This window comes from Mustelus asterias, chromosome 3 (assembly GCF_964213995.1).
Source record: "Mustelus asterias chromosome 3, sMusAst1.hap1.1, whole genome shotgun sequence".
NCBI classification, from domain to species: Eukaryota; Metazoa; Chordata; class Chondrichthyes; order Carcharhiniformes; family Triakidae; genus Mustelus; species Mustelus asterias.
The window spans coordinates 8,854,932-8,927,020 of NC_135803.1; the positions used below are offsets into that span (position 1 = coordinate 8,854,932).

Below are 72,089 nucleotides of genomic sequence, written 5' to 3' on the forward strand. Positions count from 1 at the left end.
ATGTTGGAAATGTATGGAACTTTGGCGAGGCCACATCTACAGTACAGTGTGCAGTTCTGGTCGCCACGTTATAGGAAAGTTGTGATGTTGTGACGCTGCCTGGAATGGAACATTAAGTATGAAGAGAGGTTGGACGGGCTTGGGTTGTTTTCGTTGGAGCAGAGAAGACCGAAGGTGGACCTGATCGTTGTCTACAAGATTATAAGGGCCATGGACAGGGTGGGTAGGGAGCAATTGTTCCCCTTAGTTGAAGGATGAGTCACGAGGGGACATAGGTTCAAGTTGAGGGCCAGGGGTTTTCGCGGGGATGTTAGGAAAAACCATTTTACTGACAGTGTGGTGACGGTCTGGAATGCGCTACCTGGAAGGATTGAGGAGGTGAATTGCCTCACACCCTTTAAAGAATACTTGGATGATCACTTGGCACGTCGTAGTCAATGTTGTTCCTCTGTTTAACAAGGGTAACAAGGATAATCCTGAACACTACAGGCTGGTGAACCTTACAACAATGGTAGGGAAATTATTGGAGAGGATTCTTCGGGACAGGATTTACTCACATTTGCAAAAATATGGACTGACAAGCGATAGGGAGAATGGCTTTGTGCAGGGGAGGTCCTGCCTCGCAAATTTGATTGAGTTTTTTGAGGAAATGGCAAGGATGATTGATGAGGGCATGGCAGTGGATGTTGTCTACATAGACTTTAGCAAGGCCTTTGGCAGGTTCCCTCATGACAAGCTGATACAGAAGGTGAAGTTACATGCGGTCCACGGTGAGTCTGTGATTCCATGAGGGCAATAGGACTGGAGGATGACAACAGAATAGTAAAACGACGTAGTGGAAAGTCTAGTACAGATCCAGGGTAAAATGTTTGTGGCAGGCTGAAGTGAGAAAACAGAACTGGGCCCTTTAATGGAGAAAGGTGGAAGTGAAAAGGGACAAAGACATAGTACAAAGGGGAAGGGCAATTGGATGTATGTGGGGAAAGCGGCTCTAAATACAGGACACATAGCCCAACGTAAACGAGGGAGAGAGAAGAAAAGCAAATTGACCTACTGGTTGAAGGGAAAATGAACACACCAAATTGGCAGAGCCTTCCGATTAGGCGTGTTACAGCCTTCTGGACTCAACATTGTGTTCAACCACTTGATACGGCGAACATTCCCTTCCATTTGACTGCCCTTTAGCTTTTGTTTCCTTAGTTTGTCCCATACAACTCACCCCCTACTCCTCCCCCACAGGGCCATCTGTCACTTGTTCTTCACTTCTTGCTTTACTGAGCACTGACGTTTTCCCCCTATTAACAAGTTCTTCCATCTTTTCTTTATGCAATATTAGCATTTCATTGGTCCTCAATGCAACCATTAACACTCCTTTGTCCACTCCATCTTTGTCAATCTTTCCTGAGCCCCGATCAATCCCTGACCTTCCATTTTACGCCCCCCCCCCCTCAACCACTTCTCAGCATCTATACAAGTCATTACATTTCTATCCCCCTTCAGATTTGAAGAGTCTCAAGGACTCGAAACATTAACTCTGTTTCTCCCCCCACAGACGTTACCAGACCTGCTGTTTTTGTCGAGCGTTTTCTGATTCGACTTATGATTTCCAGTCTTTTGTTTTTTTGAAGAAAATATAATGTGCAGGGGTGTCCACTGCCACTCTGCGGGCCATCCCTCTGCCCCACCGGAGGAACAAATCCCTCCTCCCAGAGTGGACGGAATGGAATCAAGAAAGCACCATTTATCGAAACAATCAGGTCAGAGCGTGGCTCGAAGTCTGGTGCATGAGAAGTGGGTTCAGGTTCATGGGCACTGGCACCAGCACTGGGAAACGTAGGATCTGTACTGTTGCGATGGTCTACACCTGAATTATGCAAGGACTCGTGTATGTGTGAGGCACATTAGTGGTGAAGCAGATAGTGTTCTAACTGAAATAGTGGGGGCAAGAGATCCAATTTGGGATGATGCAGTAAATCAAAGAGCAGAGAAATGGCAAAGGAGAAAGGTATTATCACTGGAAATGAAAACAGACAATGAAAGGAAAGGATAGAGAGTACACAGCTAACAGTATGTCAACCAATGAGACTGGAGGTATACAGGAATAAAAGGATAAAACTAAAATCTCTGGATCTGAATCTGTACGTAGTATTCGGAACAAAATAAATGAACTGAGTGGGAACATAGAAATAAATAAGTACGAATTGACAGCCATTACAGAGATTTGGCGGCAGGAGTGCATGGACTGGGACCAGAAGATCGGAGGGTATAGGATATTTAGGATGGAGGAGAAGTGAGGAAAAGGAGGTGGGGCTGTTCTGTTAGTTCATGATGATATTAGTATAAAAGAGTGTGTGACCTAATAGGAAAGACAAGAGGTCACTTGTGGGAGTCACACACAGGCCCCCTGACAATACTCACATGGTGGGGAGGAGCATGAAGGATGAGAAAATTGGAGCTTCTCGGAAAGCTAAGGCAATAATCAGAGGCAATTCTAATCCACATACAGACCGGAAAAGTCAGGAGGGAAAAGGTAGCCTAGATGAGGAGTTCATTGAATATCTTTGGGATGGTTTCTTGGAACACCATGTTCGGGAGCCAACCAGAGACCAAGCCACACTAGACCTGGCATTATGCAACAAGATGGGAGTAATTAATGATCCCACAGTGAAGTCGCCCATAGATAGCACCAATCATAATATGATTGAATTTTACATTCGATTTTAATGAACGAGGAGAGTACCAGAGACAATGTTTTCCCTCCGCGAGGCACAGATTACGAAAGCAGAGAAGTCATGTTGGAATTGTATAGACCTTTGGCGACGCCGCAGCTACAGTACAGTGTGCAGTTCTGGTCGCCACATTATAGGAAAGTTGTGATGTTGTGATGCTGCCTGGAATGGAACATTCAAGTATGAAGAGAGGTTGGACGGGCTTGGGTTGTTTTCGTTGGAGCAGAGAGGACTGAAGGTGGACGTGATCGTTGTCTACAAGATTATAAGCGTCATGGACAGGGTGGGTAGGGAGCACCTGTTCCCCTTAGTTGAAGGATGAGTCACGAGGGGACATAGGTTCAAGTTGAGGGCCAGGGGTTTTCGCGGGGATGCTAGGAAAAACCATTTTACTGACAGTGTGGTGACGGTCTGGAATGCTCTACCTGGAAGGATTGTGGAGGTGAATTGCCTCACAACCTTTAAAGAATACTTGGATGAGCACTTGGCACGTCGAGGTCAATGTTGTTCCTATGTTTAACATGGGTAACAAGGATAATCCTGAACACTACAGGCTGGTGAACCTTACAACAATGGTAGGGAAATTATTGGAGAGGATTCGTCGAGGCAGGATTTACTCACATTTGGAAAAATATGAACTGACAAGCGATAGGGAGAATGGCTTTGTGCAGGGGAGGTCGTGTCTCACAAATTTCATTAAGTTTTTTGAAGAAATGGCAAGGATGATTGACGAAGGCATGTTGTCTCCATCGACTTTAGCAAGGCCTTTGACAAGTTCCCTCATGACAAGCTGATACAGAAGGTGAAATTACATGGGGTCTACGGTGTGTCTATGACTCCATGAGGGCAATCGGGCTGGAGGATGACAAGAGAATAGTAAAAAGACGGAGTGGAAAGTCTAGTACAGATCCAGGGTAAAATGTTTGTGGCAGGCTGAAGTGAGAAAACAGAATTGGGCCCTTTAATGGAAGTGAAAAGGGACAAAGACATAGTACAAAGGAGGAGGGCAATTAGATGTATGTGGGGAAAGTGGCGCTAAATACAGGACAAACAGCCCAACGTAAACGAGGAAGAGAGAGGAAAAGCAAATTGACCTACTGTTCGAAGGGAAATTGAACACCCCAAATTGGCAGAGCCTTCCGATTAGGCATGTCACAACCTTCTGAACTCAACATTGAATTCAACTTGATAGGGTGAACATTCCCTTCCATTTGACTGCCTTTTTGCTTTTGTTTCCTTAGTTTATCCCATATAACCCACCCCCTACTCCTTCCCCACAGGGCCAACTGTCACTTGTTCTTCAGTTTTGCTTTACTGAGCACCGACGTTGTTCCCCTATTAACAAGTTCTTCCATCTTAGCTTTATGCAGTATTAGCTTTTCATTGGTCCTCAATGCAACTATTAACACTCCTTTGTCCACTACATCCTTGTCAATCTTTCCTTAGCTCCGATCAATCCCTGACCTTCCATTTTACCCAACCTTCTCAACCACTTCTCAGCATCTATACAAGTCATTGCATTTCTATCCCCCTGCAGATTTGAAGTCTCAGGGACTCGAAACATTAACTCTGTTTCTCTCCCCACACACGTTACCAGACCTGCTGTGTTTGTCGAGTATATTCTGATTCTACTTATGATTTGCAGCATTTTTGTTTTTTGAAGAAAATATAATGTGCTGGGTCCATGAGGAGGGGTGAGTCCGATACATCTCGCTTTCCATTATCCGCAGAATTTAAAATTACGGCTCCACGCAATTTCGCAGCAAGTTCTATCTGTGAAACCAGCTCCACGTCCAACTGGAGCAGGCCTTTCCCATGTGGGCGATCTTGCTCCAAGAAAATTGGACAAAGGGCAATAGGATTGCAAGGATGTGGACTGCAATTGTCAATTCTCCTTTCCAGTAATTCAGGCGGATTTTACATGTTTTCCTGAGCACGCTGAGATAACTTGCGTCCAAATATATATCGGAAGGACTGTATCTCTAAATAGGAAGCACGCACAGAAGAGACTGGGCAAACTGAAATATGTCTCATATCCACAGGGGGACTTAAACAGCAACAACTCGGACTTACTGGTCACAGAGCGAACAGCTGGGCAAACCTGCCTTGGTTTCATGCTCGGTGGGGCGGCACCGTGGCACAGTGGTTAGCACTGCTGCCTCACAGCGGCAGGGACCCGGGTTCGATTCCAGTCTTTGGTGACTATGTGGAGCTTGTACGTTCTCCCCATTACTGCACATGTTTCCGATGGGTGCCCCGGTTTCACCCCAAACACTCCAAAGAAATGTGCCGATAACGTGGATCAACCATGCTAAATTGCCCCTTGGGATGCGTAAATACCCAATCGCAAGTGGTCTTTGATTGGTAGGGGTGTTGGCATGGAGAGTGCATCAACTGATGGGGATTCTCGATGGCAACATCTCTACCAATCAAAGATCACTTGCTAATCAATCAGCACTCCCGTCTTTTACAGTATTATCCTCATATTGATCTTCATGCAAAGTGTCCTGCGGAGCCAAATATAAAGAGTTTCGGCATGTCTCTTTTTATCAGTGGAATTAATTGTAAGTTGTTGAAGAAAAATCGGTCTTAGCTCAAGAGAAGTGTCAGCTTGCTGTTGGTGCACAGCCTACACCCGGAATATTTTAACCCCATACAGGTCACTCACAAGAGTAATGCCGTCCACCTATACACGTTTGGGTTTGCACATATCCACATTGATGGAAAAGGTCCTTAGATATGGGATTTATGACCATTTAGCAAGATACGGATTAATCCGGGATAGTCAGCACGGATTCGTGAAGGGCAAGTCGTGCCTCACAAATTTGATTGAATTTTTTGAGGAGGTAACTAAGTGTGTTGATGAAGGTAGGGCAGTTGATGTCATATACATGGATTTTAGTAAGGCGTTTGATAAGGTCCCCCATGGTCGGCTTATGATGAAAGTGAGGAGGTGTGGATAGAGGGAAAGTTGGCCGATTGGATAGGTAACTGGCTGTCTGATCGAAGGTGGTGGTCGATGGAAAATTTTCGGATTGGAGGCAGGTTGCTAGCGGAGTGCCACACGGATCAGTGCTTGGTCCTCTGCTCTTTGTGATTTTTATTAATGACTTAGAGGAGGGGGCTGAAGGGTGGATCAGTAAATTTGCTGATGACACCAAGATTGGTGGAGTAATGGATGAGGTGGAGGGCTGTTGTAGGCTGCAAAGAGACATAGATAGGATGCAAAGCTGGGCTGAAAAATGGCAAATGGAGTTTAACCCTGATAAATGTGAGGTGATTCATTTTGGTAGGACAAATTTAAATGTGGATTACAGGGTCAAAGGTAGGGTTCTGAAGACTGTGGAGGAACAGAGAGAACTTAGGGTCCATATCCACAGATCTCTAAAAGTTGCCACTCAAGTGGATAGAGCTGTGAAGAAGGCCTATTGTGTGTTAGCTTTTATTAACAGGGGGTTGGAGTTTAAGAGCCGTGGGGTTATGCTGCAACTGTACAGGACCTTGGTGAGACCACATTTGGAATATTGTGTGCAGTTCTGGTCACCTCACTATAAGAAGGATGTGGAAGCGCTGGAAAGAGTGCAGAGGAGATTTACCAGGATGGTGCCTGGTTTGGAGGGTAGGTCTTATGAGGAAAGGTTGAGGGAGCTACGGCTGTTCTCTCTGGAGCGGAGGAGGCTGAGGGGAGACTTAATAGAGATTTATAAAATGATGAAGGGGATAGGTAGAGTGAACGTTCAAAGACTATTTCCTCGGGTGGATGGAGCTATTACAAGGGGGCATAACCATAGGGTTCGTGGTGGGAGATACAGGAAGGATATCAGAGGTAGGCTCTTTACACAGAGAGTGGTTGGGGTGTGGAATGGACTGCCTGCAGTGATAGTGGAGTCAGACACTTTAGGAACATTTAAGCGGTTATTGGATAGGCAAATGGAGCACACCAGGATGATAGGGAGTGGGATAGCTTGATCTTGGTTTCAGATAAAGGGCCTGTTCTGTGCTGTATTGTTCTATGTTCTATATGCGCTACAATAAAGTAGTCAGTATAATTGAACATAGCTTTAATGATAATATGGAATCCTGTACATCCATTTCTCAGACGCTTTACAAAAAAAAGTGAATGCAAGCTACATTAATTAAGCAATGAATATTCACATCGATGTAATAGAGGGGGCACAAGACGTGAGAAATAGCTGAAGGTTCAGAGTGATTGTCAAGTCACTTTGCCCATCATATTTTTCTTCGTGTTAGCCTCCGGTTTCAGCAAGACAATATAACATTTAGGAGCAAAAATGCAGACAAGCAAACCAAAGCTTGATGCCCAGATTGCAAATACTTCGACTGCCACAGTGTACTTTCCAGGAGAGCTGACATAAGCTGGGATAAAGGTTATCCAAACAGCGCAGAAGATCAACATACTGAAAGTTATATACTTCGCGTCGTTGAAATTATCCGGAAGTTTTCGTGCAAGGAAAGCAAGCACGAAGCAAACAGTGGACAGAAGACCAATATAGCTCGACACAATATAAAAGGCTTTTAAAGAACCCACATCACATTCCAAAACAATAATGTCTCTGTAATGGGCCATGTTCTTCAATGGATAGGGAGGCGATAAACTTAACCAGATCGCACAAATTAATGCCTGAACAAATGTAAGGAGGAACACTCCTAATCTCTGTTGCGTAGGTCCAAACCAGTTCATCAAATTGTTATTGGGAAGAGTGGCTTTAAATGCTATCACAACAAGAATAGTTTTCCCCAAAATACAGGAAATAGAGAGAACAAATACAATACCAAACGCAGTCCGACGCAACATACAAGACCATCCTGTTGGCTCTCCAATGAAGGTGAGTGAGCACAGGAAGCAAAGCGTTAGTGCGAAGAGAAGGAGGAAGCTGAGCTCCGAATTGTTAGCTCTAACGATTGGAGTTTCTCGAAAGTGGAAGAATATAGCAGCTGCAGCCAGTGTAAAACCGACTCCCACTAAAGCAAGTGTCACTAACACAAATCCCAGAATCTCGCCAAAGGAAAGAAATTCGATCTTCTTGAGAACACATCGATCTTTCTGTTGATTGGACCAGTATTCCAAAGGGCACTTCATGCAATCTGTGGAATCTGAAAGAATAAAACATTTTTAACGCGAAAATTGCTTGTGGTCAAAGAATTAGGGAGTGGAGCCTAAACGGATTTGTACTGACCTGTGGTGTTGCTAATCTCACCATCGGCGCAATCTGCACAGTCAAAACAGCAGATCGGTTGTCCTTTCCTGTTGACCTTTCTTGTTCCAGGAGGACACGGTTCTGTACAAACCGCACGTGGAATCTGAAGGAACAGAAAGGATGTCACCTCGGATCAAAGAACGACTCTGTACAGAAGGAGCACCAGGCTAATGGTGAACCCTCTCGCTTTTTCACAGATTATTCCTTCTCCGCTTTTCCCCTGGGTTTATATTTCCTTCCCTTGAAGAAACTGATGCAATTTCTTTTTTGGAAAAGTTACTGATGAATCTCCTTGCCCACTCGATTCAGACAGTGCGACTCTGACGAAGAGCAATCTAAACTCGAAACGTTGGCTCTATTCTCTCTTCACATTTGCTGTCAAAAACCCGCTGAGATTTCCCAGCATTTTCTTCTTTTGTTTGACTGAGTTGGACAATAAGACATTGGGACACAGATGGGCGATGTCGTTTGATGGACAGGCTTACTCTGTTCAGAATAATGAGGAAGACAACAGTACAAAGAACAAAGAACAGTACAGCACAGGAAACAGGCCCTTCGGCCCTCCAACCCTGTGCCGCTCCTTGGTCCAACTAGACCAATCGTTTGTATCCCTCCATTCCCAGGCTGCTCATGTGACTATCCAGGTAAGTCTTAAACGATGTCAGCGTGCCTGCCTCCACCACCCTACTTGGCAGCGCATTCCAGGCCCCCACTACCCTCTGTGTAAAAAACATTCCTCTAATATCTGAGTTATACTTCGCCCCTCTCACCTTGAGCCCGTGACCCCTCGTGAACGTCACTTCTGATCTGGGAAAAAGCTTCTCACCGTTCACCCTATCTATCCCCTTCATAATCTTGTACACCTCTATTAGATCTCCCCTCATTCTCCGTCTTTCCAGGGAGAACAACCCCAGTTTACCCAATCTCTCCTCATAGGTAAGACCCTCCATACCAGGCAACATCCTGGTAAACCTTCCCTGCACTCTCTCTAACGCATCCACGTCCTTCTGGTAGTGCGGTGACCAGAACTGGACGCAGTACTCCAAATGTGGCCTAACCAGCGTTCTATATAGCTGCATCATCAGACTCCAGCTTTTATACTCTATACCCCGTCCTATAAAGGCAAGCATGCCATATGCCTTCTTCACCACCTTCTCCACCTGTGTTGCCACCTTCAAGGATTCGTGGACTTGCACATCTAGGTCCCTCTGTGTTTCTATACGCCTGATGACTCTGCCATTTATTGTATAACTCCTCCCGACATTATTTCTTCCAAAATGCATCACTTCGCATTTATCCGGATTAAACTCCATCTGCCACCTCTCCACCCAATTTTCCAGCCTATCTATATCCTGCTGTATTGCCCGACAATGCTCTTCGCTATCCGCAAGTCCAACCATCTTCGTGTCATCCACAAACCTGCTGATTACACCAGTTACACCTTCTTCCAAATCATTTATTTATATCACAAATAGCAGAGGTCCCAGTACAGAGCCCTGCGGAACACCACTGGTCACAGACCTCCAGCCGGAAAAAGACCCTTCGACCACTACCCTCTGTCTCCTATGGCCAAGCCAGTTCTCCACCCATCTAGCCACTTCTCCTTGTACCCCATGAGCCTTAACCTTCTTAACCAACCTGCCATGTGCGACTTTGTCAAATGCCTTACTGAAATCCATATAGACGACATGCACGGCCCTTCCTTCATCAAGTTTTTGTCACTTCCTCAAAAAACTCCACCAAATTTGTAAGGCACGACTTCCCTCTTACAAAACCATGCTGTCTGTCACTAATGAGATTGTTCCATTCTAAATGCAAATACATCCTGTCTCTAAGAATCCTCTCCAACAACTTCCCTACCATGGACGTCAAGCTCACCGGCCTATAATTTCCTGGGTTATCCCTGCTACCCTTCTTAAACAACGGGACCACATTCGCTATCCTCCAATCCTCAGGGACCTCACCCGTGTCCAAAGAAGCGACAAAGATTTCCGTCAGAGGCCCAGCAATTTCATCTCTCGTCTCCCTGAGCAGTCGAGGATAGATGCCATCAGGCCTTGGGGCTTTGTCCGTTTTAATGTTCCCTAAAAAACCTAACACTTCCTCTCTTGTAATGGAGATTTTCTCTAACGGGTCAACACCTCCCTCCGAGACACTCCCGGTTAACACGCCCCTCTCCTTCGTGAATACCGATGCAAAGTATTCATTTAGGATCTCCCCTATTCCCTTGGGTTCGAAGCATAATTCCCCTCCTTTGTCCCTGAGAGGTCCGATTTTCTCCCTGACAATTCTTTTGTTCCTAACGTATGAATAGAATGCCTTAGGATTCTCCTTAATCCTGCCTGCCAAGAACATCTCGTGACCTCTTTCTGCCCTTCTAACTCCCCGTTTGAGTTCTTTCCTACTCTCTCTGTATTCCTCCAGAGCTCCATCTGTTTTCTGTTGCCTGGACTTAACGTACGCCTCCCTTTTCACTTTAATCAGATCCTCAATTTCCCTGGTTATCCACGGCTCTCGAATCCTACCTTTCCTATCTTTCCTTTTTACAGGCACATGCCTATCCTGCAGCCTTATCAATAGTTCCTTAAAAGACTCCCACATGCCAGACGTGGACTTACCCTCGAACATCCTCTCCCAATCAATGTTGATCACAACTCGCTGCATCTATTTTCCTGCCATTTTAACCTCTTTGAAATATAACTTCAAATCAGAAAAGTCTTGCGGACTCGAAACGTTAACTGTGTTTCTCTCTCCACAGAATTTATTGAACCTCCTGCGGGTTTAATCCGTTTTGACTTTAGAATTCAGGCGTCCCCAGCATTTTGCTGATCTTTCACCTCAAATATCTGTTAGCTCATAAGCAATAATTGTCAGTTGAACCTATTCCGCAAACCCCTCATGATTTTGGTAATCTCTATCAAGTCTGCCCTTATTTTCTACTCGAAGAAAGTACAGCTTTTTGAATTTCTCCAAATAACTGATGCCCCTCATTCCTGCTATAACTATAATAAATCTCTTCCGCACCCTCGTGAAACCCTGGACTTTTCCCCTATATAGTGATGCAAACAGGTGAACACAATGCATGCTAGTTAGAGTTCAAGTAAACTAAGAATTATTTTTTAGATTATCGACTCGGTTGTTTAAGAAGACAGGATATGTTGTATCCATATTCCTGCAGAATTGGATTTGTGTCAGAGATGCACAAACCCAACTATTTTTTTAAATTATTCATCCATAGGACATGGGTGTCGCTGGCTGGCCAACATTTATTGCCCATCCCTAATTGTCCTTGAAACTAACTGGCTTTCCAGACCATTTCAGATGGCAGTTGAGAGTCAACCACATTGCTGTGGTTCTGGAGTCACATGGAGTCCAGACCGGGTAAGGACTGCAGATTTCCTTCCCTAAAGGACATGAGTGAACCTGATGGGTTTTTTCCAACAATCAACCATGGTTTTGTGGTCATTTCGTGGAACCGATTCTTAATACCAGATGTTTATTTTTTATATTGAATTCAAATTCTACCATCTGCTGTGGTGAGATTCGAACCCTGGTTCCCAGAATATTAGCGGATTTTCTGGCTTAATAGTCTACCGATAATACCACTAGGCCGTCGCCTCCCCATGTAGAAATCATAGAAATCATAGAAACCCTACAGTACAGAAAGAGGCCATTCGGCCCATCGAGCCTGCACCGACCACAATCCCACCCAGGCCCCACCCCCATATCCCGACATATTTTACCCACTAATCTCTCCAATCTACGCATCCCAGGACACTAAGGGGCAATTGTAGCATGGCCAATCAACCTAACCCACACATCTTTGGACTGTGGGAGGAAACCGGAGCACCCGCAGGAAACCCACGCAGACACAGGGAGAATGTGCAAACTCCACACAGACAGTGACCCAAGCCGGGAATCGAACCCATGTCCCTGGAGCTGTGAAGCAGCAGTGCTAACCACTGTGCTACCGTGCCGCCCCGGTCTGTATTTAAATAAAACCAAAATGCTGCGAATGCTGGAATCTGAAACAAAAGCACAAAATGCTGGAAAGTCCCAGCAGGTCTGACAGCATCTGTGGGGAGAGAATAAAGTCAACGTTTCGAGTCTAGTTGATAAATGAAGAATAATCCTCCAACATTGAGACATTGTTGGCAAGAAACAACGATCCATTTTGTTATAGAAGAAATGTTTGCTGTAAGCATTGATTAGAATCAGTAGATTTCAGCGAGAACATGCAGATGATTAATGTATGTTGGGGAGAAGGAAGCTTTAGGGTGGAGATCCTAGGCCGATTGGGATCATTTGCTTCAATATTTCCATTCATTAGAGTTGAATAATTCATTTCAAGCTAACTATTGTAGTTATTTTCTAATAACGCTGATTAGAGTCCATTATTAAAGATGAGATTGCAGAGTACTTTGAAGTGCATGATAAAGTAGGACTGAGTCAGCATGGCTTTGTCAAGGGGAGATCATGTCTGACAAAGCTGTCAGAGTTCTTTGAGGAGGTAACAAGGAAGTTAGTTAAAGGAGAACCAGTGGACGTGATTTATTTAGATTTCCAGAAGGCCTTTGACAAGGTGCCGCATAGAAGACTGTTAAATAAGATAAGAGCCCATGGTGTTAAGGGTAGGATCCTGGGATGGATAGAGGATTGACTGACTGGCGGAAGGCAGAGAGTGGGGATAAAGGGGACTTTTTCAGGATGGCAGCTGGTGACTAGTGGTGTGCCTCAGGGGTCGGTACTGGGACCACAACATTTCACAACATACATTAACGATTTGGAGGAAGGAACAGAAGGCACTGTTGCTACGTTTGCAGATGATACAAAGATATGTGGAGGGACAGGTAGTGTTGGGAAGCAGGGGGGCTGCAGAAGGCTTTGTACACGTTCGGAGAGTGGGCAAAGAAGTGACAGATGGAATACAACGTGGAAAAGTGTGAGGTTATGCACTTTGGAAGGAGGAATGAAGGCACAGACCATTTTCTAAATGGGGAAATGCTTCGGAAATCAGAAACACAAAGGGACTTGGAAGTCATCGTTCAAGATTCTCTTAAGGTAAACATGTAGGTTCAGTTGGCAGTTAGGAAGGCAAATGCAATGTTTGCATTCATGTCGAATGGGCTAGAATACAAGAGCAGGGATGTACTTCTAAGGCTGTATAAGGCTCTGGTCAGACCCCATTCGGAGTATTGTGAGCAGTTACGGGCCCCATATCTAAGGAAGGATGTGCTGACCTTAGAAAGGGTCCAGAGGAGGTTCACAAGAATGATCTCTGGAATGAAGAGCATGTCATATGAGGATCGGTTGAGGACTCTGGGTCTGTGCTCGTTGGAGTTGAGAAGGATGAGGGGTGATCTTATTGAAACTTACAGGATACTGAGAGGCCTGGATAGAGTGGACGTGGAGAGGATGTTTCCACGAGTGGGAAAAACTAGAACCAGAGGGCACAACATCAGGCTAAAGGGACGACCTTTGAAACAGAGTTGAGGATGAATTTCTTCAGCCAGAGAATGGTGAATCTTTGCCACAGAGGGTTGTGGAGGCCAGGCCATTGAGTGCCTTTAAGACAGAAATAGACAGGTCCTTGATTAATAAGGGGACCAGGGGTTATGGGAAAAAGGAAGGAGAATGGGGATGAGAGAAATATCAGCCATTATTGAATGGCAGAGCAGAGTCTATGGGCCGAGTGGCCTAACTCTGCTCCCATGTCTTATGGTCTTATTACGTAATTGGATAAGACTACCGTGTATTGTTCATAATTACTACGACTGGTCCCGTCATGTCCATTCTGGCAGGCAACGGCCAACGTGCAAATATTGGAAAGTTAAGAGATAAAAAGAAATATCAGCAACGTTTTTTATCCAGTTTTGCATGCAGTTACGTCAGTTGATGTCATATACATGGATTTTAGTAAGGCGTTTGATAAGGTCCCCCATGGTCGGCTTATGATGAAAGTGAGGAGGTGTGGGATAGAGGGAAAGTTGGCCGATTGGATAGGTAACTGGCTGTCTGACCGAAGACAGAGGGTGGTGGTCGATGGAAAATTTTCGGATTGGAGGCAGGTTGCTAGCGGTGTGCCGCAGGGATCAGTGCTTGGTCCTCTGCTCTTTGTGATTTTTATTAATGACTTAGAGGAGGGGGCTGAAGGGTGGATCAGTAAATTTGCTGATGACACCAAGATTGGTGGAGTAGTGGATGAGGTGGAGGGCTGTTGTAGGCTGCAAAGAGACATAGATAGGATGCAAAGCTGGGCTGAAAAATGGCAAATGGAGTTTAACCCTGATAAATGTGAGGTGATTCATTTTGGTAGGACAAATTTAAATGTGGATTACAGGGTCAAAGGTAGGGTTCTGAAGACTGTGGAGGAACAGAGAGATCTTGGGGTCCATATCCACAGATCTCTAAAGGTTGCCACTCAAGTGGATAGAGCTGTGAAGAAGGCCTATAGTGTGTTAGCTTTTATTAACAGGGGGTTGGAGTTTAAGAGCCGTGGGGTTATGCTGCAACTGTACAGGACCTTGGTGAGACCACATTTGGAATATTGTGTGCAGTTCTGGTCACCTCACTATAAGAAGGATGTGGAAGCGCTGGAAAGAGTGCAGAGGAGATTTACCAGGATGCTGCCTGGTTTGGAGGGTAGGTCATATGAGGAAAGGTTGAGGGAGGTAGGGCTGTTCTCTCTGGAGCGGAGGAGGCTGAGGGGAGACTTAATAGAGGTGTATAAAATGATGAAGGGGATAGATAGAGTGAACGTTCAAAGACTATTTCCTCGGGTGGATGGAGCTATTACAAGGGGGCATAACTATAGGGTTCGTGGTGGGAGATACAGGACGGATATCAGAGGTAGGTTCTTTACGCAGAGAGTGGTTGGGGTGTTGAATGGACTGCCTGCAGTGATAGTGGAGTCAGACACTTTAGGAACATTTAAGCGGTTATTGGATAGGCACATGGAGCACACCAGGATGATAGGGAGTGGGATAGCTTGATCTTGGTTTCAGATAAAGCTCGGCACAACATCGTGGGCCGAAGGGCCTGTTCTGTGCTGTACTGTTCTATGTTCTATGTTCTGCAAAGCAGAGAAGCATAGATTTTGACACAACGGTCTGTAACGCTGTTAATGTTCCCCAAGATCCTGCTCCCATCCCCTCTCATTCAAATATTCTATTCGTTTATTCTTCGAGTTTTTAACTTCCTTTCAGTTAATTGCATCCTTGCCATTGAACTCTATCCCCACTTGCGTTTTGCATATTACAAACGCTATCTGGGTAATTTAACGTCCATATCATTTGGACTCTCACTCTGCCCTTCCTACATGTCGAACGACCTTCTCTGTTTCCACAGTATCAAGCTCACTCATCATGATGATAATCCTCCATCAGGACAGCCAACATCCTTCTCTTTCTCTACCAAAAAGGACTGAACATGATTCAAAATTTCCTGCCAGCTATCACCTCACAATATTGGAATATGGCTCCTCGCTGAAAATCGAAAATTAGGGACAATTTAGGAATCAGTGGATAGATTGTGGAGACACATTGTTTCTACAACAAGTTTAGCGGCGAATAAAAATGCACTTCAACAGTTTATTGAAGTTACTTACTTCGATTAACTAAAACAGCAGCAAAATAACAAGTAATGCCAAAGGGTGTGAGGGGAGGAGTGGATAGGAAAAAGCAAAGGCGGAAAACCGCTTCTGAAATGGCTTCAAAAGTTATTCATTTATATTAAACCAGGAAAAGTAATGATAAGCAACAAATGCCTATCTTGTCAGTCCCTTCAAAATCAAAGTATTAATGAAACACACATATAATTATTTCAATGCTGTGAGTTTAAAGCTCGGAGTTATACCATGATACATGAATGGGCATCACAAGGAACATACCTGATTGTCAACGCCGCTCCACATAATATCACCGATATTCAGGTTAAATTCTTGTCCGAAAGGAGCTGTACCATCATAATATCCAATGTTCACAACTTCAACTGTTCTCTTCAAAGTCAGTTGCAAATTAATCAATTCATATGCCGGGACTGGATCACCATTTTTATCAAAGTACACGATTCTCCCAGTTCGATCTGTGAAATTTACTGAATGTAGGTAATGGAGCAGCTGGAAATAGAATAATGCAAACCATGTAAGTCTTTAGCTGCAACCTGGATTAGCTGTATGTGGCCAAGTGCAATAAAAATCCACATACATTAACTCAAACCGAAAGGCTGGAAATTCACCAATGAACAATTCAAGCAACTCCTTTGGGGCCAGGGGCTCGGAAGGAGAGCATGTGTCAGATGTGTCAGGGAGGGCTTGTTGACACAGTGTGTTGATAATCCTATAAGGGCGCGGGGCATATTAGCCTTGGTAATGGGGAATGAGTCGGGCCAGTAAATAGATGATTCATTGGGGGTGCATTTTGGGCTGAGAGACCATAATTCAATAAGATTTCGGGGAGTCATGGAGAAGGAAAAATGTGGCCCTCAGGTGAGGTTGCTTAATTGGGCGACGGACAAATACACCCAAAAGAGACAGGAACTGACGAATGTGGATTGGGAGTGGCCATTTGAGGGCAAATCCACGTCCAGCATATGCGAGGCTTTTCAATGCCAATTGATCAAAGTGCAGAACATGCATGCCCCTGCAAAAATTAAGGATAAAAATTGCAGAATTCGAGAATCATGGATGATAACGAAATTTGTCAGCTCCGTCAAAGGATAATGGAAGCATGTAACAGGCCGAGGAAACTAAAAACTGACGAAGCCCTTGAAGGGTATTGAGAAAGTAGGAAGGAATTTAAACATGGAATTAGGAGAGCTAACGGGGGGCACGAAATGTCTTTCGCAAACAGGGTCAAGGAGAATTCCAAGGCTTTTTACGGATATATTAGGAGCAAGAGGATAGCAAGACAAAGAGTAGGCCCACTCAATGACAATGCTGGCAAGTTATGCGTGGAGACACAGAGATGGGTGAGATTCTTAATGAGTACTTTGCATCAGTATTGACTGAGGAGAAGGGCATGAAGGAAGTTGAGATCAGGGATGGGTGTCTGAACGCTCTCGAAAATGTCAATGTATCAAAGGAGGAGGTGTTGGGTATCCTAAATTGCATTAAGGTACACAGGTCCCCAGGGCCAGATGCACTCTAACCCAGGTTATGTGGGAGGAAAGGGACGAAATAGTTGGTGCCTTAACAGATAACTTCACATCCTTTTTTATCCAGTTCCAGGGGACTGGAGAATAGTCAATATTGTTCCCTTGTTTGAGAAAGGAAGCAGGAATACTGCAGGAAATTATAGGCTGGTGACTTCTGTGTTGGGTAAGCTTTTGGAGAAAATACTGAGGGATAGGATATATGCTCATTTGGAAGAACATGGACTAGTTAGTGACAGGCAGCATGCTTTTGTATGGGGAAGGTCATGTCTCACCAACTTGATTGAGTTTTTTGAAGTGGTGACAAAGGTAATTGATAAGGGAAGGGCCGTGGATGTACCTAACATGGACTTTGGTCAGGCTTTTGACAAGGTCCCACATGGCAGACTGGAATAGAAACTAAAACCACATGGGATTCGGGGCCGGCTGGTTAGATGGATTCAGAACTGGCTTGGTTATAGAAGACAGAGAGTAGCGGTGGAAGGGTGTTTTTCAGAATGGAGATCTGCACCAAGTGGTATTCCACAGTGATCACTGCTGGGACCTCTGCTGTTTGTAGTGTATACAAATGATCTGGAGGAAAACGTGAGTGGCTTGATCAGTCAGTTTGCAGATGACACAAAGGTTAGTCGAGTTGCTGATTGTGCCAGGGATTGTCAAAGGATACAACTGGATATAGATCGATTGGAGACTTAGGCACAGAAATCGCAGATGGAACTTAATATGGACATATCTGAGGTGAAACATTTGGGAGGATCAAATTTAGGTGTGAATTATGCTGTAAATTTGCAGAATACCTATGAAAATAAACATATCGAGGGATCTGGGCGTGCAGGTCGACAGTTGTCTAAAAGTGGCAACACAGTGGCCAAGATGACTAAGAAGGCATATGCCATGCTTGCCTTCATTGGTCGGGGCATTGAGTACAAGAGTTGGGAAATCATATTGCAGCTATATTAAAACTTAGTTCGGCTGCTTTTGGAGTTTTGCTTGCAGTTCAGTTTGCCACAATGTGCAAAGGATGTGGAAGCTTTGGAGAGAGTGCAAAGATGGTTCACTCGGACGTTGCCTGGTCTCAAGGGCGTAGGGTATGAGGAGAGGCTGAATAAACTAGGATTGTTTTCACTGGAAAGATGGAGGCTGAAGGGAGACCTGATAGGGGTCTACAAAATTATGAGAGGCAGCAACAGGGTGGATATTCAGAGGCGTTTTTCCAGGTTGGAAGCATCAATCACAAGGGGGCACAGGTTCAAGTTGAGAGGGGGAGGCTTAAGGGAGATATGCAGGGGTCATTTTTCACACAGGAAGTGGTGGGTACCTGGAACACCCTGCCAGATGTCGTGGTGGAAGCAGGCACATTAGCAACATTTAAGAGGCATGTGCATGGGTACATGAATAGGGAGTGAAGAGAGGGATACGGACCAAGTATTGGTAGACCTTTTTAGTTTAGTTGGGGCATCATGATTGGCACTGGGCTGGAGGGCCGACTGGGCTATTCCTGTGCTGTACAACGGTGGTACAATGGTTAACAGTGCTACATCACAGTGCCAGGGACCCGGACTCGATTCCTGGCTTGGGGTCACTGTCTGTGTGGAGTTTGCACATTCTCCCCATGTCTGCGTGGATTTGCCCCGGGTGCTCCGGTTTCCTCCCACAGTCAAAAGATGTGCAGGTTCGGTAAATTGGCCATGCTAAATTCTCTCTCAGTGTACCTGAACAGACGCCGGAGTGTGACGACTGGGGGATTTTAATAGTACCTTCATTGCAGTGTGAATGGAAGCCTACTTGTGACAAAGAAAAAAAATGTTGTTCTTTGTTCGAAAACATTGGTCCATGTTATATAGATGGACTTAATCTCGGAAAGGCTGTGTCAAATAAAATGTCCATACCTGCCAGGGCTGAAAATTGGAAATCTGAGCACACGTATTATTCACAAAGGGTCCATTGCCTTCTTCGCAAGATAGCATGTCGTCCAGAGCATGTGCCACCGCGTAGACAGCTTTGTACACAATGTAGGAAATTCCGTCCATTATCGCCGGCAGATACGCTGTTTGTATTTCTTCCAACCGCTCCTTCCCGGTGCACTGTCGCACGGGAAGTGCTGGAGCAGTTTGCCCTGTCGCATTCTCGGCCTTGAACGAGCACATGAATGCAGCTTCCCAAAATTTCTTCACGAACATATTATCAGGGAATCTCGAAGGATGAATGTTCAGAAGATAATCTCTGAGTCCGGGTATTTCTGTCCTCGGGGTGGCCAAACCAATTGTCCCAACGAGAAATCGTGCCCTTTCTTCAGGTGAAACCAACTCTTCAGTAACCCACCCTTCGCTTCCAATCCACTGGATCCCGCTTACATTTTGACGCGAAAATTCCTTCAGTAAAAGTCGCACTTCTCGAGGATGTAGGAATCCGATCAACACGGGTGTCGTCGCCTGTTTGATCACGTGGACTATTTTGGTGATTTTTTCTGCAGGATCTGTCCGATAAAACACTTCAGAGTACGCGATACAAACCCCAAGTTTCTCGGCCTCTTGAATAAATGTTCGCATTCCAAAATTCCCGTATTCGGTGTTGCTCCGAACGGTCCCAATCCAATTCCAGCCGAAAGTTTTCACGAGTTCAGCGAGAATTTTGGTCTGATAGTCATCACTTGGTATCGTTCTAAAAAAGGTGGGGTATTCCTGTTTATCACTGAGGCAGGAGCAGGTGGAGAAATAACTAATCTGTATATAAAAAGTGTGAACATATGAAAACATGTGTTGAGAATACTTTCAATTACCTAACAGTAATTAGCACGATTTGTCTACATTTCTGGTGTGAATCATTTGATATTTGCATATCAATAGTGTTCGGGAGTTTGTCATTCATCAGCAGCTGAACTGAACTAATTCAATATTTACTGTGGCTCCAAGAGCAATGAGCAACTGGAAATTCTGCTGCAAGAAACTCACCTCCTGTCTCCCTAAAACCTGTCTGGAATCCTCTCCATTTGCCTGAATTCGTGCAGCCCCAGAACCTAAGAAGCTGCTCACCATCCAGGACAAAGCATCCCACTTGATTCGCGTCCCATTCATCACTTTCACTCATTTGTGACACTAATAAATAAAACCTGCAACTAATAAATAAACTTTACATTTTAAACTTTCAGATCCACTCCCTTCACCACCGAGGCGCAATTTCAGCAGTGTGCACCTTCTAAAAGATGCATCGGAGCAACTCTCGAAGACTCCTTCAACATACCCTTCCAAATTCATAACCTCTCCCACCAGGAAGAACAAATGAAGCTGATGCATGGAAACGCCGTCAGGTTCCAGTTCGCATCCAACCACGGGTATGATTCGGATTTCTCTCACTGTCCCTTCACTGTCTTTGGATCTGCTATTTTTATTCCCTCCCTCACAGCACCGTGGCTGTACCTACAGCATATAGAATGCAGAAGTTCAAAAAGGTTATTCAGCATCACCTTATCAAGGGCAATCAGGGATGAGGAGTAAAAATGCAGGTCCAGAAAGCGGTGCTTTCACTGAGGGAGGATTTAGCGTAGCCAATGCACTTCACTACCTTTCAGACTGTGGGAGAAAGCCGGAGGACCCAGAGGAAACCCACAGAGACACAGAGAAAACATGCAGACTCGGAAAAGACATTGACCCAAGCCAGGAATCGAACCCGGGCCCCTGGTGCTGTGAGGTAACAGTACTAACCACTTTGGTACCATGATTAACCTTCCAGCACTGGACAAACTAACCGAAGATACTTAATAACTAGTTAAATGAATGTATTTACACGTTACCATCGGAATTCCAAAGGAGCCAACTGCCCTTGCAGTTGCAATGGAGGACGAGGACATAGCACAGCCTATAATAGCTGCTACATTGGAGGACCCTTTACACTGCGGGTAATTAATTAGTTCTTGTTCTCCGTTGACCATAGCGAGCGCTGTTTTTGACGCAATGGTGAAGGACGAGCAGTCATCGTAGATTTTATATCCCAGTGTGAAATTCTGAAGTAGAGTTTTGCTCTGGTTTATTTCTTCAATAGCAAATAGCATGGTTTGCACCAACCGAAAGTTTGACAATTGAAAACTGTGGAATATGTAAACAAAACACAGTACAGATAATCAAATCATAATTCAATCGCTTGTTGCATAATATAGTTAAGACGCAATATATTCTCTCAAACCACAGCAAATAAAAAGTGTATTCAGTCTGTAAAGACCATACATGTTTTTTTCCACAATAAGAAGGAAAGTTCTAGTGTCATGGCGAAAAACGAATGCCTGTATTTGTAATGAAACACATATCACATATCAGAATACTGAGAGAGGCAACGGAGGAAATTGGTGGGGCCATGAGAGAAATCTTTGTATCCTCATTGGCTACAGGGGAGGTCCCAGACGATTGGACATAAGCCAATGTTGTTCCTTTGTTTAAGAAGGGTAGCAAGAATAATCCAGGTAATTACCGGCCGGTGAGCCTCACGTCAGTGGTAGGGAAATTATTGGAGATTATTCTTCGAGCCAGGATTTGTTCCCACTTGGAAATAAGTGGACGTATTAGTGAGAGACAACGTGGTTTTGTGAAGTGGGGGACGTGTCTCACTAACTTGATCGAGTTTTTCGAGGAAGTGATGAAGATGATTGATGAGGGTATGGCAGTGGATGTTGTCTACATGGACTTCAGTAAGGCCTTAGACAAGGTCCCTCATGGCAGACTGATGCAGAAGGTGAAGTTGCATGGGATCAGAGGTGAGCTGGCAAAGTTACAAAACTGGCTCGGTCAAAGAAGACAGAGGGTAGCAGTGGAAGGGTGCATATCTGAATGGAGGGTTGTGACAAGTGGCGTTCCTCAGGGATCAGTGGTGGGATCCTTGCTGTTTGTAATATACATAAATGATTTGGAGGAAAATGTAACTGGTTTGATCAGTAAGTTTGCGGACGACACAAAGGTTGGTGGATTTGTTGGTAGTGATGAGGACCATCTGAGGATACAGCAGAATATAGATCGGTTGGAGGCTTGGGCAGAGAGATGGCAGATGGAGTTTAATCCAGACAAATATGAGGTAATGCATTTTGGAAGGTCTAATACAGATAGGAAATATACATTAAATGGCAGAACCCTTAAGAGTATTGATAGGCAAAGGGATCTGCGTGTACAGGTACACAGGTAACTGAAAGTGACAATGCAGATGAAGAAGGTAGTCAAGAAGGCATACGGCATGATTGCCTTCATCGGCTGGGGCATTGAGTTTAAAAATTGGCCAGTCATGTTGCAGCTTTATAGAACCTTAGTTAGGCTGCACTTCGAACATAGTGTTCAATTCTGGTCGCCACACTACCAGAAGGATGTGAAGGCTTTGGAGAGGGTACAGAAAAGATTTACCAGGATGTTGCCTGGTATGGAGGGCATTAGCTATGAGGAGAGGTTGGAGAAACTTTGTTTGTTCTCACTGGAACGACGGAGGTTGAAGGGCGACCTGATCGATGTCTACAGGATTATTAGAGGCATGGACAGTGTGGATAGTCGGAAGCTTTTTCCCAGGGTGGAAGAGTCAATTACTAGGGGCATAGGTTTAAGGTGCGAGGGGCAATGTTTATAGGGGATGTACGAGGCAGATTTTGTGCACAGAGGGTGGTGGGTGCCTGGAACCCGTTGCCGGGGGAGAGAGTGGGAGCGGATACGGTGGTGACTTTTAAGGGGCGTCCTGGCAAATTCATGAATAGGATGGGAATAGAGGGATATGGTCCCCGGAAGGGTAGGGGGTTTTAGTTCAATCGGGCAGCATGGTCGGTGCAGGCTTGGAGGGCCGAAGGGCCTGTTCCTGTGCTGTACTTTTCTTTGCTGTTGGTTCTTGTTCTATATACATAGATATCTTTCGCTTGGAATTACAGTAAAAGTATATTTCTATGATCTTGACTCTTCAATTAACCTTCTTCAAGGTTTCTCTTTCGATCCTAAGATTAAGCAAATCAGACACGTGATGATATTTAATAGACACAACAACAGGAAATCAGATTAATGCACAGCTAATTTCAACAATATCTGAACACTCTACCTTTTGAAACTGAAGTCAAAGAAAGTGTCCAGATTCTGCACAAAGAATAATGCCGAGGCTCATGTTACCTACAACTATAATGGAATAAATCGGCAAGCAACTTCCAATGCCTACACGTGGGTAGTTCAGCAGAGAATGTGGGAAGTCTTGCCCTCGGTACCCTGCCCGTCCGGAAAACTTGCTATATAATAATCACCAGAAGACTTGACAGTTAAAGGGATATAGAGAGTGGTGCCCTGGCACTTAGCAGTGAGATATCCACAGACAAATCAGAAATGGTTAGTTTACATTTTACAAATGTGGAGCTACATTCCTTCAGATATAAACTATTACTGGGGATTTTTAAGAAGAAATGTGCACTTTCATTTCTGTCCCATTCATTTTTTCTTAATACAATCCGTTTCCTTTTCTTTAATTCTCTCCGTGATTTTACAAATAATATGCTCTCATTTACCCTTCCTGACGAAGACCCGACGTGTCTCAATGGGATCAGTTGGAAAGGTTCGCAGTCATGTTTCCTATTCACTTAAATCTTAGATTCTCAGTAGAGGGCGCCATCTGAAAGATATCTCCAAATACCGGAGACCAGCGTGCAAAAGCGCACAGATGATTTGTGAGCAGCTGTAAGCTTCACGACCAGCTGTTCGCCGCTGAGTCATTCATGTGGTCCATATACACTGCAACAGTATTTTATGTCACAGTAAAGCCATTTTCTAACATCTTATCGAACTACATTTGAATTTTCTGATTGATAAAGCGGGAAGAGAAGAAATTTGTCAATGCCCAGTTGTTGAAAACATTGCTCCCGCCCGCATTTGTTTTTAGTCCCAATGTAACTCAATGGCTCAGCTTCCGCTCCCACAGTTAGTTGCTTAATGTGTAAAGAACATTCGGTACTTCTAGTCAGTGACATCGAGGACACTGAGATTCAGAACTTCATAATGTGTAAGACAAATTTGGTTCCATCGCAACTGTACCTTAAATATATTTTAAAACTTGGTCTTGCAGCTGTACTTATCGTTAAACATTTAAATTGCTTAAATGGCTTCAGTAATATCACGGTTGCCGCACACAACTTTTGTATTCACGACCCATTGGGTGTTGATTGCCTTTGTGCATTACGTTTACCATCAGAAATTTGTCAGGATAGAAACACTCATTAACAAATAAATAATATGGTGAATACAAATTCTTCAGTCTGGGTCGATGTACAATGTTACATTCAACAATTGAAAGATAATCATTCTGTGGAAATAAATCGCCGACAGAAAGCAACTGAAAAGAATAACGTTATAGGACATTCATAGGAAACTGAAAATGTTTTAGAATTCGTTCCCGAAACCATAAGATTGTGTTTCAAATAAGTGAACAGATCAAATTCAAATGTTTTGTTGTAATTTTGAACAAAAATTAAAGGCTCTTCTGCCCACGGCAGCAGTTGGACTCACCTTCTGCACTCAGTGTCCGTCGGATTTGTGATGAATGAAGGCACCTCCTGATTCGCATCTCTATGTATATTAAATATTCCGCCCAGAATAATATCACCATCTTCAGATATACTGGGGAGATTATCTTTCGCTCTACGGGTACAGATCATTTCATGTATTTCCCTGTTGGCAAACGCAACAAGCAAAAGGAAAACCAGAAACAGAGTCATTGCCTTATTGCAAGAAATCTGTCACTGGTTGTAAGGAAAAGAAAGAGTTCGAATTTATATAGCTACTGTAACAGCCGGCGGACATCCCAAAGCTCCTTGCAGCAAATTAAGGCTTACCACTGAGGTCACGTAGGAGGTCCCGAAGTATTACATAGTGTACCGTATACTCTGGCGTGCGGAGTGGTTAATGAATTCCATCGAGAGAAGAATTCACTTCGTTTACAAATAGGTAAACTCTTCAGGCCATTAGAGAATAAACCTTAACCCACTGAAAACAGCAAAGCACAAAGACTGTACAATAATAGTGTATGATGTGGATGATCATCACCAGATGTAACTTGGGGGGGGGGGGGGCGGAGGGATTCGAAAGGGCACCTGATTGTGCGAGATCTGGAATGGACAAGTTGGGCCGAATGGCCTCCTTTTCTGCTGTTTCTTTTATATTGTTCTATGGTTCTAACTGCGAGGTCGAAGATCAATTCAATTAAAATCTGTTTCCGATCAAAGTCACACGTCATTATTTGGCAGAAGGAAGGAACCTGAGACCTGGCATCTGGCAGGGTATGCATCTGATGGTGTTTACCAAATCTGCCCTTTAGATCTCATATCAAGTACACACAAGCACACACAAACAGACACAATCGCACGCCCCATTTTCAGCACGAGTTCTGGGTGAGCAAGCATCCACTCCAAGAAAATATTCGGAAGGTCAAAGCCATCTTTATTGATCCCTACCGCAAACTCTATCCATAGTCACTGATTCCATTCGGCCCCTTGTCAACTGTGAGTTTAACCAGATTACTTAGCATTGGTTGTATTGGGCAGAGAGATGAACTTCCCCCTCACCACTAAAACCATTTCTTTACACCAAGAATAATGCTCTGCTCTGGCATTAGTTCAGCTCATGGGCTACTGAAACTTCATCTATACCTTTATTGACTCGGCATATGACTGTCACAATGAATTTCTGGCTGGTCTCCCACGCTATACCCTCTGTAAACCCAGGGCCTCCAAAAAATAATAACACTCCAATTTGGGTTCACCCTTCTAACCTGCTCGCTCGATTGCACTGGCGACCAGTTTTAAAATTTCCAGATTTTAAAATTCGCACCTTTGTTTCGATTCCCTCCATGGCCTCTCCCCCTGCCTCTGTCGTCTCCAACACTAAGATTTCTCCGCCATAAATATAGATTTTAAAGAGCGTCTTCATGAAGCACAGAGGGATAGGATGGTGGAGGCGCAGAGATAGAGAACTGGAAGCTTAGAGCCCGGGTGAAGCAACTAAAATTTGAGATGGTCAAGAATACAAGTTTGGAGAAATGAAGCATCCTGTCCTTTGCCCGAATAAGCGAAAACTGGCTGCGGAACTGCAGAGAGCGTTCAACGGCGAAACCGAAAGTTCAAACTACAGAGGTGAAGCTGTCGGACCTGGGGCTCGGGGGAGTAGGGTCGGGACGGACGGGAGTCGCGTCAGGCTTCTGTGGTGTGGGATGTTCGATTGGGATTCGGGAATCCAGTCGGGGGGGGGGGGGGGGCGGAGGGGGGCGTTGTGGCGTATGAGTGGAGCCCTGTGGTGGGAATACAGTCCACATGCGTTGGGGGTGGCGGTGCGGGGATCTGATCTGTGGGAGTGAGGCGTCCCGTGGGGAAGGTAATCGGAGGGGGGTCGCAATCCCCTGGGTTGGGGGAGCTCTGATTGTGGGGGCAATCGTGTGGGGGGGGGGAAAGGAGGGCGTCTCGTGGGTGTGAAGGGAGGGTGGGCGGGAGCTCCCATGTGGGCTGACAGTTGGGGAGTGGGTGAAGTACCCTGGTATGTGCGGGGGAGGGGGCGGTGAGACTTGTGGGAGGTGGAGATGTGTACAATAGGTAACCGGAAGTTGAAAGTGGTTAGGGTTAGTGTTTTATTTCAAGTTATTTCATCCGGCGTCCTGATTTTCTTGAAATCACTGAACCCATGTTCACCATATTAGAAGGAAAATGGAGAGATCTCAAAGATACAGGTTGTAAATGGGGCTTCAACAACCAGGAGAAATTTACAATACCATGCCCTTGTCATACTCATAAATGTAACCCATCTATTTGAACACAAAATATTTCAGACTCAAATAAATGCCCTTCACACGGGATTTAAAGCTGGGAACTTCAGCGTTGGAAGAATTACATGAAACAATTGTAAAACTTTGAACTGTGGCGATCCATTCAAAAGGTCTTGGTAACAATTGATGTTGACGGGCGGAAAGAACCCAAGTTAGCGACATGAATCACGTTTTGGATGGTTACCAATGCCCAGGAGTAGGTCACACTTTCCAAGCAATTGCCGTGAAAACCTTACCTTGGAACTTTCGGAAGCACGCCACCGCATCATTGGAGCACTCTCATATACAACCTTCCAAATCAGGCCAAGCAAGTAATAACCATACAATCCCTACAGTGCAGAATGAAGCCTTTCGGCCCACGGTGCCTGCAGCGGCTCTCCGAATGAGAATCTTTCCCAGGCCTACTCTCCCCACTTGCCTCACCCCCGCCTTGTTCTCCGCGCATATGTGTGGGTTTCCACCAGGTGCTCCGGTGCGCCGCCGCCCCCCCCAACCAGCCCCCCCCCCCCCCCACCCCCGCCGCACCCCCGCAGTCGAATGATGTGCAGGTTAGGTGGATGAGTCATGCTGAACTGTCCCTTACTGTTCCAGGATGTGTCCGTTAGTTGGATTAGCCATGGTAAATGTGTGGGGTTACGAAGATAGGACGGGGGAATGGTCCTCGGTGAAATATTCTGTCAAATTGGAGTACCACAGGTTGTTGGTGATTTGGACACCTAAAAACTAGAAGCTCTCGACCATTTCTACTTCGTCCCCATTGATGTAGACATTGTGAAGCAGAAATGTTTTAAATGAAATAGTGGGGGCAAGGAATCCAATTTGGGAAGGTGCAGTAAGTCAAAGAGCAGAGAAAAGGCAGAAGAGAAAGATATCATCGCTGGAAATGAAAACAGACAATGAAAGGAAGGGATAGAGAGTACAACGCTAACAGTATGTCAACCAATGAGACTGGCGGAATACAAAGAGTAAAGGGATGAAGTTACAATCTCTGGGTCTGAATATGGACAGCATTCGAAACCAAATAGATGAACTGAGAGGGCATGTAAAAATAGTAAGTACGATTTGACAGCCATTACAGAGATATGGCTGCAGGCATACATGGACTGGGACCTGAATATTGGAGGGTATAGGATATTTAGTTTGGAGGGGAAGTGAGGAAAAGGAGGTGGGGCGGTTCTGTTAGTTCATGATAATATTAGTACAAAAGACTGGGTGACTTAATAGTAAAGGAAAGACGTCACTTGTGGGAGTGACACACAGGCCCCCTAACAGTAGTCACATGGTAGGGAGGAGCATGAAGGATTAAATAATTGGAGCTTGTCGGAAAGCCACGGCAATAATCATAGGGAATTTTAATCCAGATACAGGCAGGAAAAGTCAGATGGGAAAAGATAGCCGAGATGAGGAGTTCATTGAATATTTTTGGGATAGTTTCTGAGAACAGCATGTTCTGGAGCCAACCAGAGAGCAAGCCACACCAGATCTGGTATTATGCCACAAGATGGGAATAATCAATGAACCATAGTGAAGTAGTCCATAGATAGCAGCGACCATAATATGATTGAATTTTCCATTCGATTGGAGGGAACGAGGAGGGTATCAGAGGCTATGTTGTTCCATGCGAGGCATAGATTACAAAAGCAGGCAAGTCATGCTGGAGTTGTATCGAACTTTGGCGAGGCCCACAGCTAGAGTATTGTGTGCAGTTCTGGCCGCCACATTATAGGAAGATTCTGATTGCATTGGAGGGGGTGCAGAGGAGATTCACCAGGATGCTGCCTGGCATGGAACATTTAAATTATGAAGAGAAGTTGGATCGGCTTGTGTTGTTTTCGTTGGAGCAGGGAGACTGAGGGGAGACCTGATCAAGGTGTACAAGGTTATGCGGGGCCTGGACAGAGTGGGTAGGGAGCAACTGTTCTCCTTAGTTGAAGACTCAGTCATGAGGGGACATAGGTTCAAGGTGAGGGCCAGGAGGTTTAGAGGGGAAGTTAGGAAAAATCATTTTACTGAGAGGCTGATGACGGTCTGGAATGCGCTATCTGGGAGGATTGTGGAACTGAGTTGCCTCATATCCTTTAAATAGTATCTGGAGGATCACTTGGCACGTCATAGTCGATGTTGTTCCTCTGTTTAACAAGGGTAACAGGGATAATCCTGAAAATTACAGGCTGGTGAGCCTTACATCAGTGGACGGGAAATTTGGAAAAATATGGATTCATAGGAACATAGAAAACAGGAGCAGGGGGAGGCCAGTTGGCCCTTTGAGCCTGCTCTACCGTTCATTACGATCATGGCTGATCATCCAACTCAATAGCCTAATCCTGCTTTTTCCCCATAACCTTTGATCCCATTTGCCCCAAGTGCTATATCCAGCCGCATCTTGTATACATTGAATATTTTGGCATCAACTACTTCCTGTGGTAATGAATTCCACAGGTTCATCACTCTTTGGGTGAAGAAATGTCTCCTCACCTCCGTCCTAAATGGTCTACCCTGAATCCTCAGACTGTACCTCTGGTTCTGGACTCCACACCATCGGGTACAACGTCCCTGCATCTAGACCTGTTAGGAGTTTGTAAGCCTCTATGAGATCCTCCCTCATTCGTCTGAACTCCAGTGAAAACAATCCTAACCAAGTCAATTGTTCCTCATACATCAGTCCCGCCATCCCCGGAATCAGCCCGGCAAACCTTCGCTGCACTCCCCCGAGAGCAAGAACATCCTTCTTCAGAAAAGAAGACCATAATTGCACACAATATTCTTGGTGTGGACTGCTCCTGTACTTGAAACCTCTCGCAATGAAGGGCAACATGCCATTTGCCTTCTTTACTGCCTGCTGCACCTGCATGCTTACCTCAGTGACTGGTGCACAAAGACAACCAGGTCGCGCTGCACACTCCCCTCTCCCAATTTACAGCCAATTTACAGGTTGTAATCTGCCGCTTTGATTTTGCTTCCAAAGTGAATAACCTCACACTTATCCAAATTATTCTCCATCTGCCATTGATTGGCCCACTCACCCAACCTGCCGAGATCATTCTGAAGGATCTCTGCATCCTCGTCGCAGTTCACCCTCTCACCCAAGTTGGTATCATCTGCAAACGTTGAAATGCTACACTTCGTTCCCTCATCCAAATCATTCATATATATTGTGAATAGCTGGGATCCCAGCAACGATCCCTCTGGCACACCGCTAGTTACTGCCTGTAAATTTGAAAAGCACCCATTAATTCCTACTCTTTGTTTCCTCTCTGCCAGCCAGTTTTCTATCCATCTCAATACACTTCCTCCAATCCCATGCACGTTAATCTTGCATGATAATCTCTCATACAGGACTTAGTCAAATGCTTTCTGAAAGTCCAAATATATCACACCGATTGGTTTCCCCTTGTCAAGCGAGAGGCATCATGGCTTTATGTGGGGAAATCCTGTCTCACAAATTTGATTGAGATTTTTGAGGAAGTGACAAAGATCATTAACATGGCAGTGAATGTTGTCTGCATGGACTTTAACAAGGCCGTTGACAAGATCCCTCATGGTAGACTGATAGAAAAGGTGAAGTCACATGGGATCCACGGTGAGCCTATGATTCCATGAGGAATAGTCTAGCAGAAAGGGACAATGTAATGGAGGGCAATAGGGGTGAGTGACGACAGGAGGACAGTAAAAAGACGTAATGGAAAGTCTGGCACAGATCCATGGTAAAATGTTTGTGGCAGGCTAAAGTGAGAAAACAAAGAAGATTCCTTTCGTGAAGAAAGGCGAAAGTGAAAAGGGACAAAGACATAGCACAAAGGAGGAGGACAATCAGATGTATATGGGGAAAGCGTCGCTAAATAAAAGATAAACAACCCAACGTAATCGAGGGAGGGAGAAGAAGGGCAAATTGATCTACCGCTCGAAGGGAAAATGGACACACCAGAATGGCAGAGCCTTCCGATTAGGCATGTTCCAGCCTTCTGGGCTCAACATTGAGTTCAACAATTTTAGACGACGAATATTCCCCTTCCTTTGACCCGCTTTTTGTTTTTATTTCCTTTGCTTGTCCCATACAACCCTTCCCCTACTCCTCCCCCACAGGGCCATCTGTCACTTGTTCTTTAGTTTTGCTTTACTGAGCACCGACTTTGTTCTCATCTTAGCAAGTTTTGCTCTCTTGCATTTATGCAATATTGGCATTTATTTAGCCCTTAGGGCCACCATTAACAATCCTTTGTCAGATGTCCACTGCATCTTTGTCATTTTTTTCCTTGGCTCCGATCAATCCCTGACCTTCCATTCTGCCCCACCTTCTCAACCACTTCTCAGCATCTATATAATTCATTGCATTTCTATCCCCCTTCAGATTTGAAGAGTCTCAAGGACTGGAAACATAAACTATGTTTCTCTCCCCACGGACGCTACCAGACCTGCTGTGTTTATCGAGCATTTTCTGATTCTACTCATGATTCCCGACATTCGCAATATTTTGCATTTGAAAGAAAATATAATGTGCTGGGTACATGAGAAAGGATGAATCCGATACGTCTCGCTTTCCATTATCGCCACAAGTTAAAATTACGGCTCCACGCAATTACGCAGCAAGTTCTATCTGTGAAGCAAGCTCCACATCCAGCTGGAGCAGTCCTTCCCTTTGTGGGCGTTCTTGCTTCAACAAAATTAGACAAAGGGCAATAGGGTTGCAAGGGTGTGGATTGCAACTGTCAAATCTCCTTTCCAATAATTCAGGGGGTTCTGCCATGTTTTCCCAAGCACGCTGCGATAATTTCCATCTAAACGTATCGGAAGGACTGTACCTCGAAACAGGAAGCACGCACAGAATAGTCTGGGCAAATTTAAGTATCTCTCATACCTCCAGGGGGACTTAAACAGCAACAACGAGGATTTACTGGTCATTGAGCGAACAGCTGCGCAAATCTGGCTTGGTTTCATGCTAGGTGAAGCGGCACCGTGCCACAGTGGTTAGCACTGCTGCCTCACAGGGACCCGAAGTCGTTTCCAGTCTTGGGTGACTGTGTGGAGCTCGTACGTTCTCCCCGTTACTGCACACGTTTCCGATGTGTGCTGCGGTTTCCCGCACAGTCCAAAAAATGTGCCGATTAGATGGATTAACCATGCTAAATTGCCCCTTGGGATGCGTAAATTACCAAATCGCAAGTGGTCTTTGATTGGTGGGGGCGTTATTATGGAGAATGCATCAACTGATAGCGATTCTCCATTGCAACACCTCCACCAATCAAAGACCACTTGCCAACCAATCAGCACTCTTACTATACAGTATGACCCTCATATTGATCTTCATGCAAAGCGTCCTGAGGAGCCAAACATCAAAAGTTTCGACATGTCTCTTTGTATCAGTGCAATTAATTGTACAGAGTTGAACGAAAATCGCCATCAAGTCAAGAGAAGCATCAGCTTGCTGTAGGTGCACAGCCTGCACGCGGAATATTTTAACCCTACACAGCTCACTCACAACAGCTATGCCATTCACCTACACACGTTTGAGTTTACACACATGTGCTGTATAATGCAGCATGCATAGTTGAGCATAGCTTTAATGACAATATGGAATCCTGTACATCCATTTCACTGACGCTTTACAAAAGAAAGTGAATGCAAGCTACATTAATTCAGCAAAGATTATTCACATTGATGAAATAGGTGGCACACAATGCAAGAGAAATAGCTAAAGGTTCAGAGTGATTGTCAAGTCACTTTGCCCATCATATTTTTCTTCGTGTTAGCCTCTGGTTTCAGTCTGATAATATGACATTTAGGAGAAAAAATACAGACAACCAAACCAAAGCTTGATGCCCAGATAGCAAATACTTCGTCAGCCACAGTGTACTTTCCAGGAGAGCTGACATAAGCTGGGATAAAGGTTATCCAAACAGCGCAGAAGATCAGCATACTGAAAGTTATATACTTCGCGTCGTTGAAACTATCCGGAGGTTTTCGTGCAAGGAAAGCAAGCACGAAGCAAACAGTGGACAGAAGACCAATATAGCTCGATACAATATAAAAGGCTTTTAAAGAACCCACATCACGTTCCAAAATAATAATATCTCTGTAATAGGTCATGTTTTTCAATGGATAGGGAGGCGATACACTTAACCAGATCGCACAAACTAAAGCTTGAAGAAATGTCAGGACGAACACTCCGAATCTCTGTTGCGTTGGTCCAAACCAGTTCATCAAATTGTTATTGGGAAGAGTTGCTTTAAATGCTATCACGACAAGAATAGTTTTCCCCAAAATACAGGAAATAGAGAGAACAAATATAATACCAAACGCAGTCCGGCGCAACATACAAGACCATCCTGTTGGCTCTCCAATGAAGGTAAGTGAGCACAGGAAGCAAAGAGTTAGTGCGAAGAGAAGGAGGAAGCGAAGCTCCGAATTGTTAGCTCTAACGATTGGAGTTTCTCGATACTGGAAGAATATAGCAGCTGTAGCCAGTGTAAAACCGCCTCCCCCTAAAGCAAGTGTCACTAACACAAATCCCAGAATCTCGCCAAAGGAAAGAAATTCAATCTTCTTGAGAACACACCGATCCTTTTGTTGATTGGACCAGTATTCCAAAGAGCACTCCATGCAATCTGCGGAATCTGAAAGAATAAAACATTTTTAACGCGAAAATTGCTTGTGGTCAAACAATTAGGGAGTGTACCCTAAACAGATTGGTACAGACCTGTGGTGTTGCTAATCTCACCATCGGCACATTCTGCACAGTCAAAACAGCAGATGTGATCGGTTGTCCTTTCCTGTTGACCTTTCTTGTTCCGGGAGCACACGGTTCTGTACAAACCGCACGTGGAATCTGAGGGAACAGAAAAAATGTTTATTTCTGCCGTCGCATCGGATCAAAGAACGGCTCTGCACAGAAGAAGGACCAGGCTCATTGTGAACGCGCTCGCTTTATCACAGGTTATTCCTTCACTGCTTTTCCCCTGTGTTTATATTTTATTCCCTTCAAGTAACCGATGTAATTCCTTTCTGGCAAAGTTACTGCTCAATCTCCTTACCCTATCACTTCAGGCAGTGCAATGTTGACCACAACAACTCGCTGTTGTTCCCGCCATTGTAGCCTCTGAAAAATCACTTCAAATCTGAAAAGTCGTGCGGCCTCGAAACGGTAACACCGTTGCTCTCGCCGCAGAGGCTGCTGTACTTCTGCGGGTTCCCGGGATTTTCTGTTTTTACTTTAAATTTCCGGCACCCCCAGCATTTTGCTTTTACGTTTCCTTAAATATCTGTTAGCATGTAAACGACACTTGACACTTGATGCTGTTCCTCCGTAAACCCCTCATGAATTGCATAACCTCTATCGAGGCTCCTCTTATTTTCTTCTCTCAGAAGAGAGTACAGCTTTTCTAATTTCACCAAATAACTGATACCTCTCATTCCCAGTATAATTCCAATAAATCTCTTCCGCGCCCTCGTGAGACCCTGGACGTTTTTTTTTCGATACAGCGATGCCAACAGGTGAACACAAAGGAAACTAAGAATTGCTCTTAGATGATCGGTTTTGATTGTTTAAGAAGACGTTATATACTTGAACCCATGTTCCTGCTTCTTTGGGATTTCTGTCAGAGTAGCACAAACTCAACTAATATTTGCCGGTTTCCATATGGATATTGCAAGTGAAAAATGCACTTAAACATATTCAGCTGTTTACTTCAATTTACAAAGCAGAGAAGCATATGTTTTGATCCAACGGCCTGTAACGCTGTTAATGTTCCCCAGGATCCTGCTCCTATCCCCTCTCATTCAAATATCCTATTCGGTTATTCTTCATGTTTTAACTTGCTTTCCATTAAATGCATCTTTGCCATTAAATTCTATCCCCATTTGCGTTTTGCATATTCCAAAAGCTGTCTGCGTAATTTAACACCTATATCTTCTTGACTCTAATTATGTTATTCCCACAGGTTGAACAACCTTCCTCTTATTTTCTACTTGAAGAAGAAAGTACAGCTTTTCCAAATTCTCCAAATATCTGATGCCCCTCATTCCTGCTATAATTCTAATAAATCTCTTCCGCACCTTTGTGAAACACTTGACTTTTGCCTTATATCCTGATGCAAACATCTGAACACAATGTATGTTGGTAGTTAGTATTCAAGCAAACGAAGAATTCTTTTTAGATGATCGATTCGGTTGTTTAAGAAGAGAGGATATTTTGTATCCATGTTCCTGTAGCATTGGATTTGTGTCAGAGATGCACAAATTCAACCAATATTTAAATAGGAACAAAATATTGCGAATACTCCCCAACATACTGGGAAGGTGATGGCCTCGTGGTATTATCGCCTGATTATTAAGCTAGAAACTCAGCTAATGTTCCGGAGGACCCGGGTTCGAATCCTGCCGCAGCAGCTGGTGGAATTTGGATTCAATAACAAAAAGCTGGAATTAAGAATCTGCTGATGACCATGAAACAATTATCGATTGTCATAAAAACACATTTTGTTCGCTAATATCCTTAAAGGGAGGAAATCGGTCATCCTTACCCAGTATGGCTCACTTGTGACTCCGGAGCCACAGCAATGTGGGTGACTCTCAACTGCCCTCCAAGGGCAACTGGGGTTGGGCAATCAATGCTGGCCAGCCAGCGGCGCCCATGTCCCACGAATGAAGAAAACAAAAGAATGCTGGAATCTGAAACAGAAACAAAAAATGCTGGAAAATCTCAGCAGGTCTGACAGCAGCTGTGGGGAGAGACTAAAACTAATATCTGTCGGCCTCCATATGTATTTTGCAAAACAAAACTGCACTTAAACATATTCAGGTATTTACTTCACCAGAATAGTGGAATCGCATTGTTTTCTAAACAGCGATTTTTGGCCAAACCGCGTACAATTTTCCAATGCTTGGTACTTGCTGTGAAGGGCAATTTAAAGCACCACCGTACATACAGCGCAATTGACCAATCAGCTGTTCACTTGAGGAAAAGTGTAAAAGGCAAATAAACACAGATGAGGTTTTCTACCAAACCATGAAATTATCACCTTTCAGTGGTCTCCAATTCTCCAACATTGAGACACTATTGGCAAGAGACAACGATCCATTTTGTTACAGAAGAAATGTTTGCTGTAAGCATTGATTAGAATCAGTAGAGTTCAGCGAGAACATGCAGATAATTAATGTATGTGAGGGAGAAGGAAGCTTTAGGATGGAGATCCGAGGCCGATTGGAATAATTTGCTTCAACATTTCCATTCAATGGAGTTGCAGAATTATTTTCAAGCTCACCATCGTAATTATTATCTGATAACTCTGATCACTGAATTGAATATTGTGCACTGTTCATAATTACTACGACTGGTGCCGTCATGCCCATTCTGGCAAGCAACAGGCAACGTGCAAATATTGGAGAGTTAACAGATAGAAAAGAATAACAGCAACGTTTTTTATGACTCCTTTTGTATGCGGCTACGTCAAATGCAAAGCAGAGAAGCATAGATTTTGGCCCAACGGTCTGTAACGCTGTTAATGCTCCCCAGGATCCTGCTCCCATCGCCTCTCATTCAAATATTCTATTCGTTTATTCTTCATTTTTTTAACCTGCTTTCAGTTAAATGCATCCTTGCCGTTAAACTCTATCCCCACTTGCGTTTGCAAATGACAAGCGCTCTCTGAGTAATTTAACGTCAATATCTTCTGGATTCTCACATGTCGAACGACCTTTCAACAGTTTCAAGCTCACTCATAATGCTGAAAATCCTCCACCATGACAGCCATCATCCTTTTCTTTCTCTTTCAAAAAGAACTGAACATTGTTCAAAATATCCTGCCAGCTATCACCTCTCAATATTGGAATATGGCTGCTCGCTGAAAATCGAAAATTAAAACCAATTGAGGAACCAGGGGATAGATTTCGGAGACACATTTGTTTCTACAACAAGGTTAGCAGGGAATGAAAATTCGTTTCAACAGTTTATTGAAGTTATTTACTTGAATTAACTGAAACAGTAACGAAATAACAACCAATGTCAAAGGATGTGGGGGTAGGGGTGGATAGGAAAAAGAAAAGTCAGAAAACTGCTTCTGAAATGGTTTTGAAAGTTATTCATTTATATTAAACCAGGACAGGTAAGGATAAGCAACAAATACTAACCTTGTCAGCCCCATCAAAATCAAAGCATTAATGAGACACACATATAGTTATTTTAATGCTGTGGGTCGAAAGCTCACAGTTTTACCATGACACATGAATGGGCATCAGAAGGAACATACCTGATTCTCAACGCCACTCCACACAATATCACGGATATTCAAGTTAAATTCTTGTCCTAAAGGAGCTGTACCATCGTAATATCCAATGTTCACAACTTCAACTGTTCACTTCCATGTCATTTGCAAATTAATCAATTCAAATTAATCAATTCAGATTCACTAATTGGTAGTGTGGATGAACAGAGGGATCTGGGTGTCCATGTGCATAGATCCCTGAAAGTTGGCCCCCAGGTTGATAGGGTTGTTACGAAGGCGTACGGTGTGTTAGCTTTTATTGGTAGAGGGATTGAGTTTCGGAGCCAGGAGGTCATGCTGCAACTGTACAAAACTCTGGTGCGGCCGCACTTGGAGTATTGCGCACAGTTCTGGTCGCCGCATTATAGGAAGGATGTGGAAGTGTTGGAAAGGGTGCAGAGGAGATTTACCAGGATGTTGCCTGGTATGGTGGGAAAATCATATGAGGAAAGGCTAAGGGGCTTGAGGTTGTTTTCGTTAGAGAGAAGATTAAGAGGTGACTTAATAGAGGCATACAAGATGATCAGAGGATTAGATAGGGTGGATAGTGAGAGCTTTTTCCCTCGGATGGTGATGGCTAACACGAGGGGACATAGCTTTAAATTTAGGGGTGAGAGATATAGGACAGATGTTAGAGGTAGGTTCATTACTCAGAGAGTAGTAAGGGCGTGGAATGCCCTGCCTGCAGCAGTAGTGGACTTGTCAACATTAAGAGCATTCAAATGGTTATTGATGAACATATGGATGATATTGGAATAGTGTAGACTAGAGGGGCTTTAGAATGGTTTCACTGGTCGGCGCAACATCGAGGGCCGAAGGGCCTGTACTGCGCTGTAATGTTCTATGTTCTATATGCCGGGACTGGATCACCATTTTCATCAAAGTACACGATTCTCCCAGTTCGATCTGTGAAATTTACTGAACGTAGGTAATGGAGCAGCTGGAAACAGAATAGTGCAAACCATGTAAGTCTTTAACTGCAACGTGGCTAAGCTGTATGTGAACATGTGCAATACAAATCCACACACATTAACCCAAACCGAAAGGATGGCAATGCAACGAGTAACGATTGAAAACATGGTAATATTTGGTCCATGTTTTCTGAATGGGTCTTATCAACGAAAGTTTGGGTCAAATAATATGTCCACACCTGCCAGGGCTGAAAATTGGAAATTTGAGCACACGTACTATTCACAAATGGTCCATTGCCTTCTTTACAAGATAGCATGTCGTTCAGAGCATGCGCCACCGTGTAGACAGCTTTGTACACGTGGTAAGGACTTCCGCCCATTATCGCCGGCAGATACGCTGTTTGTATTTCTTCCAGCCGCTCCTTCCCTGTGCATTGTCGCATTGGAAGTGCTGAAGCAATTTGCCCTGTCGCATTCTCGGCTTTGAACGAGCACCTGAATGCAGCTTCCCAAAGTTTCTTCACGAATATATTATCGGGGAACCTCGAAGGATGAATGCTGAGAAGATAATCTCTGAGTCCGGGTATCTCTGTCCTACGGGTGGCCAAGCCAATTGTTCCTACCAGAAATCTTTCTCTTTCTTCGGGTCAAACTAAATCTTCAGTAACCCACACGTCGCTTCCAATCCACTGGATCCCGCTTACATTTTAACGCAAATATTCCTTTAATAACAGTCGCATCTCTCTGGGATGTCGGAACCCGATCAACACGGGCGTAGTCGCTTGTTTGATCACATGGACTATTTTGGTGATTTTTTCTGCAGGATCCGTCCGATAAAACACTTCAGAGTACGCGATACAAACCCCAAGTTTCTCGACCTCTTGAATAAATGTTCGCATTCCAAAATTCCCGTAATCGGCGTTGCTCCGAACGGTCCCAATCCAATTCCAGCCGAAAGTTTTCACGAGTTCAGCGAGAAATTTGGTCTGATCGTCATCACTTGGTATCGTTCTAAAAAAGTTGGGGTATTCCTGTTTATCACTGAGGCAGGAGCAGGTGGAGAAATAACTAATCTGTATATAAAAAGGATGAATACATGAAAACATGTGTTCAGCGTATTTTCAATTACCTATAAATAATTAGCAACCTTTTCGGTGTGAATCATTTGATATAAATAGTATCCTGGAGTTTGCCGTTTGCTGAACTAAATATTTAGTCAGTTACAAGAGCAATGAGCAGCTGGAAATTCTGCTGCAAGAAACTCACCTTCTGTCTCCCAAAAACCTGTCCACCATCTACAAGTCACAAAGCTGGAATGTAATGGAATACTCTCTACTTGCCTGGGTCCGTGCAGCTCCAACACCTAAGAAGCTGGACACCACCCAAGACAAAGCATCCCACATGATTTGTAACCCATTCATCACCTTCATCATCCAGTAGTTAAAAACATAGTTTATTTTTTACAAGTAGGCTTACATTAACACCGCAATGAAGTTACTGTGAAAACCCCCTAGTCACCACACTCCAGCGCCTGCTCGGGTACACTGAGGGAGAAGTTAGCATTGCCAATGCACCTAACCTGCATGTCTTTCAGACTGTGGGAGGAAACCCGCGCACCCGGAGGAAACTCAGGCCGACAAGGGGAGAACTTGCAGACTCTGTGCAGACAATGACCCAAGCTGGGAATCGAACCCGGGTCCTTGGCGCCATGAGGCAGCAGTGACACCGTGCCACCCACTCCCTTTCACCAAGGACGCACAGTGGCAGCAGTGTGTGCCATCTAAAAGATTCACTGCCGCAACTCACGAAGGTTCCTTCCATACCACCTTCCCAGTACAGGACCTCTACCACTTAGAAGGATTATAGCAGCTGAGAGGGACACCGCGACGTGTAGCTTCCCTCCCAGCCACACGCCATCGTGACTCGGAATTGTATCGCTGTTCCTTCACTGTCCTCCAGTTAAATTCTTGGTTATCCCTCCCCCACAGCACCGTGGCTGTACCTACAGCATATGCACTGCAGCAATTCAAGTGCATCACCTTCTCAAGGGTAATTAGGGATGGACAGTGAAAACATTGGTCCAGACAGCAGTGCTTACCAATACTTTAAATATATGTATTGTGAATTATAATATTAAATGTGCAAAACGTAATTGAGATTAATCGAATAACTTTGAATCTTTTGTTTAAAAGTTGCATTTGTCCGCTAACATTTTCCCATGTGAATACTACAGTTGCATCGGGACTGGATTTTAAAAAATGGAAAATTTCTAAGGCAATCTACGTCCATTCTAATACTGATGTCAATTTTCCGTTCGCTGCATTTTACGGCAAGAACCATAATCAAATACTCAGACTTGACCTGCATCCAACATAAGATTTTTTTAAACTTTGCTGTTTGTGTGATTAAGCTTCCAGTACGCTGAATAAATTAGCCGAAGATACTTAAAAAAATTAGTTCAAAGAAAATAGTTGACATATTAACATCGGAATTCCAAAAGAGCCAACTGCTCTTGCAGCTGCAATGGAGGACGTGGACATATCACAACCTATAATGGGTTGTGATATGTCAAGGGGTGAGGCCACATTGGATTGGGTACTGGGAAATGAACCGGGCCAAGTGTTAGATTTGGTTGTGGGAGAGAACTTTGGAGATAGTGACCACAATTCGGTGTCTTTTGTTATTGCAATGGAGAGGGATAGGGCCGGACGGCAGGGCAAGGCTTACAATTGGGGGAGAGGTAATTATGATGCGATTAGGCAAGAATTAGGGGGCATAAGATGGGAACAGAAACTGTCAGGGAAAGGCACTGATGAAAAGTGGAACTTTTTCAAGGAACAAATACTGGGTGTCCTTGATAGGTATGTCCCTGTCAGGCAGGGAGGAAATGGCCGAGTGAGGGAACCGTGGTTCACAAAAGAGGTGGAATGTCTTGTGAAAAGGAAGAGGGAAGCTTATGTAGGGATGAGGAAACAAGGTTCAGATGGCTCGACTGAGGGTTACAAGTTAGCAAGGAACGAGTTGAAAAAGGGGCTGAGGAGAGCTCGGAGGGGACATGAGAAGTCCTTGGCGGGTCGGATCAAGGAAAACCCAAAGGCTTTTTACTCTTATGTGAGGAATAAAAGAATGACCAGGGTGAGGTTAGGGCCGGTCAAGGACAGTGGTGGGAACTTGTGTATGGAATCAGTAGAGATAGGCGAGGTGATGAATGAATACTTTTCTTCAGTGTTCACCAAGGAGAGGGGCCATGTTTTTCAGGAAGAGAAGGTGTTACAGGCTAATAGGCTGGAGGACGTAGATGTTCGGAGGGAGGATGTATTGGCAGTTTTGAATAAACTGAAGGTCGATAAGTCCCCTGGGCCTGATGAAATGTATCCTAGGATTCTTTGGGAGGCGAGGGATGAGATTGCAGAGCCTTTGGCTTTGATCTTTGGGTCCTCGCTGTCCACGGGGATGGTGCCAGAGGACTGGAGAGTGGCAAATGTTGTTCCTCTGTTTAAGAAAGGGAATAGAAATGACCCTGGTAATTATAGACCGGTTAGTCTGACTTCGGTGGTTGGTAAATTGATGGAAAAGGTCCTTAGGGATGGGATTTACGACCATTTAGAAAGATGCGGATTAATCCGGGATAGTCAGCACGGATTTGTGAAGGGCAAATCGTGCCTCACAAATTTGATAGAATTTTTTGAGGAGGTAACTAGGTGTGTTGATGAAGGTAGGGCGGTTGATGTCATATACATGGATTTTAGTAAGGCGTTTGATAAGGTCCCCCATGGTCGGCTTATGATGAAAGTAAGGAGGTGTGGGATAGAGGGAAAGTTGGCCGATTGGATAGGTAACTGGCTGTCTGATCGAAGACAGAGGGTGGTGGTGGATGGAAAATTTTCGGACTGGAGGCAGGTTGCTAGCGGAGTGCCGCAGGGATCGGTGCTTGGTCCTCTGCTCTTTGTGATTTTTATTAATGACTTAGAGGCGGGGGCTGAAGGGTGGATCAGTAAATTTGCTGATGACACCAAGATTGGTGGAGTAGTGGATGAGGTGGAGGGCTGTTGTAGGCTGCAAAGAGACATAGATAGGATGCAAAGCTGGGCTGAAAAATGGCAAATGGAGTTTAACCCTGATAAATGTGAGGTGATTCATTTTGGTAGGACTAATTTAAATGTGGATTACAGGGTCAAAGGTAGGGTTCTGAAGACTGTGGAGGAACAGAGAGATCTTGGGGTCCATATCCACAGATCTCTAAAGGTTGCCACTCAAGTGGATAGAGCTGTGAAGAAGGCATATAGTGTGTTAGCTTTTATTAACAGGGGGTTGGAGTTTAAGAGCCGTGGGGTTATGCTGCAACTGTACAGGACCTTGGTGAGACCGCATTCGGAATATTGTGTGCAGTTCTGGTCGCCTCACTATAAGAAGGATGTGGAAGCGCTGGAAAGAGTGCAGAGGAGATTTACCAGGATGCTGCCTGGTTTGGAGTGTCGGTCTTATGAGGAAAGGTTGAGGGAGCTGGGGCTGTTCTCTCTGGAGCGGAGGAGATTGAGGGGAGACTTAATAGAGGTTTATAAAATGATGAAGGGGATAGATCGAGTGAACGTTCAAAGACTATTTCCTCGGGTGGATGGAGCTATTACGAGGGGGCATAACTATAGGGTTCATGGTGGGAAATACAGGAAGGATATCAGAGGTAGGTTCTTCACGCAGAGAGTGGTTGGGGTGTGGAATGGACTGCCTGCAGTGATAGTGGAGTCAGACACTTTAGGAACATTTAAGCGGTTATTGGATAGGCACATGGAGCACACCACGATGGTAGGGAGTGGGATAGCTTGATCTTGGTTTCAGATAAAGCTCGGCACAACATCGTGGGCCGAAGGGCCTGTTCTGTGCTGTACTGTTCTATGTTCTATGTTCTATAATGGCTCCGACATCGGAGGAACCTTTCCACTGAGGTAATTAATGAGCTCTTGTTCTCCATTGACCAAAGCGAGCGCTGCTTTTGACGCAATGGCGGAGGACGAACAGTCATCGTAGATTTTATATCCCAGTGTGAAATTCTGAAGTAGAGTTTTGCTCTGGTTTATTTCTTCAATAGCAAATAGCATGGTCTGCATCAACCGAAAGTTTGACAAGTGAAAACTGTGGAATATGTAAACAAAACACGGTACAGATAATCAAATCACACTTCAATCGCTTGTTGCATAATATAGTTAAGACGCAATAGTTTATTTCAAACAAGGAGAAAGTATATTCAGTCGATAAAGACCACAGTTCTCTTTCTGCAATGAGAAACGGCATTCACAAGAAGAGGGGCATTCTGGTGTCATAGCGACACACAAGTGCCTATATTTGCAATGAGTACATACAGATATACATATATATATAATGTATTTCGATTGGAAATGTTGTCAGTATCATTACAGTAAAAACAAATGTGAATGGTCTTGACTCTTCAATGAATATTTTTCGAGGTTTCTATTTCGATACTAAGATTAAACAAATTACACGTGGTGATATTCAATCGACACAACAATAGGGAATCAGATTAATGCACAGCTAATTTCCCTATTATCTTTGCACACTTTAAAACTATAATTTTCCACACTGAAGTCAAAGACAGTGCCCAGATTCTGCGCTAGGAATAATACCGAGACTCAAGTCACCTTCAATCATAACGGAATAAATCGGAAAGTAATTTCCAATGCGTACACCTGGGTAGTTCCCCACATATATATCGGAAAACCTTACTCTGGTTATCTTGCCCTTCTGGAAACCTTGCTATAAATAATCATGCCAGAAGGCCTGACAGTCAAATGCGTTAAGTGCTTTGTGCCCTGGCCGTACCAGCTAGATATTCACAGGACACGTTTAATTATTCATTTCCCAGTCCCTAGTCGGCTTACATTAGCAGAGCAATGAAGTTACTGTGAAAATCCCCGAGTCAATTCAGAAATGGTTAGATTCATCTGTCCATTGTATGTGAATTCTTCCTGCGAAGTCTGTTACTGTGTGAAATGTATCTGCATTGGTGCTTACCAGTTAGATATCCACGGAACAAGTCAGAAATGGTTAGGTCACATGTTACAAACGTGGAGCTGCATTCCTTCAGGTTAAGTTATTACTGGGGATATTTATGAAGAAAAATACACTTTTTATTACTGTCCCTTTCATTTTTGTTAATCCAATCCGTTTCCTTCTCTTTAATTCTCTCAATGATGTTACAAATTATATGCTTTAATTTACACTTCCTGATTAAGACCCTGCGTGTCTCAATGGGATCCGTTGTAAAGATTCGCAGTCAGATTTCCTATTCACATAAATGTTCGATTCTCAGTAGAGCGCGCCATCTGAAACAGATAAACAAATGCCGTGGACCAGCGTGCAAAACCGCACAGAGTATTTGTGGGCAGCTGCAAACTTCACAATCACATGTTCGCCGCCGAGTCATTCATGTGGTCCATACACACGACGTAGTTGCTTATTGTGAAAAGAACATTAGGCACTTCTAGTCAGTGGCAATGGAGAAACTGCGATTCAGAAGAACAAAGAACAAAGAACAATACAGCACAGGAACAGGCCCTTCGGCCCTCCAAGCCTGCGCCGCTCATGTGCCCACTAGACCATTATTTTGTATCCCTCTATTCTCAGTCTGTTCATGTGGTTATCTAGATAAGTCTTAAACGATCCCAGCGTGTCTGCCTCAATCACCTTGCTTGGCAGTGCATTGCAGGCCCTCACCAGCCTCTGTGTAAGATACGTCCCCCTGACATCTGTGTTGAACCTTGCCCCCCTCACCTTGAACCCGTGAACCCTTGTGTTCGTCACCTCCGACCTGGGAAAAAGCTTCCCACTGTTCACTCTATCTATACCCTTCATAATTTTATACACCTCTATTAGGTCGCCTCTCAGCCTCCACCTTTCCAGGGAGAACAACCCCAGTTTACCCAATCTCTCCTCATCGCTAAGACCTTCCATACCAGGCAACATCCTGGTAAACCTTCTCTGTACTCTCTCCAAAGCCTCCACGTCCTTCTGGTAGTGCGGCGACCAGAACTGGATGCAATATTCCAAATGTGGCCTAACCATCGTTCTATACAGCTGCAACATCATATACCAACTTTTATATTCTATGCCCCATCCAATAAAGGCAAGCATTCCATATACCTTCTTTACCACCCTCTCCAGCTGTGCTGCCACCTTTAAGGATCTGTGGACTTGTACACCCAGGTCCCTCTGTGTGTCTATACTCCTGATGGTTCTGCCATTTATTGCATAGCTCCCCCTTACATTAGATCTACCGAAATGCATCACTTCGCATTTATCTGGATTAAATTCCATCTGCCATTTCTCCGCCCAATGTTCCAGCCTATCTATATCCTGCTGTATTCTCTGACAATGTTCTTCACTATCCACAACTCAAGCAATCTTTGTGTCATCCGCAAACTTACTGATCACACCAGCTACATCTTCCTCCAAATCATTTATATATATCACAAACATCAGAGGTCCCAGTACAGAGTCCTGCAGAACACCACTAGTCACAGACTTCCAACCAGAAAAAGACCCCTGCACTGCTACCCTCTGTCTTCTATGGCTAAGCCAGTTCTCCACCCATCTAGCTAGCTCACCTTTTATCCCGTGAGATTGAACCTTTTGCACCAGCCTGCCATGAGGGACCTTGTCAAACGCTTTACTAAAATCCATATAGACGACATCCACGGCCCTTCCCTCATCAATCGTTTTTGTCACCTCCTCAAAAACCTCAACCAAATTTGTGAGGCATGACCTCCCTCGTACAAAACCATGCTGTCTATCGCTAATGAGATTATTCAGTTCTAAATGCGCATATATCCTATCTCTAAGAATCTTCTCCAACAACTTCCCTACCACAGACATCAAGCTCACCGGCCTATAATAACCCGGGTTATCCTTGCTACCCTTCTTAAATAAGGGGACCACATTTGCGATCCTCCAATCCTCTGGGACCTCACCTGTGTCCAGTGAAGAGACAAAGATTTCTGCTAGAGGCCCAGCAATTGCATCTCTCGCCTCCCTGAGGAGTCTAGGATAGATGCCATCCGGCCCTGGGGATTTGTCTGTCTTAATGTTTCCTAAAAATCCTAACACTGCCTCCCTTGTAATTGAGATTTTTTCTAACAGGTCAACACATCTCTCTAAGACACTACCAGTCAACATGTCCATCTCCTTTCTGAATACTGATGCAAAGTATTCATTTAGGATCTCACCTACTTCCTTTGGTTCTACGCATAATTTCCCTCCTTTGTCCCTGAGAGGTCCGATTCTTTCCCTGACAACCCTCTTGTTCCTAACGTATGTATAAAATGCCTTAGGATTCTCCTTAATCCTGTCTGCCAAGGACATTTCGTGACCCCTTTTTGCCCTTCTAACTCCCTGTTTGAGTTCTTTTCTACTTTCTCTGTATTCCTCCAGTGCTCCATCTGTTTTTAGCTGCCTGGACCTCATGTATGCCTCTTTTTTCTTTTTGATTAGACCCACAATTTCACTGGTTATCCGTGGCTCTCGAATCCTACCTTTCCTATCCTTCCTCTTTACAGGCACATGCCTGTCCTGCAGTCCTATCAACTGCTCCTTAAAAGACTCCCACATGCCAGATGTGGATTTACCCTCGAACAGCCTCTCCCAATCAACAGTCACCAAATCCTGCTTAATCTGACTGTAGTTAGCCTTCCCTCAATTCAGCACCTTACCCATAGGACAACACTCATCTTTTTCCATTACTATTCTAAAGTTTACAGAATTGTGGTCACTATTTGCCACATGTTCCCCTACTGTAACTTTGATGACCTGACCGGGCTCATTCCCCAGTACTAGGTCCAGTATAGCCCCCTCTCTAGTTGGACTGTCAAAATATTGTTCCAAAGTGCCTTCCTGTATGCATTTTATAAATTCTTCCCCGTCCAGGCCCCCAGCCCTAAGCGATTTCCAGTCTATGTGAGGGAAATTAAAGTCTCCCACTACAACAACCCTATTTTTTCTGCACCTGTCCAGAATCTCCTTACATATCCGTTCCTCAACTTCCCATGGGCTGTTGGGAGGCCTGCAGTATATCCCCAGCATAGTGACTGCGCCCTTCCTGTTTCTGAGCTCCACCCACAGTAACTCGTTACCTGACCCTTCCATATTGTCCACCGTCTGTACCGCTGTAATATGCTCCCTAACCAGGATTGCTACTCCCCCACCTCTCCTCGCCCCTCCTCTGTCTCGCCTAAAACACTTGTGCCCCGGAATATTCAGCTGCCAGTCCTGTCCTTCTTTTAACCAAGTCTCCGTCACTGCAACCACATCCACGTTTCGCGCAAGCATTAAGGCTATAAGCTCGTCTTTCTTGCCCGTGACGCTCCTTGCATTGAAGCAGATGCACTCCAGACCTCCAGGCCCACTGAGGTCATCCGCCCCAGAACGCCCTTCCTCTTAGATAGCCTTGTCTTGGCCCCAACCTCGTCCCCAGCCTCTATACCTATTGACCTATTTTTCTGATCCTCACCCCCCCTGCCACATTAGTTTAAACCCACCCGAACCACACTAGCAAAATTCCCAGCTAGGATATTCGTACCCCTCCAGTTTAGATGCAACCCGTCCTTCTTGTACAGGTGCCATCCTCTCTTGAAGACTTCCCAGTGATCTATGAATTCGAAACCCTCCCTCCTGCACCAGTCCTTTAGCCATTCCATTCCATTAGCATTCAGCTGTGCAGTCTCCCTGTTCCTAGCCTCACGAGCTTGTGGCGCTGGGAGCAGTCCACAGATCGCTACCCTCGAGGCCCTGCTATTTAGCCTACTACCCAACTCCCTGAATTATTCTCGCAGGACCCCCCTGCTCTTTCTGCCTACGTCATTTGCACCAATGTGGACAATGACGTCTGTCTGGTTATCCGTCTTTTTTTAGGATGCTTCCGACCCGCTCAGAGACATCCAGGACCCCAGCACCAGGGATGCAGACGACCATCCTGGTGTCTCGTTCACCGCCTGTCTGTGCCTCTAACCATTTCATCCCCCACTACTATTGCTCTCCGAGTTCCCCTCTTTCCCTTCTGAGCCACAGATTCCGATTCCGTGCCAGTGGCCTGGTCATCGGGGCTTACCCCTGGAGGGTCATCCCCCCCGCCCCCACAGTATCCAAAATGGTATACTTATTTTGGAGGGGGACAACCACAGGGGATGCCATCACAATGTTTAGCAAACATTTGATTCCATAACAACTGTACCATAATTATATTGTAAAAATCGTTCTTTTAGTTGTATTTATAGTTAGACATCAGTTACATTGCTTCAGTGGTTTCAGTAATATTACGGCTACCATACATATAACTTTTGTATTCAGTACCCATGGGGTGTTGATTGAACGTTGCCTCTGTGCATTACGTTTACCATTAGAAATTTGCAAGGATAGAAAAACTCAACAACAAATTAACAATATGGTGAATGTAAATTCGCCAGTCTGGGTCGATACACAATGTTACATTCAATAATTGAAGCAGAAGCATTCTGTGGAAGCTGTTCGCCGACATAAAGCATCTGAAAATAACAACGTTATGTGACACAGGTAAAACTATTTAAACCAACCAGAAGATGATTAGTTCGCGAAAGCGGGAGATTATTTTTCCAATTAGTGATACATTGAAATCAAAATTTTTTATTATACAGTAATTAAAGGCTCGTCTGCCAACGGCAGCACTTAGACTCACCTTCAGCAATCGTTGTCTATCGGAGCTGTGATGAATGAAGGCACCTCCTGATTCGGATCTAAATGCACCGTAAATATTCCGCCCAGGATAATATCATCATCCTCAGATATACTGGGGAGATTATCCTGCGCTCTACGGGTACAGACCATTCCATGTGTTTCCCTCTTAGGAAACACAGCTACCAAAAGGAAAACCAGAAACAGAGTCATTGCCTTATTGCAAGGAATCTGTCGCTGGGTAATAAGGAAAAAGAGAATTTGAATTTATATAGCTACTTTCATAGCCTGCGGACTTCCCAAAGCTCCGAGCAGCAAATGAAGGCTTACCACTGAGGTCAGGGAGGAGGTCCCTAATTATTACACGGTGTACCGTCGACCGTGGCGTGTGGACTGGTTAGTCAATTCCACAGAGAGAAGAAATTACTTCTAATAAAAATAGGAAAACATTTAAAGCCTTTAGAGAATAAACCCTCCCGACTGAAAAACAGTAATGCACAAAAAATGTTTTAAAAACGTATATCATGTGGATAATCATCACCAGGTGTGATATTTTAATGCTTAGAAAATATCAGAATCTGTGTTATCTCAAAGTTAAACTAGTTTAAAGTTAAACCTTAAATTAAAAGTAAGTTATGGAGTATATTTCAGCAGTTGCGAAGTCGAAGATCAGTTAAATTAAAATCTGTTTCTGACCAAAGCCAAAGATCATTTTTTGGCAGAAGGCAGGAATCTAAGTCCTGGCATCTGGGCAGGTTATGAATCGGATGGTGTTTACTAAATTTGACTTTTAGATCTCCGCATATAAAGTACAAACAAACGCACACAAACATAGGCAATCTCACGTCCCATTTTCAGCACCAATTCTGGGAGAGCAGGAATTTACTCCAAGAAAATATTAGGAAGACTGGGCGAGATGAACAAGTTGGGCCGAAGAGACTGTTTCCATGCTGTAAACCTCTATGATTCTATGACCACAACTATTTTTATTGGTCCCTGCCGCAAATTCTGTCCATAGTCATTGATTCCATTCGGCCCCTTGTTAGCTGTGTAAGATTAACGAGATTGCTTACAACATTGGTTATTTTTTATTCATTCGTGGGACATGGGCGTCGCTGGCTAGTCATCATTTATTGCCCATCTCTCGTTGCCCTTGAACAACTGAGTGGCTTGTTAGGCCATTTCAGAGGGCAGTTGAGAGTGCACCACGTTGCTGTGCCTCTGAAATCATATGTAGGCCAGAGCAGGGAAGCACGGTAGCGAACCAGATGGTTTTTTATCTGACAATCGGCGATGGTTTCATGGTCATCAGTAGATTCTTAATTCCGGATATTTTTCATTGAATTCAAATTCCGAACCAGGATCCCCAGAACATTAGCTGAGATTCTGGATTAATAATTGAGCGATAATAAGGCTGAAGCATTCGCAGCGATCTTCAATCGGAAATGCCGAGCGGATTATCCATCCCGGCCTCCTCCAGTGGTCCCCAGCACCTTCGATGTCAGTCTCCAGCCAGTTCGATTCACTTCTCGTGACATCAGTAAACGGTTGGAGGCACTAGATACTGCAAAGGCAATGGGTCCTGATAACATTAAGGCAATAGTACTGAAGATATTTGCTCCAGAACTTGCCACTCCCAAGCCAAGCTCTTTCAGTACAGTTACAACACTGGCATTTACGTGGCAATATGGGAAAATTGCCCAGGTATGTCCTGTACACAAAGGTAGGACAACTCCAAACCGGCCAATTACCGCCCAATCAGTCTACTCTCGATCATCAGTAAAGTGATGGAAGGGGTTATCAACAGTGCTATCAAGCAGCACCTGCTCAGCAATACACTGCTCAGTGACGCCCAGGGTCGCTCAGCTCCTGACCTCATTACAATCTTGGTTCAAACATGGACAAAAGAGCTGAATTCCAGAGCTGAGATGAGAGTGACAACTCTTGGCATCAAGATGGAATTCGACTGCGTGTAGCATCATGGAGCCCCAGCAAACCTGAATCAATGGGTATCAGTGGCAAACTCTCCACTGATTGGAATCATACCTGGCACATAGGAAGATGGTTTTCATTGTGGAGGGTCAATCATCTCAGCTCCAGGACATCTCTGCAGGAGTCCCTCAGGGTATTGCCCTAGTCCCAACCATCTTCAGCTGCTTCATCAATGACTTTCCCTCTGTCACAAGGTCAAAAGTGGGGATGTTCGTCGATGATTGCACAATGTCCAGTACAATTTGCAACTCCTCAGATAGCGAAGCAGTCCATGTTCAAATGCAACAATATCTTGACAATATCCAGACTTCGGCTAACAAGTGGCAAGTAACATTTGCGTCACGCAAGTGCCAGGCAATGGCCATCAGCAATAAGAGACACTCCACCCACTGCCCCTTGAAATGCAGTTGTTTTACCATCACTGAATTCCCCACTGTCAACATCCTTTGTGTTACCATTGACCAGAAACTCAACTGGACTCGTCACATAAACACAGTGGTTACAAGAGCAGGTCAGAGGCTGGGAATGCTGTGGCGAGTAACTCACCTCCTGACTCTCAAAAGCCTACCCACCATCTGCAAGGCACAAGTTAGGAGTGTGATGCAATACTCCCCACTTGCCTGGATGGGCGCAGCTCCAACAACACTCAAGAAGCAAGACAGCATCCAGGACAAAGCAGCTCGCTTGATTGATACCCCATCCACAAACATCCATTCCCTCCACCACCGACGCTGAGTCTCAGCAGTGTGTACTATCTATAAGGTGCACTGCAGCAATTCACCAAAGAGCCTAAAACAGAACCTTCCAAACCCACGGCCACTTCAATCTAGAAGGACAAAGGCAGCAGATACAATGGAACACCACCACCTGTAAATTCCGCTCCAAGACACTCACCATCTAGATTTAGATATATATCGCTGTTCCTTCGCAGTCGCTGGTTCAAATTCCTGGAATTCCTACCTAATAACTTGTGGATCAACCCGCAGCACGTGGGCTGCAACGATTCAAGAAGGGGCAGCTCACCAGATTCTCAAGGTCATCTCGGGATGGGCAATAAATGCTGGCCAGCCAATGACGCCTACACCTCACGAATGAATACAAAAATACCACCAGGCCATCGCTTCCCCATATATTGGACATCGAGGCGAGCTTCCCCTTAGCAATAAAACCATTTCTTTCCACCGGTAATAATGCACTGTTCTGACATTGTGTCAACTTATCGGCTTCTAAAACTCGATACCTTTGATGGCGCTACACCTGACTGTCCCAATGCACTTCTGGCTAGTGTCCCAAGCTACAACCTCTGGAAACGTGATGTCTCTTTAAACTGAGTAATGTTTCAATACGGGTTCACACCACCCCCCGCCGACCACCCCCCCCCACCACCTCCCTCCCTCCACCACCTCCCTCCCCCCACCAACCACCCCCCGCCCGCCCCCCTGCCCCCACACCTCTCTCCCTCCGAGCCTCCTGTTCGCTGGATTACGTTGGCTACGATTAAGAAATTGCAAATTTTAAAATTCACATCCTTCGTTTCGATTGTCTCCATGGGCTCTCCTCCTACCTCTGTGATCCCCAACACTAAGATTTCTCCGCCACAAATATAGATTTTAAAGAATGTCTAAAGGAAGCACAGAGAGGTAATATTTTGGAGGCGCAGATGGAGCGCAGTGCAAACTTAGAACTCAGGTGAAGCAACTAAAGTTTGGGATGGTCATGTTTGGAGAAGTGACGCTTTTCCCGAATAAAGAACAAAGAACAAAGAACAGTACAGCACAGGAAACAGGCCCTTCGGCCCTCCAAGCCTGTGCCGCTCCTTGGTCCAACTAGACCAATCGTTTGTATCCCTCCATTCCCAGGCTGCTCATGTGACTATCCAGGTAAGTCTTAAACGATGTCAGCGTGCCTGCCTCCACCACCCTACTTGGCAGCGCATTCCAGGCCCCCACTACCCTCTGTGTAAAAAAACGTCCCTCTGATATCTGAGTTATACTTCGCCCCTCTCACCTTGATCCCGTGACCCCTCGTGATCGTCACCTCCGACCTGGGAAAAAGCTTCCCACTGTTCACCCTATCTATACCCTTCATAATCTTGTACACCTCTATTAGATCTCCCCTCATTCTCCGTCTTTCCAAGGAGAACAACGCCAGTCTACCCAATCTCTCCTCATAGCTAAGACCCTCCATATTAGGCAACATCCTGGTAAACCTTCTCTGCACTCTCTCTAACGCCTCCACGTCCTACTGGTAGTGCGGCGACCAGAACTGGACGCTGTACTCCAAATGTGGCCTAACCAGCGTTCTACACAGCTGCATCATCAGACTCCAGCTTTTATACTCGATACCCCGTCCTATAAAGGCAAGCATACCATATGCCTTCTTCATAACCTTCTCCACCTGTGTTGCCACCTTCAAGGATTTGTGGACTTGCACACCTAGGTCCCTCTGTGTTTCTATACTCCTGATGACTCTGCCATTTATTGTATAACTCCTCCCTACATTATTTCTTCCAAAATACATCACTTCGCATTTATCCGGATTAAACTCCATCTGCCACCTCTCCGCCCAATTTTCCAGCCTATCTATATCCTGCTGTATTGCCCGACAATGCTCTTCGCTATCCGCAAGTCCAGCCATCTTCATGTCATCCGCAAACTTGCTGATTACACCAGTTACACCTTCTTCCAAATCATTTATATATATCACAAATAGCAGAGCCCTGTGGAACACCACTGGTCACAGACCTCCAGCCGGAAAAAGACCCTTCGACCACTACCCTCTGTCTCCTATGGCCAAGCCAGTTCTCCACCCATCTAGCCACTTCTCCTTGTATCCCATGAGCCTTAACCTTCTTAACCAACCTGCCATGTGGGACTTTGTCAAATGCCTTACTGAAATCCATATAGACGACATCCACGGCCCTTCCTTCATCAACCGTTTTTGTCACTTCCTCAAAAAACTCCACCAAATTTGTAAGGCACGACCTCCCTCTTACAAAACCATGCTGTCTGTCACTAATGAGATTGTTCCGTTCTAAATGCACATACATTCTGTCTCTAAGAATCCTCTCCAACAACTTCCCTACCACGGACGTCAAGCTCACCGACCTATAATTTCCTGGGTTATCCCTGCTACCCTTCTTAAACAACGGGACCACATTCGCTATCCTCCAATCCTCAGGGACCTCACCCGTGTCCAAAGAAGCGACAAAGATTTCCGTCAGAGGCCCAGCAATTTCATCTCTCGTCTCCCTGAGCAGTCGAGGATAGATGCCATCAGGCCTTGGGGCTTTGTCCGTTTTAATGTTCCCTAAAAAACCTAACACTTCCTCTCTTGTAATGGAGATTTTCTCTAACGGGTCAACACCTCCCTCCGAGACACTCCCGGTTAACACGCCCCTCTCCTTCGTGTATACCGATGCAAAGTATTCATTTAGGATCTCCCCTATTCCCTTGGGTTCTAAGCATAATTCCCCTCCTTTGTCCCTGAGAGGTCCGATTTTCTCCCTGACAACTCTTTTGTTCCTAACGTATGAATAGAATGCCTTAGGATTCTCCTTAATCCTGCCTGCCAAGAACATCTCGTGACCTCTTTTTGCCCTTCTAACTCCCCGTTTGAGTTCTTTCCTACTCTCTCTGTATTCCTCCAGAGCTCCATCTGTTTTCAGTTGCCTGGACTTAACGTACGCCTCCCTTTTCATTTTAATCAGATCCTCAATTTCCCTGGTTATCCACGGCTCTCGAATCCTACCTTTCCTATCTTTCCTTTTTACAGGCACATGCCTATCCTGCAGCCTTATCAATTGTTCCTTAAAAGACTCTCACATGCCAGACGTGGACTTACCCTCGAACAACCTCTCCCAATCAACATCCACTAATTCCTGCCTAATCCGGCTATAGTTAACCTTCCCCCAATTTAGCACCCTGCCCGTAGGACAGCACTCATCCTTGTCCATTACTATCCTAAAGTTAACAGAGTTGTGGTCGCTATTTGCCACATGTTCCCCTACCGAAACTTTGACGACCTGACCGGGCCCATTTCCCAGAACTAGGTCCAGTATAGCCCCCTGTCTAGTCGGGCTATCTACATACTGTTCCAAAGAACCTTCCAGTACGCATTTTACAAATTCCTCCCCGTCCGGACCCCCAGCTCTAAGCACTTTCCAGTCTGTGCCAGGGAAATTAAAGTCCCCCATTACAACAACCCTATTTTTTCTGCACCTATCCAGAATCTCCTGACATATCCTTTCCTCCACTTGCCGTGGGCTGTTGGGTGGTCTGTAGTTCAGCCCCAGCATAGTGACTGCACCCTTCCTGTTTCTGAGTTCCACCCACAGCGACTCAGTACATGACCCCTCTAAGTTGTCTACCCTCTGCACCGCGGTAATATGCTCCTTAACTAATATCGCTACTCCCCCACCTTTTTTAGCCCCTCCTCTGTATCGCCTAAAACACTTATACCCCGGAATATTCAGCTGCCAGTCCTGTCCTTTTAACCAAGTTTCCGTCACCGCAACCACATCCAAATTCTGCATAAGCATTAAGGCCCTAAGTTTGTCTGTTTTACCCGTTACGCTCCTCGCATTGAAGCAGATGCACTCCAGACCTCCAGGCCCACTCAGGTCATCCTCCTCCAGAGTGCTCCTCTTCTTAGCTAGCCTTGCCCTGGCCCCCAGCTCAACCCCAGCGTCAGTATTTACTGACCTACTGTTTTGTTCCCCATCCCCCTGCCACACTAGTTTAAATCCTGCCGAAACACTCTCGCAAAACTCCCAGCCAGGATATTTGCTCCCTTCCAGTTAAGGTGTAACCCATCCTTTCTGTACAGTTGCCATCCTGACTTGAAGATTTCCCAGTTATCTATGAATTTAAAACTCTCCCTCTTGCACCAGTCCTTTAGCCACGCGTTCAACTGTAGAATCTCCCTGTTCCGAGCCTCACTTGCACTAGACACCGGGAGCAGTCCAGAGGTTGCTACCCTGGAGGCCTTACTTTTTAGCCTAGCACCCAACTCCCTGAATTTCTCTCTTATGACCCCCCTGCTCTTCCTACCTACATCATTTTCACCAATGTGTATAATCACATCCGTTTGACTACCTTCCTTTTTAAATATGCTTCCTACCCTCTCGGAGACATCCGGTACGCCGGCACCAGGGAGGCAGACTACCATCCTAGATTCTCATTCACTCCCACAGAGCCGCCTGTCTGTGCCTCTAACCATTGCGTCCCCCACAACTATCGCTCTCCTAAACCCCTTCTTTCCCTTCCGGACCCCTGAGCCTGTCTCCGTGGAGGTGATCTGGTCCTCGTGGCCTACCCCTGGAGGGTCATCCCCCTCCACAGAATCCAAAACAATATACCTATTTTGGAGGGGGACAACCACAGGGGATAAGAGAGAATATGCTGCGGAACTGCAGAGAGAGTTCAACGGCGAAATTAAACCAGGGGACGAGGAATGGGGGGGGGGGGGGGGGGCGGGGGTTTGAGACCTGGAGGTTTTGGGATGGGCGGGAGTGAGGGCAAACTTCTGTGCGATGTGTAGGGTCGATGTGACAGTCCAGTTTGGGGAGGAGGGGGATGGGTGGTATGAGTGGAGCCTAGGCGTTGGGAGTCGAGTCCACATGGGTGGGAGCAACTGATCTGAGGGGTTGCCGAGCCCTGGGGGGAAAGAAGTCAGAGATTGGGCGCATTTCCCTGGGTTGGGGGAGACTTGAGGGTCGGGGTAATCAAGGGGACGTGAGAGTCCTGTGAGTGAGGAGGGAGAGAGCATGGGAGGGAAGTTCCGAGAGGGGTGGTAGTTAGGGAGTAGGTGTGGTTCCCTGGTGTTTGGTTGGAGGAAGGGAGTCCCATGGTGGCGTGCGCGGGGTGGGTGGGGAGGTTTGGGTGGGGTGGTCGGCCTGTATAATACGGAATAGGTAGTTGAAAGTACTTTTAAGTCGTCTCAGTTATTTAATGTGCCCGCAACCCGTTTTCACCATATTGAAAGGAGAATGGAAAGATCTCAAAGTTACAAGGTTGTAAACAGGGCTTCAACAACCCCGAAGAACTTACAATACCATGCCCTTGTCATGCTCATAAATATTACCCATTTATTTGAAAGCAAAATACTTCAGACACGAATAAATGCCCCTCACAAAGAATTTAAAGCTGGTAACTTCAGCATTGGAAGAATTAAATGAAACAATTGTAAACCTTTGAACTGTGGAAATCCATTCAAAAGGTATGGGTAACAACTGATGTAACACAGTCAGAAATAACCGAAGTTAGCGATAAGAATCGCATCTTGGATGGTTACCAGTGCCGAGGGGAAGGTTACACTTCTCAAGCAATTGCCGTGAAACCCTGTCCTTGGAACTTTCGGAGACACCCCACTGCAACTTTGGGGCACCCTGGCATGCAATCTTCCAAATCAGGCCAAGCAAGAACTAACAATAGGATCCATTCGGTGCAGAATGAAGCCATTCCGCGTAAGGTGCCTGCACCGACTCTCTGAAAGAGCGTTTTACTTGAGAAGAGTACTCTGAAGAAGAATTTGGGTTCTTTCAAGAGGAAGAACAAGTTACATTCTCCAGAAATAATTTATAACATTAAGAAAAAAATACGACTGTCAGCTAAAGAATGTCCAGAAATATATAGAAGAGCTCCAACTGAATGTTTTATCCATTCAGAGTGGATCACGTAGATTTTAGGTGATTCTGAAGTTAAATGGATAATCTATTAGGATGGAGGTTGATACTGATGCTGCTGTATTTTGAAATCTTGAGACTACAAGCCAGCAAAAGCTGAAACAGTTTCCTTTTAAACCAGCTGATGTGATTTTAAAGACATACACGGAAGAGATTGTGCTACAATGCTAAACATAGAGTTGAGTGGACAAGCAGCAGAGTTGCCTAACCATGTGGTCCATTGTAAAATTCCAGTTCCAGATTGTGGTTGGCGAAAATAAAGTTTAACTGGAGTGCTGGCAACAGATTGGTGGATCGAAAAACCGACTACAACACCTTCTGGATAAATGCAAGAATGGATTCGAAGAAACCCTTGGCTCAATGAAGAAAGTTCAAGTGAAACTCAACATCAAGCCTCATAGTCAACCAAAATGTCTCAAAACAAGAATGGTGCCATCTGCAATTTGTCCCAAGTTCGAATAAGAATTAGTACAACTTGTTAACACTGGTGTGTTCGAGTCGATTACAATAAGTGACTGGGCTACTCCCATCATGATTGTCATGAAAGTACTTGGTTTAGTTCATATTTATGGTGATTTCAAAATAACCATAAACCCAGTGTTGTGTGCTGATCAATATCCGCTTCTTTTAATTGAAAATTTGTTTGCTGGGCTATAAGGCGGGGGGTGGGGGGGGGGGGGGAATTCAACACGATTGATCTTTTACAAGCATACTTGTAATGGCTGAATCACAACCATTGCTTGCCATCATTACTCATGAAGGTATTTTTCATGATAAAAGATCTGCACCAGCATTATTCCAAAGATCGATGGTTCAGGATTGACGTGGTCTCTCCGCTATACAATCTTAGCCAGCTGGCAACACCCAAGCAAAAAGCCATTGCATCATTTACGATGCGTGACGCAGTCATGGGACTGGAACAAACTGTAAGAAAGCATACAAGGATATCAAAGATGCTTCACAGAAGTCTGAAATATTGGTACATGTTTTGATTTGATTTATTATTTTCACGTGAGTTGTGATACAGCGAAAAGTATTGTTACTTGTGCACTATACAGACAAACCATTCATAGAGTACATAGGAGAGAACGAAAGTAGAGGGTGCATAATATAGCGTTGCAGTCACAGATAGGGTGTCGAGAAATATCAGCTTAATATATAGTCGGTCCATTGAAATGTCTAATGTCAACAGGGAAGAAGCTGTCCTTGAGTCAGATGGTATGTGTTCTCAGACTTTTGTATCTTCCCCGAAGGAAGAAGGGGGAAGAGAGTATGTCCGGTATGTGTGCGGTCTTTTATTATGCTGGCTGCTTTTCCAAGGTAGCGGAAAGTGTAGATGGATTCAATGATGGACTGGGCTACGGTCACAAACCATTTCGATTTTTTGCAGTCTTGGTCAAATCAGGAGCCATACGAAACCATGATACATCCAGAAAGAATGCTTTGAATGGTGCTCCTGTAGAAATTGGTGAGCGTCGTAGTGGACACGACAGATTTCCTTAGCCTCATGTAAAAGTAGCGGCGTTGGTGGGCTTTCTTAAATATAGCATCAGCGTGAAGGGACCAGGACAGGTTTTTGGTGATCTGGATACCTAGAAACCTGAAGCTCTCGACCATTTCCACTTCATCGCTATTGATGTAAACAGGGGCATGTCCTCCACTACTCTTCCTGAAGTCGATGACTATCTCTTTCCTTTTTCTAACATTGAAGGAGTCACACCATTTCACCAGATTCTCCATATCTTTCCTGTACTTCGTTTCGTCATTGTTTGAGATCTGATCAACTATGATGGTGTCATCAGCAAACTTGAAAATTGAGTCAGGGCGGAATTTGGACACACAGTCAGAAGAGTATACGGAGTATTGTAAGGGACTGAGGACACATCGTTGTGAGTCACAGATGTTGAGGATAATCATGGAGGACGTGTCATTGCTTAATCGGAATCTATCATTACTGCTTGCTTGCGATGCTTCACCTTATGGAGTAGGGGTAGTAGTTTCCCATATTATGCTCTTGAGAGACAAATGACCAATATATTTTGCTTTGCATACTCTGAGTAGTGCTGAATCTAACTACGCTCAGCGAGTGAAAAAAGATTGAGCATAGTTTTTGGTGTACCAAGGTTTCATCATTATTAATATGGTCATCATTTCATATGATAACTGATCACCAACGCTCAACTACGATTTTTGGGGCAGCATGGCAGCACAATAGTTAGCACCGCTGCCTCACAGCACCATGGACTCATGTTGAATTCCAGCCTTGGCTGATTGTATGGAGTTTGGAGGTTCTTCCCATGTCTGCATGAGGTTTCCTCCCACAACCCAATGACGTACAGGTTAGGTAGATTGGCCCTGGTAAATTCATTCCTCGCGTGGATTTATGGGGATAACGCATGGAGATGGGCCTGGCTAAGATGCTCTTTCAAAGCGTTGGTGCAGACTCGATAGGCAGAATGGCCTCCTTCTGTACTTTAGGGATCCAATGGATCTGTGGTTCTACGTAAAGTCATGCAGTAGTTAGCTGCTAGCCGATTTCAAAGATTGACGCTGATCCTATCTGCACATTCTGGTGATATAAAATATCGTCAATTGGAGTACCAATGCTAATGTTGATGCAGTATCAAGCTTACGTTCACCTATTGAGCTGATACCACCAACTAGTTTACCTAATATTGTTTATTTTTAGCTGATAGAACATTTGGCTGTGACAGCTTCTCAAGTTCAGAGACATAACAGAAAGACAATAGCTGGAAAGCATAGGGCCCGATTTTACCATTTTGATTCTAAGTGCCGAATCTGGGCAGAGTACAGATCCGACATTGAAATCCGCTTTCAGACGCGTTCACATGATTTCAACGGGCTCCAGTCCGATCCGCGTTGTGGGCGGAGTTTAGCGCGGCCGGAACGATCGGAGCTCTGAACTGCGCATGCACAGTTCGAAAAAAATTTGAAAAAGCGCGCCCGGGTCGGAAAAAAATAGCAGAAAGCGGAGAGAGCGGCTCTCTGATACAGATCATCCTCTGGGGGGCGGGGGGGGGGGGTGGGGTGGCGGGGGGGAGGCAGGTCAGATGTATCTCTGGGGGGGGAGTGAGGAGGAGGCGGTTCAGTGATGTGGATCATTGATGTGCCTTGCACTGGAAGTCGCTCCTGTGCTAATTTCATTTTGGTACTCACAGGAAGATGGAATCTTGCAACCCTGTGATGACTTCCACGATTAGGTGAAAGAGAGCCTGGGAGTTTTAGAGAGGTTCTGCTGTAAAGAGGGCAGAAAACAATAGCTAGCTGTCTCAGGTCACTGATATAAACCTTTGATCAGACAAATGAATCTTGCAGGCATTTCTCATAGAGAGGAGATTGCCTATCGATCTATATCAAAAACATCATGCTAATCCTGGGCAGTGGAGAGTATTTTCAAGTAGAGTTAATAATCTGATTGCTGTCCTGTCGAGTACAATTCACTGAACCCGGAGCTCTAATCAATCTGGGGTCTTGCAGTCAAATGTATTCTTGGGGGGGAGGAGGGAGGCGGTTCAGAGCATCCTCTGGTGGTGTGCAGGGGGGTCCACTGCCATTCTGTGGGCGATCGGTGGGGAGGGAGGGGGCAGGGGTGTCCACTGCCACTCTGCGGGCCATCCCTCTGCCCCACCGGAGGAACAAATCCCTCCTCCCAGAGTGGACGGAATGGAATCAAGAAAGCACCATTTATCGAAACAATCAGGTCAGAGAGTGGCTCGAAGTCTGGTGCATGAGAAGTGGGTTCAGGTTCATGGGCACTGGCACCAGCACTGGGAAACGTAGGATCTGTACTGTTGCGATGGTCTACACCTGAATTATGCAAGGACTCGTGTATGTGTGAGGCACATTAGTGGTGAAGCAGATAGTGTTCTAACTGAAATAGTGGGGGCAAGAGATCCAATTTGGGATGATGCAGTAAATCAAAGAGCAGAGAAATGGCAAAGGAGAAAGGTATTATCACTGGAAATGAAAACAGACAATGAAAGGAAAGGATAGAGAGTACACAGCTAACAGTATGTCAACCAATGAGACTGGAGGTATACAGGAATAAAAGGATAAAACTAAAATCTCTGCATCTGAACCTGGACGTAGTATTCGGAACAAAATAAATGAACTGAGTGGGAACATAGAAATAAATAAGTACGAATTGACAGCCATTACAGAGATTTGGCGGCAGGAGTGCATGGACTGGGACCAGAAGATCGGAGGGTATAGGATATTTAGGATGGAGGAGAAGGAGGTGGGGCTGTTCTGTTAGTTCATGATGATATTAGTATAAAAGAGTGTGTGACCTAATAGGAAAGACAAGAGGTCACTTGTGGGAGTCACACACAGGCCCCCTGACAATACTCACATGGTGGGGAGGAGCATGAAGGATGAGAAAATTGGAGCTTCTCGGAAAGCTAAGGCAATAATCAGAGGCAATTTTAATCCACATACAGACCGGAAAAGTCAGGAGGGAAAAGGTAGCCTAGATGAGGAGTTCATTGAATATTTTTGGGATGGTTTCTTGGAACACCATGTTCGGGAGCCAACCAGAGACCAAGCCACACTAGACCTGGCATTATGCAACGAGATGGGAGTAATTAATGATCCCACAGTGAAGTCGCCCATAGATAGCACCAATCATAATATGATTGAATTTTACATTCGATTTTAATGAACGAGGAGAGTACCAGAGACAATGTTTTCCCTCCGCGAGGCACAGATTACGAAAGCAGAGAAGTCATGTTGGAATTGTATAGACCTTTGGCGACGCCGCAGCTACAGTACAGTGTGCAGTTCTGGTCGCCACATTATAGGAAAGTTGTGATGTTGTGATGCTGCCTGGAATGGAACATTCAAGTATGAAGAGAGGTTGGACGGGCTTGGGTTGTTTTCGTTGGAGCAGAGAGGACTGAAGGTGGACGTGATCGTTGTCTACAAGATTATAAGCGTCATGGACAGGGTGGGTAGGGAGCAGCTGTTCCCCTTAGTTGAAGGATGAGTCAAGAGGGAACATAGGTTCAAGTTGAGGGCCAGGGGCTTTCGCGGGGATGCTAGGAAAAACCATTTTACTGACACTGTGGTGACGGTCTGGAATGCTCTACCTGGAAGAGGGGAAGGTTACACTTCTCAAGCAATTGCCGTGAAACCCTGTCCTTGGAACTTTCGGAGACACCCCACTGCAACTTTGGGGCACCCTGGCATGCAATCTTCCAAATCAGGCCAAGCAAGAACTAACAATAGGATCCATTCGGTGCAGAATGAAGCCATTCCGCGTAAGGTGCCTGCACCGACTCTCTGAAAGAGCGTTTTACTTGAGAAGAGTACTCTGAAGAAGAATTTGGGTTCTTTCAAGAGGAAGAACAAGTTACATTCTCCAGAAATAATTTATAACATTAAGAAAAAAATACGACTGTCAGCTAAAGAATGTCCAGAAATATATAGAAGAGCTCCAACTGAATGTTTTATCCATTCAGAGTGGATCACGTAGATTTTAGGTGATTCTGAAGTTAAATGGATAATCTATTAGGATGGAGGTTGATACTGATGCTGCTGTATTTTGAAATCTTGAGACTACAAGCCAGCAAAAGCTGAAACAGTTTCCTTTTAAACCAGCTGATGTGATTTTAAAGACATACACGGAAGAGATTGTGCTACAATGCTAAACATAGAGTTGAGTGGACAAGCAGCAGAGTTGCCTAACCATGTGGTCCATTGTAAAATTCCAGTTCCAGATTGTGGTTGGCGAAAATAAAGTTTAACTGGAGTGCTGGCAACAGATTGGTGGATCGAAAAACCGACTACAACACCTTCTGGATAAATGCAAGAATGGATTCGAAGAAACCCTTGGCTCAATGAAGAAAGTTCAAGTGAAACTCAACATCAAGCCTCATAGTCAACCAAAATGTCTCAAAACAAGAATGGTGCCATCTGCAATTTGTCCCAAGTTCGAATAAGAATTAGTACAACTTGTTAACACTGGTGTGTTCGAGTCGATTACAATAAGTGACTGGGCTACTCCCATCATGATTGTCATGAAAGTACTTGGTTTAGTTCATATTTATGGTGATTTCAAAATAACCATAAACCCAGTGTTGTGTGCTGATCAATATCCGCTTCTTTTAATTGAAAATTTGTTTGCTGGGCTATAAGGCGGGGGGTGGGGGGGGGGGGGAATTCAACACGATTGATCTTTTACAAGCATACTTGTAATGGCTGAATCACAACCATTGCTTGCCATCATTACTCATGAAGGTATTTTTCATGATAAAAGATCTGCACCAGCATTATTCCAAAGATCGATGGTTCAGGATTGACGTGGTCTCTCCGCTATACAATCTTAGCCAGCTGGCAACACCCAAGCAAAAAGCCATTGCATCATTTACGATGCGTGACGCAGTCATGGGACTGGAACAAACTGTAAGAAAGCATACAAGGATATCAAAGATGCTTCACAGAAGTCTGAAATATTGGTACATGTTTTGATTTGATTTATTATTTTCACGTGAGTTGTGATACAGCGAAAAGTATTGTTACTTGTGCACTATACAGACAAACCATTCATAGAGTACATAGGAGAGAACGAAAGTAGAGGGTGCATAATATAGCGTTGCAGTCACAGATAGGGTGTCGAGAAATATCAGCTTAATATATAGTCGGTCCATTGAAATGTCTAATGTCAACAGGGAAGAAGCTGTCCTTGAGTCAGATGGTATGTGTTCTCAGACTTTTGTATCTTCCCCGAAGGAAGAAGGGGGAAGAGAGTATGTCCGGTATGTGTGCGGTCTTTTATTATGCTGGCTGCTTTTCCAAGGTAGCGGAAAGTGTAGATGGATTCAATGATGGACTGGGCTACGGTCACAAACCATTTCGATTTTTTGCAGTCTTGGTCAAATCAGGAGCCATACGAAACCATGATACATCCAGAAAGAATGCTTTGAATGGTGCTCCTGTAGAAATTGGTGAGCGTCGTAGTGGACACGACAGATTTCCTTAGCCTCATGTAAAAGTAGCGGCGTTGGTGGGCTTTCTTAAATATAGCATCAGCGTGAAGGGACCAGGACAGGTTTTTGGTGATCTGGATACCTAGAAACCTGAAGCTCTCGACCATTTCCACTTCATCGCTATTGATGTAAACAGGGGCATGTCCTCCACTACTCTTCCTGAAGTCGATGACTATCTCTTTCCTTTTTCTAACATTGAAGGAGTCACACCATTTCACCAGATTCTCCATATCTTTCCTGTACTTCGTTTCGTCATTGTTTGAGATCTGATCAACTATGATGGTGTCATCAGCAAACTTGAAAATTGAGTCAGGGCGGAATTTGGACACACAGTCAGAAGAGTATACGGAGTATTGTAAGGGACTGAGGACACATCGTTGTGAGTCACAGATGTTGAGGATAATCATGGAGGACGTGTCATTGCTTAATCGGAATCTATCATTACTGCTTGCTTGCGATGCTTCACCTTATGGAGTAGGGGTAGTAGTTTCCCATATTATGCTCTTGAGAGACAAATGACCAATATATTTTGCTTTGCATACTCTGAGTAGTGCTGAATCTAACTACGCTCAGCGAGTGAAAAAAGATTGAGCATAGTTTTTGGTGTACCAAGGTTTCATCATTATTAATATGGTCATCATTTCATATGATAACTGATCACCAACGCTCAACTACGATTTTTGGGGCAGCATGGCAGCACAATAGTTAGCACCGCTGCCTCACAGCACCATGGACTCATGTTGAATTCCAGCCTTGGCTGATTGTATGGAGTTTGGAGGTTCTTCCCATGTCTGCATGAGGTTTCCTCCCACAACCCAATGACGTACAGGTTAGGTAGATTGGCCCTGGTAAATTCATTCCTCGCGTGGATTTATGGGGATAACGCATGGAGATGGGCCTGGCTAAGATGCTCTTTCAAAGCGTTGGTGCAGACTCGATAGGCAGAATGGCCTCCTTCTGTACTTTAGGGATCCAATGGATCTGTGGTTCTACGTAAAGTCATGCAGTAGTTAGCTGCTAGCCGATTTCAAAGATTGACGCTGATCCTATCTGCACATTCTGGTGATATAAAATATCGTCAATTGGAGTACCAATGCTAATGTTGATGCAGTATCAAGCTTACCTTCACCTATTGAGCTGATACCACCAACTAGTTTACCTAATATTGTTTATTTTTAGCTGATAGAACATTTGGCTGTGACAGCTTCTCAAGTTCAGAGACATAACAGAAAGACAATAGCTGGAAAGCATAGGGCCCGATTTTACCATTTTGATTCTAAGTGCCGAATCTGGGCAGAGTACAGATCCGACATTGAAATCCGCTTTCAGACGCGTTCACATGATTTCAACGGGCTCCAGTCCGATCCGCGTTGTGGGCGGAGTTTAGCGCGGCCGGAACGATCGGAGCTCTGAACTGCGCATGCACAGTTCGAAAAAAATTTGAAAAAGCGCGCCCGGGTCGGAAAAAAATAGCAGAAAGCGGAGAGAGCGGCTCTCTGATACAGATCATCCTCTGGGGGGCGGGGGGGGGGGGTGGGGTGGCGGGGGGGAGGCAGGTCAGATGTATCTCTGGGGGGGGAGTGAGGAGGAGGCGGGTCAGTGATGTGGATCATTGATGTGCCTTGCACTGGAAGTCGCTCCTGTGCTAATTTCATTTTGGTACTCACAGGAAGATGGAATCTTGCAACCCTGTGATGACTTCCACGATTAGGTGAAAGAGAGCCTGGGAGTTTTAGAGAGGTTCTGCTGTAAAGAGGGCAGAAAACAATAGCTAGCTGTCTCAGGTCACTGATATAAACCTTTGATCAGACAAATGAATCTTGCAGGCATTTCTCATAGAGAGGAGATTGCCTATCGATCTATATCAAAAACATCATGCTAATCCTGGGCAGTGGAGAGTATTTTCAAGTAGAGTTAATAATCTGATTGCTGTCCTGTCGAGTACAATTCACTGAACCCGGAGCTCTAATCAATCTGGGGTCTTGCAGTCAAATGTATTCTTGGGGGGGAGGAGGGAGGCGGTTCAGAGCATCCTCTGGTGGTGTGCAGGGGGGTCCACTGCCATTCTGTGGGCGATCGGTGGGGAGGGAGGGGGCAGGGGTGTCCACTGCCACTCTGCGGGCCATCCCTCTGCCCCACCGGAGGAACAAATCCCTCCTCCCAGAGTGGACGGAATGGAATCAAGAAAGCACCATTTATCGAAACAATCAGGTCAGAGAGTGGCTCGAAGTCTGGTGCATGAGAAGTGGGTTCAGGTTCATGGGCACTGGCACCAGCACTGGGAAACGTAGGATCTGTACTGTTGCGATGGTCTACACCTGAATTATGCAAGGACTCGTGTATGTGTGAGGCACATTAGTGGTGAAGCAGATAGTGTTCTAACTGAAATAGTGGGGGCAAGAGATCCAATTTGGGATGATGCAGTAAATCAAAGAGCAGAGAAATGGCAAAGGAGAAAGGTATTATCACTGGAAATGAAAACAGACAATGAAAGGAAAGGATAGAGAGTACACAGCTAACAGTATGTCAACCAATGAGACTGGAGGTATACAGGAATAAAAGGATAAAACTAAAATCTCTGCATCTGAACCTGGACGTAGTATTCGGAACAAAATAAATGAACTGAGTGGGAACATAGAAATAAATAAGTACGAATTGACAGCCATTACAGAGATTTGGCGGCAGGAGTGCATGGACTGGGACCAGAAGATCGGAGGGTATAGGATATTTAGGATGGAGGAGAAGGAGGTGGGGCTGTTCTGTTAGTTCATGATGATATTAGTATAAAAGAGTGTGTGACCTAATAGGAAAGACAAGAGGTCACTTGTGGGAGTCACACACAGGCCCCCTGACAATACTCACATGGTGGGGAGGAGCATGAAGGATGAGAAAATTGGAGCTTCTCGGAAAGCTAAGGCAATAATCAGAGGCAATTTTAATCCACATACAGACCGGAAAAGTCAGGAGGGAAAAGGTAGCCTAGATGAGGAGTTCATTGAATATTTTTGGGATGGTTTCTTGGAACACCATGTTCGGGAGCCAACCAGAGACCAAGCCACACTAGACCTGGCATTATGCAACGAGATGGGAGTAATTAATGATCCCACAGTGAAGTCGCCCATAGATAGCACCAATCATAATATGATTGAATTTTACATTCGATTTTAATGAACGAGGAGAGTACCAGAGACAATGTTTTCCCTCCGCGAGGCACAGATTACGAAAGCAGAGAAGTCATGTTGGAATTGTATAGACCTTTGGCGACGCCGCAGCTACAGTACAGTGTGCAGTTCTGGTCGCCACATTATAGGAAAGTTGTGATGTTGTGATGCTGCCTGGAATGGAACATTCAAGTATGAAGAGAGGTTGGACGGGCTTGGGTTGTTTTCGTTGGAGCAGAGAGGACTGAAGGTGGACGTGATCGTTGTCTACAAGATTATAAGCGTCATGGACAGGGTGGGTAGGGAGCAGCTGTTCCCCTTAGTTGAAGGATGAGTCAAGAGGGAACATAGGTTCAAGTTGAGGGCCAGGGGCTTTCGCGGGGATGCTAGGAAAAACCATTTTACTGACACTGTGGTGACGGTCTGGAATGCTCTACCTGGAAGGATTGTGGAGGTGAATTGCCTCACAACCTTTAAAGAATACTTGGATGAGCACTTGGCACGTCGTAGTCAATGTTGTTCCTATGTTTAACATGGGTAACAAGGATAATCCTGAACACTACAGGCTGGTGAACCTTACAACAATGGTAGGGAAATTATTGGAGAGGATTCGTCGAGGCAGGATTTACTCACATTTGGAAAAATATGAACTGACAAGCGATAGGGAGAATGGCTTTGTGCAGGGGAGGTCCTGTCTCACAAATTTGATTAAGTTTTTTGAAGAAATGGCAAGGATGATTGACGAAGGCATGCAGTGGATGTTGTCTCCATCGACTTTAGCAAGGCCTTTGACAAGTTCCCTCATGACAAGCTGATACAGAAGGTGAAATTACATGGGGTCCACGGTGTGTCTATGACTCCATGAGGGCAATCGGCTGGAGGATGACAAGAGAATAGTAAAAAGACGGAGTGGAAAGTCTAGTACAGATCCAGGGTAAAATGTTTGTGGCAGGCTGAAGTGAGAAAACAGAATTGGGCCCTTTAATGGAAGTGAAAAGGGACAAAGACATAGTACAAAGGAGGAGGGCAATTAGATGTATGTGGGGAAAGTGGCGCTAAATACAGGACAAACAGCCCAACGTAAACGAGGAAGAGTGAAGAAAAGCAAATTGACCTACTGCTCGAAGGGAAATTGAACACCCCAAATTGGCAGAGCCTTCCGATTAGGCATGTCACAACCTTCTGAACTCAACATTGAGTTCAACAACTTGATACGGTGAACATTCCCTTCCATTTGACTGCCTTTTTGCTTTTGTTTCCTTAGTTTATCCCATATAACCCACCCCCTACTCCTTCCCCACAGGGCCAACTGTCACTTGTTCTTCAGTTTTGCTTTACTGAGCACCGACGTTGTTCCCCTATTAACAAGTTCTTCCATCTTAGCTTTATGCAGTATTAGCTTTTCACTGGTCCTCAATGCAACTATTAACACTCCTTTGTCCACTACATCCTTGTCAATCTTTCCTTAGCTCCGATCAATCCCTGACCTTCCATTTTACCCAACCTTCTCAACCACTTCTCAGCATCTATACAAGTCATTACATTTCTATCCCCCTGCAGATTTGAAGTCTCAGGGACTCGAAACATTAACTCTGTTTCTCTCCCCACACACGTTACCAGACCTGCTGTGTTTGTCGAGTATTTTCTGATTCTACTTATGATTTGCAGCATTTTTGTTTTTTGAAGAAAATATAATGTGCTGGGTCCATGAGAAGGGGTGAGTCCGATACATCTCGCTTTCCATTATCCGCAGAATTTAAAATTACGGCTCCACGCATTTTCGCAGCAAGTTCTATCTGTGAAACCAGCTCCACGTCCAACTGGAGCAGGCCTTTCCCATGTGGGCGATCTTGCTCCAAGAAAATTGGACAAAGGGCAATAGGATTGCAAGGATGTGGACTGCAATTGTCAATTCTCCTTTCCAGTAATTCAGGCGGATTTTACATGTTTTCCTGAGCACGCTGAGATAACTTGCGTCCAAATATATATCGGAAGGACTGTATCTCTAAATAGGCAGCACGCACAGCAGAGACTGGGCAAACTGAAATATGTCTCATATCCACAGGGGGACTTAAACAGCAACAACTCGGACTTACTGGTCACAGAGCGAACAGCTGGGCAAACCTGCCTTGGTTTCATGCTCGGTGGGGCGGCACCGTGGCACAGTGGTTAGCACTGTTGCCTCACAGCGGCAGGGACCCGGGTTCGATTCCAGTCTTTGGTGACTATGTGGAGCTTGTACGTTCTCCCCATTACTGCGGATGTTTCCTATGGGTGCCCCGCTTTCACCCCAAACACTCCAAAGAAATGTGCCGATTACGTGGACCAACCATGCTAGTTGCCCCTTGGGATGTGTAAATACCCAATCGCAAGTGGTCTTTGATTGGTAGGGGAGTTGGCATGGAGAGTGCATCAACTGATGGGGATTCTCGATGGCAACATCTCTACCAATCAAAGATCACTTGCTAATCAATCAGCACTCCCGTCTTATACAGTATTATCCTCATATTGATCTTCATGCAAAGTATCCTGCGGAGCCAAATATAAAGAGTTTCAGCATGTCTCTTTTTATCAGTGGAACTAATTGTAAGTTGTTGAAAAATCGGTCTTAGCTCAAGAGAAGTGTCAGCTTGCTGTTGGTGCACAGCCTACACCCGGAATATTTTAACCCCATACAGGTCACTCACAAGAGTAATGCCGTCCACCTATACACGTTTGGGTTTGCACATATCCACATTGATGGAAAAGGTCCTTAGAGATGGGATTTACGAGCATTTAGAAAGATACGGATTAATCCGGGATAGTCAGCACGGATTCGTGAAGGGCAAGTCGTGCCTCACAAATTTGATAGAATTTTTTGAGGAGGTAACTAAGTGTGTTGATGAAGGTAGGGCAGTTGATGTCATATACATGGATTTTAGTAAGGCGTTTGATAAGGTCCCCCATGGTCGGCTTATGATGAAAGTGAGGAGGTGTGGGATAGAGGGAAAGTTGGCCGGTTGGATAGGTAACTGGCTGTCTGATCGAAGACAGGGGGTGGTGGTGGATGGAAAATATTCGGATTGGAGGCAGGTTGCTAGCGGAGTGCCGCAGGGATCAGTGCTTGGCCCTCTGCTCTTTGTGATTTTTATTAATGACTTAGAGGAGGGGCCTGAAGGGTGGATCAGTAAATTTGCTGATGACACCAAGATTGATGGAGTAGTGGATGAGGTGGAGGGCTGTTGTAGGCTGCAAAGAGACATAGATAGGATGCAAAGCTGGGCTGAAAAATGGCAGATGGAGTTTAACCCTGATAAATGTGAGGTGATTCATTTTGGTAGGACTAATTTAAATGTGGATTACAGGGTCAAAGGTAGGGTTCTGAAGACTGTGGAGGAACAGAGAGATCTTGGGGTTCGTATCCACAGATCTCTAAACGTTGCCAGTCAAGTGGATAGAGCTGTGAAGAAGGCCTATAGTGTGTTAGCTTTTATTAACAGGGGGTTGGAGTTTAAGAGCCGTGGGGTTATGCTGCAACTGTACAGGACCTTGGTGAGACCACATTTGGAATATTGTGTGCAGTTCTGGTCACCTCACTATAAGAAGGATGTGGAAGCGCTGGAAAGAGTGCAAAGGATATTTACCAGGACGCTGCCTGGTTTGGAGGGTAGGTCTTATGAGGAAAGGTTGAGGGAGCTAGGGCTGTTCTCTCTGGAGCGGAGGAGGCTGAGGGGAGACTTAATAGAGGTGTATAAAATGATGAAGGGGATAGATAGAGTGAACGTTCAAAGACTATTTCCTCGGGTGGATGGAGCTATTACAAGGGGGCATAACTATAGGGTTCGTGGTGGGAGATACAGGAAGGATATCAGAAGTAGGTTCTTTACGCAGAGAGTGGGTGGGGTGTGGAGTGGACTGCCTGCAGTGATAGTGGAGTCAGACACTTTAGGAACATTTAAGCGGTTATTGGATAGGCACATGGAGCACACCAGGATGATAGGGAGTGGGATAGCTTGATCTTGGTTTCAGATAAAGCTCGGCACAACATCGTGGGCCGAAGGGCCTGTTCTGTGCTGTACTGTTCTATGTTCTATATGCGCTACAATAAAGTAGTCAGTATAATTGAACATAGCTTTAATGATAATATGGAATCCTGTACATCCATTTCTCTGACGCTTTACACTGAAAGTGAATGCAAGCTACATTAATTAAGCAATGAATATTCACATCGATGTAATAGAGGGGGCACAAGACGTGAGAAATAGATGAAGGTTCAGAGTGATTGTCAGGTCACTTTGCCCATCATATTTTTCTTCGTGTTAGCCTCCGGTTTCAGCAAGACAATATAACATTTAGGAGCAAAAATGCAGACAAGCAAACCAAAGCTTGATGCCCAGATTGCAAATACTTCGACTGCCACAGTGTACTTTCCAGGAGAGCTGACATAAGCTGGGATAAAGGTTATCCAAACAGCGCAGAAGAT

The 72,089-nt window shown here is 44.9% G+C and overlaps 2 protein-coding genes and 1 pseudogene across 2 annotated transcripts in view; all 3 read right to left on the minus strand.

The window, feature by feature from the left end:
* Positions 1 to 6,930: 6,930 nt before the first annotated feature.
* On the minus strand, positions 6,931 to 21,161 carry LOC144482770 (extracellular calcium-sensing receptor-like). The gene is given in 5 exon segments (XM_078201620.1): positions 6,931 to 7,844; positions 7,928 to 8,051; positions 15,837 to 16,064; positions 18,988 to 19,821; positions 20,889 to 21,161. Coding segments are annotated over 5 exon segments (2,358 nt in total). The 5' UTR covers positions 21,147 to 21,161.
* An 11,450-nt stretch (positions 21,162 to 32,611) lies between these two features.
* Positions 32,612 to 43,165, minus strand: LOC144485338 (extracellular calcium-sensing receptor-like; annotated as a pseudogene).
* Positions 43,166 to 71,891: 28,726 nt separating this feature from the next.
* LOC144482777 (extracellular calcium-sensing receptor-like) overlaps positions 71,892 to 72,089 on the minus strand; it is a 14,060-nt gene continuing 13,862 nt past the window's right edge. Inside the window, exon 5 of the mRNA XM_078201633.1 lies at positions 71,892 to 72,089. This exon is cut by the window's right edge and continues 704 nt beyond it. Coding sequence (XP_078057759.1) covers positions 71,892 to 72,089 — 198 coding nt within the window.